General features: G+C 37.1%; 1 protein-coding gene across 1 annotated transcript; it reads left to right on the top strand.

The window, feature by feature from the left end:
• Positions 1 to 1,262: 1,262 nt before the first annotated feature.
• LOC146003057 (transient receptor potential cation channel subfamily A member 1-like) lies at positions 1,263 to 29,995 on the top strand (the record flags this gene model as incomplete). The annotated part of the gene is made up of 4 exons (XM_083141223.1): positions 1,263 to 1,679; positions 2,818 to 2,993; positions 5,166 to 5,320; positions 27,962 to 29,995. Coding segments are annotated over 4 exons (2,628 nt in total), but the record flags the coding sequence as incomplete, so codon positions are not given.
• Between the last annotated feature and the right edge of the window lie 31,294 nt (positions 29,996 to 61,289).

The following is a 61,289-nucleotide window of genomic DNA, read 5'->3' as shown; positions in this document are numbered from 1 at the left end:
TCTAATTGGTGAAAATGAGAATGTTCAAAGAACTTATATAACCAATATTCCATATTACAATCATACTTTCAGCAGAAGAAGTATAATTATTTTGGGAAAAAATATTTTATACCATAATATTTTGTAACCATTTATCCCATTAGATCCATCATATTGCTGAAATTCATTTGTAAGTCTTTGATATGAGGTATTTTATTGTAAAAGCATAACAAAATACCACAGAACTGAAACTTCTTATTCATGGTTTGTTTGACATTAACTGACAGTAATGTAACATCAGTACACACTGACTAAACAAGGTTGCATTAATCATCACAATCAGCCAAAAGTTTTGAAAAAATTATGTAAATTAAACAAAATATACAAAGGTTAGGTTAGGTGCATATGTTCATTACTGTTTCTCTGAAGAGAAAATCTAATGAATTTTTGGATAATTTGTTTTGGATGTGACATTAGCGGAAAACATTTTGGACACTGTGTACGAGGACACGAACACAGGTTTAAGCTTACTGCTGTTACTGGAATTGAGGAACAATTATATTAATATCTTTATGAAGAGTAATATAAGAATTTTTGTGTATGAGGGGCATCTGTAGCTTACGTGCTTCACAGACAAATGAAGTCAAATTTTGCTACATTTTTAAAGAATCACACACACACAACACATTTTTGTTAGTACTTTTCATGCATTCAGACTATGTCATCATACTCAAGTTTGTTTTCTTCCCATTTGTTAGCAGACACCACAAAGTATTTATTCATTCTTGGTTTTGGACTTTTAACCATTATTTTAAAAAATACAAACATTTCAGAGGCTGAATCTGCCTCTGTCTTCAGGGTAGCGTGTAGTCTGTTAAATCATATGGTGTTTATAATTGGTTGGCTTGGTGACCAACAGACGAGGTGGAGCCTAGGTCACCGAGAATAATCCTCCAAGGCAACCAATTATAGACATCGTATGATTTAACAGACTACACACTACCCTGAAGACAGAGACAGATTCAGCCTCCGAAACCTTTGTAATTTTTTTTTAAAAAATAACACAGTGGCTAAAAGTCCAAAACCAAGAATGAACAAATCACCACTGATTAGCTGCAAAGAAGAAAGTATTTAATAATTGTATGAAGTCAGTTCATTGTGAATATTTTAATCCAATCCCATGTCTAGAACCTTACATTTTGTGTGTGAAATGTCACACATGTCATGCTGGAATGCCCCATGAATATTTTAAATAAATACCCAATTTTTATGTATTTTCACAGGTTGTGGTTGAGGAGGAAGATCGCGATGATGATTCTCTCTCTGCGGAGCCTCCAACAGACTCTCTCTCCCCTGAAAATAGCAAAAGAGCTTGGGAACATGCACTCCACAACAAAAGGAGTCTAAGCACCTTACAATTTCAATTTGATGTAAATTTCCAAGACGAAGCTGGGACATCACTGTTGCATCTCTCTGCATTTAATGGAAATACTGCAAATGTAACTTTTCTTCTCAGTAAAGGAGCACTTGTTGATATAACAGATAAATGTGGCTCGACCCCGCTACATGTTGCAGCCTCATTTAACAGTGATAAGGTGTTGGACATGCTTATAAGTAAGCATGCTGATGTAAACAAGAAAGTCAATCGTTTGTACTATTTTACAAACAGAAAGGATGCCTATTTTAGATATATGGATATGGTAAGATTTGCTATATTCTGAGTTTTCATATAAATAACATTCCTAACAGTCTTGCATTGAATGATATATGTGGTACTTCATAACTTTTATGTTTATGATTCTTTCCTTTACTTTACTATAGGTCAGGTTGGTGGTTGACCTTTGATCTTGCCATTGAAGTTCCAAAGGTTCAAATTCCATACTGGGTGTGGGCATTCTTCACCAATTTCATCTAATCATCATTCATCCTCATCATTGTCATTAGACAGACAAAAGTGGTAGAAATGACAATTTCTTGATATAAGAACAGTTGTTTGATTCAGCAGATCTTACTGATAGTTGAACATTCTAGCAACTTTAGGTAGTTCAGAATATTTACAGAGTTTTAAATTTTAAATGGCTCATAACTTTACATGTAATATAGTGTTAAAATAGCTTAAATTTAATTGCAGAATACAGGTTTTCATACAATATGCAAAACTAATGTAATTTACACATTTTGCATAGTTTCCAGGATATTTAAACTCCACATGTGTCACTTCGAAAGATATTTTGCAGACTGCAAAATATCCAAACTCTAGTACTAGCTCAGCCTTTTAATACCAAATTCATATTTTGAAGGGGTCTGTACCTTGCTCATAACTCTCCAACAAAAACAACAACAAAAATCCAGAAGACTCCCAATTTCTCCTTTTGTTCTAGCCTGCATATTTTATCTGAAAATTTTATTTTTTGACAATTCAACTTATCTGCAGGTATTGTACAAATAACGTAAAAGAATGCATTTCATATATAATTTCAGTAAAGAATGTCGACTCTTCTTAAAGAATTGGATGTGCTTGACAGCTTCCTTCATATATATGCTGAATAAAAATTAATATTACCTGTATTAAAAATTAGATTTTGGACAGATTAATTGGAATCAGTATCGGTCAATACAGACATCATTTACATTCTGCATGTGGTAATATATTCAAACAGTTTGCAAAAATAAAAAATAACCTGGTTTGTTCCTCCTTGGAATATATTCTCCTGGAATTATTGGTAAAATTAAATATTGGCCCATCTTTGTTATATACATATTAAATTCATCTTTAAAATAAAAAAAAACAGCTGGTTTGTGAAATTCTGTAGAAAGAACCACCTCTCTCTCCTGCAGATGTGCGACATGACGGAAGGATTCACACCTCTTCACTGTGCTGCAGCCGTATGGAGCCCTAACTGTATTCAAAGCCTTCTAAAATCTCGAGCAAATATAGAAATTGGAGATGTAGAGGGAAGAACTCCACTGTTTAAGCTAGGATCAATAAATTTTGATGAAACCAGTGAAGAAAGGTATAGTTCAAGGACCACAATTCTCTCTGAAATTGTCCAATGTATTTTTTATCTTCGTATGTGTGTGTGTGTAGAAAACATGGACAACTTCTATTTCTCGTAAATATTCTATGCAAAATTGTATGATTATTATAATTATATATACATATAACTGGACACTGTGTAGTGAACATCAAGCCACACAACTTTATTTGATAAAATTTGTGCTAGTCAAGGCCTTGTTTCGGTGCTGAAAGTTTTCAGAACAGATGAGGGTGAATCAAATATAAACGGTAATTTCTTTTGCACGGCCAGGGAAAGTGTGGTACAGCCCTGTGGCCTTGAGGTGATGATGGTGGGGTTGTGTAGAGTCTGTTCTCTCCATGGAGTCCTTGCCAACTCTCCACAACAGTCAGTAGCACGATGAGTGAGCAAGAGGTACACCAGTCTATTGCGCAATGCATCATTATAAAATTTCTTACAAAAGAAGGGGTAAAACCAGCTGAAATTTTGACGAGACTTCGAGCTCAGTTTGAGGAGTCCACCCTTTCAAAGAGCCATGTTTATGAATGGCACCACAGTTTTTAGGGAGGACGTTGCTTGACAGTAAGTGAAATTTCTTCTGCAGTGGGCATAAGCTATGGTAGTGCTAATGGGATCATTCATGACAACTTGGGCTACCAAAAATTTTGTTTGAGATGGGTTCCACGCCTCCTCACTGATGAGCAGAAAAAACAGGTGACAAACTAGAGGAAATTCAATGGGCACCACTTGAAAATCCTCCGTACAGTCCAGACTTATCCCCCTGTGACACCCTTTTTTTTTGGGCCACTGAAAGCAGCACTAGCAGGTAAGCATTTTGAGGATGATGGAAGGGTGGAGGAGTTCATGTGCAACTGACTGTGCACACATCCATCAACCTTCTGGGAAAATGGAATTGCCGAACTCCCTATCCGCTGGCAAAAGTGCATTTCAGTTGCAGGGAGCTTTGTAGAAAAGTAATGTATTTCTTTTGTATTTGTATTTTGTTTCAATAAATTATGAAAAATAAAGGGATGAGGAGACAGGCGAGTGGAGAAGGTTACATAATTTAGAACTACATAACTTGTATTCATGTCCAGATATTATTAGAATGATTAAATCAAGAAGACTTAGGTGGGCAGGCCATGTGGCACGAATGGGAGAGGAAAGAAGAGTTTACAGGATTCTTGTTGGGGAACCTGATGGTAAGAGACCTGTAGGAAGGCCAAGACGAAGATGGAGGGATAATGTTGAGATGGGCCTAAAGGAAATTGGTAGGGATGGAAAAGAGTATATAGATCTTGCTCAGGATAGGGACAGATGGAAGGCCTGTGTTGCTGCAGCCATGAACCTTCAGGTTTAAGAAGGCTAGAGAGTTAGTTAGTTAAATTCCAGATTATATTTGATTCACCCTCATATTTTGTTATGTTTGTATGAAACTACAGATTCATTGTTGCCACTGAGTTCTATTTTTCTGTCAAATAACAAGACATTAGTATTCTACGGAAACGATGTTATGGCATTCAGAAATGATGCATGCATGGTGTTTGGTGTTTCAAGCTAGTAAATATTTTTCGAAAAATCTTCCTGGCTTCTTAAAAATGCAGCATCACTTTTGTCCCCTTTTTTAACCTTTCAGAATCCAAGTTCAAAATTTGCATTCCCTACAAGCGCAAGGCCCTGTGTGACACACCCATTACAGTGGTCCTGTGTGCATGTGTGTTTCTAGTTAAAAAGTTTTGGCACCCTTCATAAATTAGTTTACTGTGACAAAGTTAATCCTTAATATCACAAAAGAAAAACACTTTGTATGTATTTCTTATGCAACAGAAGAATCAAAGGCTTGGAGATAGGGGGATTCAAAACTTAGTTCACATTTACACATTTTTAGTTTATAATTGAAGGGTTAGGGGAAAGAACTAGCCGAGTCTTATTTTCTGTCGTAAATGAGGTAGTGGTGTCATTTCCTGTCATATGGTGGATGCTGTGCTGAACACAATACTTTCTTTCGTCTCATACATTTGACACTTCCATTTAAGTAATGAGTAACATTTTGCAATTAAAAGTTTGTTTTTCTGGAGTTTGGCAAGTTGACTTGCCTGGTTTTTCCCCCCAACCCTTCAATTTATAGCAAAAACAGTTAAGTTTCTAATGTACACAAAACTCCTTCAGATATCTTCAAGTACTACGTGACTTTCAAAGCAGGCGTGCCAAATTTTCAAGAGATGGCTACAACTGCCTCAAGTTGGCAACTTGTAAAAATTGGTCCGCCGCTGTGCATTGGCTATTATTACAGCATGCAAAATTAACTGATGTTTTATATGGAGGTAAGTTGAAAATTATGCTATTTAAATTTGTTGTCTTATTTAACGAATCTGGTATTGTGTTGTGACTATATGTTGAAGCTGCAGCAACTACACTACAAGACAGCACATGCCTTCAAAAAACACAGTTCTGTACAGACGTTGTTGATCTTCACATGAGAGGCTTTTTTTTTTTGGTATTATTTACAACAAAAGTACTGGTTAACTAGGTTATTATTATTTCTCTCGTACTCTACGGATGTTACAAGCAATGCGTACATGCAAGAAAAATTATACATCTATTAGGTTATTATTTCCCTCCATTCACTTCTTAAACAAAATATATGGTTATACAGGGTTGTTCGCTTTATATCCGACCATTTTTGACGGGTACTCACCTTAAGAGATACCACGCGGCCACCACCGATCATGTTCTATTGGACCCCCAGCATTGTGGACTATCGCCCGGCATTGCAGTTTCCAATGCAGCAAGCTCCGGCACAGGACAGGCATGGGAATTCTGTCCACTCCTCCCTGCAAGCTTTCCATAGACCATCCAGGGTGCACGGGCAGCGATGTTGAAGACGTCGTTTCAACAGTCCAAATGCGCAAAAATCCATTGGACTGGCATCTGGGCTTTTCACAGAAATGTCTTCAAACAGAATGACACGAATTCCTAATTCCTCTTCCATTTCCTGATAAAAACGTAGTGATGTTCTGGCGGTATGACTCGAAGCCTTGTCCATATGGATCATCACCTGGTTCGCATCCATTCCATACAATTGTGGGATGTCTCTCCGATAGATAGGTGTCAGAATGGAGTCTTGGAAGTATCTGGCATTCACCTTCAAGTTTTTGTCCACCTTGCCTATCATCAACTTACCCTCATATCCAAATCCCGTCACAACCATAAAGCCACGAGGAAAACTTTCCCTGCACTGACGAACAAAGTTGTGCCGCTCCTTGCCATCAATGTCACAGTATGTGATCGCCTGAATGTGACCACCAGCAGTGACACTTTGCTTGCAGCCCTTCTCCTGGTGGTTTTCGTGGGTGAATGTTTCGCAAGGAGAGCCTGTTGTGTGTAACGGGCCAATATAGCTTTCGCAGTAGTCACCCCGAGTGTTAACCTATCCTCCTGACACTGTTTCACAATGCGTAATGTAAACTTAGCATGGAAAAGGGCCATTATGTAACCCTCCCAATACCGGTTGATTTTCGGCACCATTTGATAACATTCACTACCAACACTCACGCACCTACAAGGTCAGACACAACACTGCTCCCGCCAGCAGACCCATAGTTCCAGCATGATATGCCAGGTGGCAGCACCGAATCAAAAATGGTCGGATATAAAGCGAACAACCTTCTGTATGTGAAGTATAGTGCTAATTTCACCGAAGTGAGTTCTCTTGATACAACCACATGGTGACGGACCTGTATTTAGAAGGTCATGGACTCAAATCCTGTAGTTAGCATCCTGACTGAAGAATGCAGGTTGTCTTAAAATCAATGAAAAGTATATCAATTATTTGGAGATATAATGAATAATAACGAACCAGCAATGTCAATCAGGAACTTGCATTCTTTTATTACGTTTGGTTGAAACCTTTAACTATCGAAAGGTTAACATAAATTTACATTCTTAAGTAAAAGAAGTTATCAATTTCTTAAATGAAATGCTAAATTTTTTTTTCCAAACTATTTGTGAGCTTGCATTCTGTGACAGAACATGTAAACCTGTTAAACATTTGTTTTTGTGTGAAATGGGCATTGAAGCCAGAAGCAACGTTCAACTTTCAATTAAAGCCTGTTTGGCAAAAGAATAAACTTCATGACCTGTTGAACCAATCGGCTTTGTCCAGTTGCTGTGGTGGAAATTCTTGTGGTATTCTGGGTTGCCAAATTTTTCGTTTAGAGTAATTTCCAAAACAGGTAACACGGCACAGCATAATGGTCGCTGCTGCGTAGCAAATGAATGGGTATCCAATTCCCTGCCTCTTCCTGAAATGCTAGTGAAGGGTGCATGTGGACAGCAAAAGGTGTTGTGTACGACTGGACAAAATTCAGGCATGTAGCAACACTGTTTATTTCCCCTTCACGATCCAACAACTGGAAGCCAAAAGTCTGGGTTTCCAGAAGTTTATTCTTTGGCAGGAGGGCCTTTAGATACAATTTTGGTTAATATTGCTTGCAGATTGTCCATGTAGTCACAATCATAGTGGCTTTAATTAAAACCATATCACTTATAAGAGTTGAAAATGTAACATAGTAGAATTGTGTCAAACCATAGAGTAATAGAAAGTTTAGTCAATAAAAATAAAGAGTACAGTTTTAAATAGCACTACAGTTCTACAAAATGTACAAAGAACAATTCTAACTACATTGCGTTTTGGTCTTTCATGACATCCACAAAATGCTATGCAACACTTTCGCAATTCTAAGTATCTCGGAAATTATGCAAATTAAATGTATTATTACTTTACACTAGTTTTGTGTGGAAAACTGTATTCTGATGTAACTTCTGAATAATTGGGAGAGCAACTGTTATAATTTTCAAGCATTGATATTGGTAACTGTGGGAACCTGTAAGAGTATTGGTTCAAAGTGTTATCAGGTCATCCCTAGTAAAAATCAAATAACAAAGGTGAAAGTAATGTGATTATGTAAATCATAATGATTAATTACATTTTTTGTATTACTTTCTATATCGGTAACACAAAAATACACTATAACGAAGAACTATAGAAAATAAGGAAGTATTAAAAACTCACTAATAAAAATGAGTTTATCAGTTGGAATTCTTTAGTTTCCATTGTTATTTGTGCTATCTTTCTTGCACACATACTTTGCATAATATTAAATGAAATGAGCAGCGGTAGTTCAGTCATTAGGGCAGGGGAGAACCAGGTTTTTTTCCACCTGTTCAAGCAGTTCCAGTGCCCACTCAGCATCATATAAAGTGGGTATCTGGAGGAAGCTGGGAGTTAAAGGCAGCCAGTGGTGTGGTGCTGACCTTTGACCGTGATCAAGAAAGAGCGGGGCCCTAACTGTACACCACCAATACACCTACATGGCATGGTACAAAGCACAGGGGAGAACTTTACTTTTAAATGAAATAAGTGGATTCACACATTCCTACATTTCAACCTCTTATATTATGTCCTGGCTATCTCTGGAGCAAGGCTGCACATAGCAGAAGGGAAGAGGTGGGGGTCCAGTGGGCAGAGCAAAGGAGTATATACTGCTGCAGTTGATTCCCCCTCCATGCTATCCCATTTCCTCTCACGTGTTCTTTGGTTAAGCCATCTTGCGTCACTACTTGTGCAGACTTGTTTTCATTTGTTTGCTCCACAGATAGCTGGCACAGAGTATAATGTGCAATACAATCAACAACAATAATAATAATAATATAAGATTGAAATTATGGCCGATTCAGTGGCAATTAAAACCAACCCTAAGTGAGACAATTAATTTGCCTTCTGGATATTTCCTTCAAGTGGTTCGGTTTCAACACCTTAAACAGGTGAACTAATGTAGCATTACTCAGAAATCTGATAACATTATTATGCTTTAGGTTATTATTAAGAATTAGGTTATCTTGATTACAACTAGTTGATTACACTTTCCAGAGGTCAGAAGTAGGGCACTACTTGTAGCGTCGCTACTGTAGCTAACTACAAAATCTGTAGCTGTAGTGGCACTACATTTTGAAAGTTGTAGCTGTAGCTGTAGCGAAGCTACAAAATAATTGTAGTTGTAGCGAAAATTTCACCACAGCTACATTTCTTCTCAGCATTTCGAGGTAAATATTGAATGTGGCAACGGTGTTAAAAACATTAGACAATAACGCTTACTTTTGCTGGAGGTTCATAAAGACAAAGTCTATTACATGGAAATACGGATAATCTAGATTATAAATATCTTGTTATCGCAGATTATAGATATCCATGTTTTTTATTTCATTAGTATCTGAATGCGGAATTGTGGCCGCGGTGGCTCAGTCGGTAACGCATCTGACTACCATGCTGAAGGTCCCGGGTTCGACCCCCGGCCAGTTCAAATCTGGGAACTTTACTAACGATGGAAGCGGCCCCGGTGCCCACCCAGCGTTGAATAACATGGGTACCTGGGGGAAAACCTGGGGGGTAAAGGCGGTCAGGGGCATGATGCTGATCACATCACCCCCACGACCGGATCAAGAAAGTGTGGGGTGTTACCCCCACACCCCCTATACGCCTTCATGGCATGGTGCTATGCACAGGGGAGCACTTTACTTTTTTTTTACTTTAGTATCTGAATAATTCTATATACAGATAACTAGCTGACAAATATAAATATATTCCGACTAACAACTACATTTTTTGAGCTGCATCGTTATTTTGGGGAGAAACATGCCTCATTTGCGGCACCCTGGGAAAAAAATGCCTTGTTTGCACCGGCTCCAGAACATATCCTGTGGATATCCATGATGTAAGAGATGGTAAAATGTCATTAATTACTGTGTAAAACAACTTGCAGTGCAAAAACAAGCGATCCATTTTCCACTACAATGAGAAATCAATAGTGCCAACCTTTTCCGTCATGTTCATGACAATTATCATTCCTGAAAGATTCAGTGAGATACATTTTTTGTTCAAAATACTGACTTAATGTTAGTCTATTAAAAAGAAAAATATGTTATGTAAACATAAATAATCCTACAAAATTATATTTGTGTACGGCTGTAAACATTAATTTGGGTAACACCCTAATTGCAATACTCGTATATCAAATTTGAGTTGATATGCCGCTTACATAGGTAAGTTATGCTCAAATGCTATATTAAAAATAAATAACTGAAGTAACACTGCTATCAAAATTATCGAATGACCGGAATCATGATAAATAACCATCTGCTTTCCACTAAGTACAACTATGATACTAGGGAGTTCTTTTGAGCATCGACATGGTTGTTTTTTTATGCAGAAGTAGCACAAAAGTAGCTAACAGGAGTAGCTGTAGCTGTAGCGAAGCTACATTTTGGAAGAGTAGGTTGTAGCTGTAGCGAAGCTACTTTAAAATGTAGTGTTCTCATCATTGACAATTTCTATATACTGTACAATATGAATGTATTCAAAATGAGATTTACTGTTCATAATACATGAAATCAAATGCTGCTTTTCCACTCTGCATTGTCATCCTCTCTAAGACACAGCTCCAGAGTTTTCATCCCCCTATTAATTACAAGCATAAAAATAGTATAAAATATTTCTGGGGACATCATTTGCAAAATATGTGCATTTAATAGGAAAAACAAATTTGAAAAATAAATATTGTTTTGTTTCCTTGAGTACATATGAATGGCTTATTGCAGAAAGGGACCTGAGTCACATTTTTGAGGTATTGGAGTTAATTTTTTCATCTCGACTGTGTCTAGCAGCATACTGCAGGGGGGTGCATTGAGGGTTGCAAAATTAACTATTCATTATGTTGAATATTTGAGCCAACAACGGCACATTTCTTTCTTACACTATTAATATTATACGATGTTTCTTGTTTTTCTCAGAATTGTGCAGAAGTGACTCAGGTCCCTTTCTGCAATAAGCCATTCATATGTATTTTGTTTTAAAGTATGCATTTTTTACATTATTGTGTAAAAGTGTTTTTATTAGGTAACCTGTATAAGATCACCAGGCACACAATGAATCAGTTACCTGGTTAGAGTGTTCATAATGCTACACTTCCCCATTGTATTCAATGAATTAAAACTTTACCACAAAACAAAAGTAATACAAATAGGAATAAATAAATATGTTAAAGTAAGTATACTAGGTCAATCAAATATGACCGGGACTGATTTTTTTTTACCAAATCCTTTATTGTCAAATACTTATTTGTACATGTCACCCTTCAAAGTACTCCCCTCCAGAGTCCATACATTTTTTACAACGTTCTGGAAGCATCTTAATGCCCTTTTCAGTTTTTGGTTGGCTTTGTATCCACTCCCGAACACTGCCGATGACGGCGTCATTATCTGCAAACCGCATGTTTCCAAACAGGTAGAAATCACTTGGGGCTAAATCGGGACACTATGGCGGGTGTGGCAGAAGGTCCCATTTCAATTTGTTAAGGGTTGCCATAGTTGTTTTGGCTGTATGAGGCCATGCATTGTCTTGAAGGAAGGCTACCCGCTTTCCACCTCTCTTCCGCTTGGATCGGATCTTTCCCTTCACTTATGTTGTCAGGAGTTCTGAGTAATAAGCTGCAGTGACTGTTCTGCATCTGTAAGAAAGTATACATGGATAACCTCCTCCCAGTCCCAAAAAAATGTTGAATACCGAATGGGTCCTTGGTGCTTTCTTGGGTCTGGGAGACTGGTCGGTTCGCAGCCGACAATCATGCAGTTCATTCTCCATGTGCTCTCTTCTCCACCACTCAAACACACGGGTTCATGAGAGACACTCTTCCACATATTGTTGTTTGAGTCTGCAAAATTTCAGATGGACGGACGTTTTCTCTGAGAAACTTGATCACAATGAGTTTTTACCCGCTCTGCGGCACCTTCTGTTCGTTCATCACTCTAGCCACATTCAGACATGACTGAGCAGGGAGGGTGGGGGTTGTGGCTCTTTCTTCCAAGGAGACAACTGCTGCGCATGGCAGGTTGTTTGAAAAAAAAATCAGTCCCGGTGATATTTGAATAACCTAGTATTATCCATGATTTCAGAGCTTGATTCAAATTACATAACAGAAGTATTAACACATGTGAACAGTCAAATTCTTCTGTATCTTAAAGATCTTTTCAAACTATTGTATAGTTTCAATGGCATTAAGGATGAGGTCCAGAACTTTTCCGTTTCTTCTGTCTTTCCATTTACTTCTAGCATGTTAATATTTACATGTGCTAAGAACATGATAAATGACTATCCTCCACCCCATTAGCATTTATATTGCTACTCTTGAATATCTTTGCGATGATCACTACGAGTATTTTTGCCACAAACTGTTCTCATTGCATGATGGCTACAGAAATGACAGAACAAATTCTCCATTTTCTAATTTTTCTGGCTCTCACCCTGGCCTTCTCCTTTTAAGTCAATTATGTATTTTGACACCTTCTTCTACAAATAACTTTTTCTAAACTGAACATTGGGTGAAGAGTGGGGGTATTGTACAATAACTTTCATAAATCCCCCTAAAAGTACCCCTGGTAAATCAATTTCAGTTATCATCATTTCACTGTTTATTTTTAATATAAATTCTTGAAATGTACAAGGACTATTATTTAGATCAATGTTTATTTATTTGAGTTTTGTTTTTAGGTCCATCTTCTGTATAGAAAAGCTAACTGAGACTGGACCTACAGTTTAAAGTGAGATCCGAACCACTATGTGCATCCAATGGGTATTGAACCCAGGACACCTTTGTTTAGATCACCCTCAATTTCCTCAACACAAAGGCCCAATTTATTGTCATTTTGACACCAAATTTACCCTTACACCCTGTACCCGATGGAAACTTTTGGATAAACCATTGGTCTAAATACGTGCATTTTGAATATCTCCAAATTTTCAAACCTAACTCTGCTCTTCATCGAGAAAGGATGATAACATGGCTGTCAACAAGTATTATTTGTCTTTATCCTATACAGAAGCTTGTTTGCGATCTATGGTAACAAGTTATGAAGGTCACAGTAGAGCCACATGTAAACATGCGGAAGTGACGCGAAATGCTAAAGTATGAGTTATACGTATAGAGTGTACAACAGTGTGTTCAAGTGCAGTGCATGTAGAATGGCACCGAAAATCAAACTATTCTGGGATGCAAAATACTCGGTATTGCGAGATTATCAAGCAATGTAAGAGGCATGGTTTCACCACATCCAAGAAGGGCATTTCATTTGTGCTGCATACACAAAGTAAGGCCAGGAGAGAACTGATTCCAGAGGGAAAGAAACATGCACACCCACAACCAGCCAGCAGCTGGACCCCGGAGATCATTCGCTAGGTGGAGGCCCTAGTCTCCCGCCCAAATCCAGCAATGCAGAGAGCGTAAAATTGGGGATCTCCGTGACAACTGTCAACGCCATTATGAACTGGGATTTGAACCTGCAAAGTGGCATAAATGCTGAGTTCATGAGCTGCCGCTCAGATACATTGCAGAGTGCACCACGAACCAGGGTTGGCATTTTGCCTGGGTGGGTTTTTTCAGGTTTTTTTCACATAAAACCCGATTAAACCCAGGCAAAACTGGGTTTTCTTGGGTTTTTCAGGTTATGTTTAAAAATATATATTTTAAAAATATATATTTTAAAAATTAAATACATTTTTCCCCATAGTAATAATGCATCATAACTAGAGCCCGGAAGTTCAGGCATTTATTTTTGTTAAAATAGGCAGGCAAAAAGGCATTTATAATGTGGAAAATAGGCACTAAAATGAAAAAAAGACAAAATAAACCGAAAAAAGGCAAAATAAACCGAAAAAAGGCAAATTTGGAAGTCACTTACTTTTATCTATAATTTCTGGCAAAATATTAAAATCTCCATTGGGAAGAGCATTTCAATTTTCTCCGTCTTGATTGCACATAACTACAAGGTGTTTATTAAAGTTCTCAACATTCATCGATAGTTGTCTGTCAGAGATAAGGTTTTTCATAATAGAAAATGATCTTTCTACTTCGACAGAAGTTATTGGAGCATACATAAAACAAGCTAATGTAGCTGGACTCATTTCGGTAACAGCATTTTCACCTTTTAGAATATCACAAATTGTTTTCAATTGTTTCAGGTCCTCATTTGCACTCACTACCTGTTTGCACTTTTCCGCCACAGCTGACTCCTTTTCTCCTGGCACTTCCATCATCTGCTGCATAGATTCCTCAAAGATTTTCATGGATGCTATAAGAGTCTCACCTCTTTTCTCTAACTTTGAAATTGTCTCTGGAAATTCACCATAATGTGCAAAAATAAACGACAGTTCATTCTTCAGTTCTGAATAGCACAGGAGTTTTTTCACTTCACGAATTGAAGCCGCTTCATTTTCTGGAAAAGCATCAATCACCTCACTGATTTTTTCAAGGTTGTTAGCATAATATATAGCTGCTGATATCCAGGTTCCCCATCTCGTCAAGACTGGTTGCGGAGGTAAACTAAGCTCAGGCGCAACTTCCTGAAATTTTCGGGTTCGAGAGAAATATCTTATTTGTGTTCGAAATCGACCTGTCCACTTCTGGGTGCAACACCCTAACTTCTTCGGCAATTCTGTGCACTGTGTGGGCTACACATGTGACATGAAGCATGTTCAGGAAGAGAATTTTCAATGCTATGGCAACCTTCTTCATATACGGAGCTGCATCACTGATTAAAAGTAACACGTCATCATGATGTACACCATCTGGCCAGAGCAGAAGTAGGGGATTTGAGAATAACTGAACTATTGACGAACCATTTCTCTACTTGTTCTGATGTGAGAAGAAATGACGAGGATTCTCCGCATGTTGGTTCCATAGTTCCTATGATGATGTTGGCTAAGTAGTACCATCAGTACTTTCATCTATTGAAATTCAGATCTTCTTTCCATCAACTTCAGCACGAATTCTTTGCAGAGCTTCTTCGTAGCAGACGCTTAAATATGTTTTCCGCAGCATCGATTTTGACGGCACAGTTTCTTTAGTGTATTTCTCCAGGAATTTCCTCAGTGACTTGTTTTCCACTTTCCACAAAGGTATTCCTGCTTCCATGAAAGCTTTGCACAGTTCAAGAGAAAACTGAGATTGCCTGTTGGATGAAGTGCCCACTGTTGAAATTATGGATATCTTCTTCTGTCCGATCATTTTAGCAGCTGCAGATTTATGTTTTGCTGTTGACACATGCTGAGATATAAAGTATTTTTTCTCATGGTTGATTGTGTTTTCACATATCTTGCAGAGGAGAATAGTACCGTCTGTCGAAAATGTGCTTTCACCAAATTCCCGCACGTAACCATGTAACTTACCACTTAATGCCACACTAAATTTTGGCATGATGACAACTACACAATCCTTTCCCTCCAAAGTGCAGAACTAAACTAAAGATAGAGAACTTGATTTTGGAATCCATGCAAAGGCCCTTGGGCATTAGTGCTGTTTCTTATCAATAACCTCCTGACACGGATGCTGGATGTGATGACGTAATTGTGCAGGTGTTCTGCAACAGCTTTTCAGCAGTCAATCATGCACAAGGAAATGTTAACCGAAAGGCAATATCCTAACTCAGCATGATATACTTTTTCCTCACACATTTCTCCTTCAGCAATGTTGAAACATGCGTGAGTTACTTAAATAAGGTGAAAATTATTCACATAATAAACGGAAGAAAAATAAATGCCAAAAACTTTTTTTGGGAGAAAAATAATTTATATAAATATTTCTTTTAAAAAATGGTCAAATTTCATTGAAAAAGGCAAAAAAAAAAAAAAAAAGGCATTATAATTAAAAATAGGCAGTGGGGTCCCAAATAGGCAAAATAGGCAAAATGAAAAGGCTTCTAAAACATTCGAAACAACATAAAAAAATGTATATCCGGAAAAATTTTATCGATATATGCAGTAGATAAAAAGAGGCACTTTGCCAAACTTTCGGGCTCTAATCATAACATTCAATTTGTATTGCTGTATACCCTGTCTCACTTATCCCTGCAGCAGGCTAACGAAAACAAGTCTCTGCAAGTAGTGATGTGAGATGGCTCCTCCAATGAAGTTGCAAGAGGGAACTGGATTGTGTGGCAGGGGTTAAGCGACTGCAGTTACCAGCGTTCACATCAGCGTGTACTACTTCACTCTACCTACTCAATTTCCTCCCCTTCTCTGATGCTATGCACGGCCTTGCTCCAGAGATAGATGGGACAGGGTATAATTGACTGAATCAAAAACTATTTAACATTTCTGGTAACATATTCCGTTCTAAAATATTTTGTCCCACAGTTTTGATTCTACTCACCCTGGATGGTGAAATAGTTAATACTGTTGATTTGTTATAAATTTTCAGGATTGCATTCCCTGATGAGAGACTATGGTGGGGGGGGGGGTAAAAATATGTTATAACCAGTGCTTTTTTCCCCTGGCAGTCAACAACGGTACTTCACACTGGCACCTTATTGATTTGAAGGTTGATTTGGTGTTCTAACTCCACTTTATGCACAGTAAGGCTAATCGGGATTGGACCTACAGTTTAAGGTAGGATCCGAACCACTATGTGCCTCAACCAGGTATCAAACCTGAGACCCCTTGATTAGAAGGCAACGATGCTACCACTGCAAAATCGGGGAGGCCCCATTTGGCACCTTATTGTAGGTGAACACTAATAACATTTTATTTTTAACACGATAAATGCCTACAATGCCAGAGGTTCTGGGTTCGAGTCACAGACTGGGCATGAGTATTCTTTGTATGTCCCTTCATGAATTTCATCATATCATCACTCATTCTCATATTTGCGATTAGCCAAATTTGGCAAAAAAGAGTATTAAAATAAACCAAATCAATCAAACAAGATAAATGCATGTTTGTGTGTGTGTGTGTACTTGGATGCATCATCGTTTATGAAGATAACACAATTTTGAATTTTGTTATGATGAACACATTAACAAACAACATAGTAACATAACAAATCAACTTGGATAGTGCTGGAAAAATTATTTCCAGAAAAAAAAAAAACTAGCATATTTACCGTGAGACTGAATTTAATCAATCAGGTTTGTTACTTTCTTCCTTCTGCAACGATACTCAAATTTAAGCATGTTAAAGTATATGTTTTTCAAGATGAAGCACATTTTTAGTAAATACTATTTGTGAATATTCCATTCTGAACTTCAGTTTATGAAACAAATTATTTTGTGAATGCAGTGTTGTGCCAATGTTGCAATGAATTATGCTACAGCTATAAACACATTTGTTGCCTCATTTATTTCATTTCCTTACAAGCTTCCATAGACCATTAAATAATCCAAAAATACTATGCAACACAATGTTTTAAATCTGCTTCAATACAGTTTGTTCACAGTTCATCACAGATGTGTTCTCCCATATTTTTTTCTGGATGTTTCAAGCAAGCATAAATATCTCGTCCGTGCATTAACCATGCCAAATTACAAGTTTGCCAGATTTAATTGTCTGGCTGATTTCATCTTTATATATCCTTCAATATATCTGGCTGATAAGAAAATCGCAATTCCTATGGTCAAAACATTTATTGTCAAACTATAGCTTAAGTGACGCCCTAAAATTCTTATAAGAGTTTCTTTCGTTAATCTCCAAAAATGTAGTTTAGGTGTTTGAAAGTGTCTTCAGAATTTGGAATCTACTTCAGCATATGAAAAATCCAGTTTTCATCTACAATCTTGAAATACTTTGAACAAATGTAAATGCAAAACAAAATCACTCCTAAGGTGTAATTAGTTGCGGTTAATTTCAGCTAAAACCCACTAAATTTGCTGCAGTTATCCTGGTCTCAAAATTAGTAACTTACTCCCACCCTTTCTAAAAACTAAAAACTCAAGTGATGCCATAACATTGCTGAGACCTGTGTTTCTTAATCTACAAAAATGTAACCTAGTCAAATATGAGCATAATTTAAAACTCTCCCAAGACGTGTTAAACAGGTCTGTCATCTACTACCTTTAAACATAGTGACCAATTATATAATTTGCAACTTAAAAGCTTTGCATTTATGGTGGTTATCATAAATACAATGTTTGTGATTTTACCACCACTCACCTCTCTCCTAATCCATGAAATATTATTTTAAAAGTTTTACTGCAAAATTACGGACCAATGAAATATTGTATTCGAGACAGTTTTTAAAGGAAGAAAAAAACAATGTAGAGCATATTATAGAGCCTGCAACATTGGAAAAATCAGATTTTCATCCACCATCTTGAAACACATTTTTTCTAGATGCAGAAATACAAGGTGTACGACTTTGCTTCCGCCGTTTTCCAACAGGTGGCAACAACAGGAAGTAGCGGTCGAAAGAAGCAGATCGCAGACGTCACGCAGTTAGCTTGGACCTCTGTCAAGATAACCCCATTCAAACATTAGTCGAGTGGTGTGTGCATCGTGAAGTTGTTCGCGATTGAAAATGTCAGTGTACGAGCCAAATTCTCGCCATTTGCGGGAGGTTCTACTTTTTTGTTTCAATATGAAGAAAACTGCAGCTGAGGCTCATCGAATGCTCTCCACTACGTATGGTGAGGACGCTATAAGTGAGAGAACCTGTCGTGAGTGGTTTCAATGCTGCAAGAACGGTGACTTTAACGACGAAGACCAGCATAGTGGTGGAAGACAGAAAGTTTTCGAAGATGCAGAATTGGAGACATTGCTGAGTGAAGACTCGCGTCAAACTCAAGAAGAATTGGCACGATCATTGGGAGTGACACAGCAAGCCATTTCAAAACGTCTGAAAGTGATTTTGCAGCATGACAACGCACGACCCCACGTTGCCAAAGTGGTGAAAACGTACTTGGAAACATTAAGATGGGACGTCCTACCCCACCCGCCTTATTCTCCAGACATCGCTCCCTCTGATTATCACCTGTTTAGATCAATGGCTCATGAACTGGCTGACCAACACTTCCGATCTTATGAAGAAGTCAAAAAGTGGATCGATTTGTGGATCGCCTCCAAAGATGAACAATTTTTTAGACGCGGCATTCGTACGCTGCCCGAAAGATGGGAGGAAGTAGTGGCCAGCGATGGACAATACTTTGAATAATGCCTGGGTAAGCAATGTTTTTCATTACAGCGTCATATTTTTGGGGAAAAACGGCGGAAGCAAAGTTGTACACCTTGTAATTTTACCTAAATGATTCTAAATTTGCAGATGTTATCATGGCCACTAAATAGATGATTTATCCCTCTCTGCCCATCCACCCTAACTCATACATCATATTTTGATAATTCTATTGTCAAATTATAGTGCAAGTACATAATGCTCTTGTAAGTTTCATACACAAAGCTCAAAACAATAGACTATTCAAAGGTTTGAAAGTGTCAAAAATGAACAAAGTGTATGAAACATGCATATGAAAGTATACATCTACACTGAATTTACTTGAGTAACCTACAACCTTAAAAAAAAGAACTGAAATTTTGGAAGATCATGAAGGTGCACGACTTACATGGATATAGAACTCCTAACCAGACATAAATAGATTTATATCGAATAGGCAAGCAACCCATTATGATGAGAAATGAGAAAATAATTTGAAGTGTGTTCCAATTTAATTAATTATACCATAATTAACAACATTTTAATAAAGTGTACTCAATTCTCCCATGCAATGCTTAAACATGCAAAAAATTTATTGTATCAATTGATCACCACACTTGAAACTATTATGTGCCACTATGGTTTCCCCCACATAAGGATATTCCTGTGATATTCCGTACTCCAAATTATCAATCATCGAAGATATTGTATCGAATATATATCACAAAGTCCATTATTTAGTGATCTTAGGTGACATAAACGTAGATTTTTTAAAGCCAAATGAGCCCGACACACGTTACGTCTGGTCATTTGCTCTCCCAAATCTTAACAGAGCCCACTCGTATAACGCATAACACTCAAACCTTAATTGATGCGATCTTCGTAACTTACTTATCTGATGATGTAAATTCTGGTGTCTCTGTTCCAGTCAGCAACTCCGGTCATTGTTTGGCATATGTCTCTCGGCATTTCAACAAAACAAAGCCCAAGGCCACGACAATTACTTACAAGAACCACAGAGCATTCCCTGACATTCGCTACGAGACTCAGCGACAAGCGGCCCGGCGTCAGCGCTTATATTTCCTGGTGAACGGGGTCCACGACAGTCGCTAGAGTCGGCTATTTAAATTACAGTTTTCATATTGTGTACTAACCTTGACTACAGAAGGTGTTGAAAATGATGTCCCTCTGCTGCAACACATTCCTGGCATCTCCGAAGGAAATTGGCATTTACACGTGCAAATTCGTCTACTGTAATTCTCCCGATTTTTCGTACAATACTCTCTTTTAACTCACGAATGGTGTGCGGATTGTCTTTGTATACTTTATTTTTTAGATTTATTTTTTTATTTTTCATTTTTAGATTTAAGAATTTCAGCGGCTCTAAATACACCCGAAACACCCATTTCTTGTGAGAGGCAGCGGATAGATTTCCGAGGAGAATGTTCTAACCTTTGTCCTATCTCATCGAGTTTTTCCTCAGTAAGTACACGTGGGTTTTTCTTTCCAGTTTTATTCAGAACTGACCCTGTTACTCCAAACTTTTTTACGAGGTTTAATATAGTGGTCCTATATGGAACGGGAACATCAGGAAATTTCGTTGCAAAACATCGTCGCACTTCTCCACAAATCCTCTTTCCGAAGTAACACTCGACAAGATAAATCCTTTGATGTAATGTAAACTTTTGTGGTGCCATATTAAGCCACAATCTTCAACACACGGACACGACACAATACAACTTCCGAGGGAGGATTATACTGGCATCAGCCTGCAACGTCAACAGAAAGGGAGAGAGAGCAAAGGCAGGGAGAGCGAAAAAAAACAGACTGTAGCGTGCGACTGTCACGGACCCGTTCACTGGGAAAGACAAGTGCCGGGCCGGGCTGCTTGCCGCCGAGTCTCGTAGCAAATGTCAGGGAATGCTCTGTATCATGCGATACTGAAAGACAGCCTCAAAAACGACCGAAGCAAAATAAATTGGAATACATTAATGGAATTTGCAAACATTGAAGATAAAGTGAGTTTCTTCACCGAAAAATTGAATGTGGTGTTTGATAAACATGCTTCATTGAAAACCGTACGCGCAACTAAGAGAAAAGCACCCTGGATAACAGAAAATGTTAAGTTAATCATGAAATTAATAGATAACGAGCTACTGAAATTTAAGTGGACAAATAATTCTCAACATGGGACCAAATACAAGAGATTACGTAACTTTGCAACATCGGTCGTAAGGCAAGAGGAAAAAGCATATTTTGAACATATCATAAATTCGTCAAATGATTCGAAGCACATATGGCAACATATGCGGAATTGTGGCCGCGGTGGCTCAGTCGGTAACACGTCTGACTACCATGCTAAAGGTCCCGGGTTCGATCCCCGGCCGGTTCAAGTCCGGGAACTTTTCTAACGATGGAAGCGGCCCCGGCGCCCACCCAGTGTCGAATAACATGGGTACCTGGGGAAAACCCTGGGGGGTAAAGGCGGTCAGGGGCGTGATGCTGATCACATCACCCTCACTCATGACCAGATCAAGAAAGTGTGGGGCGTTACCCCCACACCCCCTATACGCCTTCATGGTGTGGTGCTAAGCACAGGGGAACACTTTTTATGCGGAATTGGGGTTATAGTGGTAAAAACAAAATCTGAAAACTTCCTCCCACATTAAATTATGCTAATGTGCTAAATAATCACTTTGTGAACGTATGCCGCGACTTGACAATAAACCACGAGAAAGTTTCTCAGCAGTGTGAGCTTTATTACGCTGACTGTTTTAGTGAGAGTGCGGCTGATTTTAGTTTTCATGAAGTGGATGAATCCGTTGTCAGAAAATCCATGTACGAAATCCGATCAGACGCAGCCAGAGTTGACGGCATATCTGTAAAAATGATAATACTCTCACCTCCCCAAATCTGATAAAACTCTCACTTCCCCAAATCCTACCACCATTAACGCATATCATTAATTATTCCCTCATCACAGGCTGTTTCCTACATTCTTGGAAGGAGGTAAAGGTCATTCCCATACCTAAGAAACAGAACCCGAGCTCTGTAAATGACATTCGCCCCATTAGTATTTTGCCGGTTCTCTCAAAAATCATTGAAAAAAATAGTAAACGATCAAGTTTGTAAGTACATTGGCGACTATAACATTCTTATCCCGCAACAATCTAGTTTTCGTCCCCACTGTAGCATGCTAACCGCTATCCTAAAAGTGACAGACGATATTTTCTATGCAATGGACAAATCCCATGTAACAATGTTAGTTTTACTTGACGCCAGCAAAGCTTTTGACACGCTACCACATAAACTACTTCTTGCAAAGCTACAGTATTACAAATGTTCCCCAATAGCACTCAAATGGTTCGAGACGTATCTCCGTGGAAGGCAACAGCATGTATTAACAGATAACTGTCATCACCTCTGCTAGTGAATGCTGGCATCCCTCAGGGTTCAATCCTGGGTCCTTTATTATTCACGTTTGCAGCTGCTGATTTGATTACATCAGTGAAATATTGTAATGTGCACTGTTATGCCGATGACACGCAATTGTATATATTGACAGATATATTTAATTTACAAAATGCAATTACACTATTAAATCAGGACTTGAAAAATAGAAGCAACTGGTGTGAGTCAAATGGCTTAGTTCTAAATTCAAATAAATCTACATTTACTATTATCGGAAACAATAATCTCCTAAAAAAATTAATCTTAGCGAATGCAAAATATTAATTGAAACGCAGAATACAAGACAATACGAAATTTGGGTTTGACCATGGATTGAAAATTAGACTGGTCTGAACATGTACTGAAACAGTGTGGTAAAGGATATTCAGTACTAAAGTGCCTTTACATGCTTGTTGACTTTATTTCACCCAAAATTAAATTAAATTTGGTCCAATCTTTAATATATCCTTTTTTCGACTATTGCGATGTTGTTTACGGGCCAAGAATCACAAAAAGGCTCTCAGGCAAAATTCAGAAAGTCCAAAATGCATGCATGAGGTATGTCTACAGATTTAAAAATCACGAACACACCCTGTGCTTAATCAGCACAAAATTCTCAACATGGCAAGACGGAGGGAACTGCACATGACCTGCATTACTACAATGTTATAAATAAAAACATCCCGGACTATCTGAGTGTAAAGCTTAAAGCCAGGAGTGGAACGCACTCATACTCCACAAGAAACGCCGCTAATCTCCATATACCTCGTTGCAGAACCTCTGTTTCGCAATCTTCGTTTAGTTACATGGTACCTAAAATCTGGAATGCACTCCCGAACGAAATAGAAACACTGAACTACAAACACTTTCATAGGGCAGTATATGATTCACTGATTGATGATCAGAAGCAAAGTAAGACCACATATGATTAAAAACTGTTTCCTGTGAATTATTGAAAAAAAAAACTGGACCGAAACTAAGTAATTATACATGTACATTATTATTTCTTTCATTTATTTGATTTTCTTTGTGTAGAAGTAGTTTTTTTTTTATATATATAGTTTCTTTTCTTTCTGTAGTATCTTATAATCTTCATGTACAATAATGTACCTAGGTACTCTGCTACATCATTCTTTGTCGGGTTAGGTGGTAGATCAGCATTTGCTGAACCTCACCCAAGAATAAAGACCATTGAATTGAATTGAATTGAAAGTGACTGATAACCAAAGTGGTACCACATTTCAAAATTATAAGCTTTGTTCAGCTATGCTGTATCAATCAATGCAAACGTTTTATCTAAAAATGTCTGATACTTTTTCCTTTTTGTTTCTTGGATATATATTCTTTTTATTTCTGTTAAAAGTCCATTTTTAGCATGATTTGAGGAAAATAGCCTGAAAAACTCACTATGACTTGTACTACATTCATTATTTTTAGTATTATAAGCTCTGCTAAGCCTTTTCTTTGCAAGTTTTTCAAAAAATTTTGACAATCATAGAATCTCACAAGTATTTAAAGTAATAATTTACAACATTTTCTGAAAAAAAAAAAACACTTCTTGACTGGGTTTTTTGGTGGGTTTTTCAAGGTGGGTTTTCTCTATAAAAAAAAAAAGTGGGGAAAACTGGGCTTGGCCCACCCAAGCCAACCCTGCCAAGAACAGCCAAACGCTGCATGAACGGCCACCTGGCCAGTGAAACGTTGATGTGTCTCGTCACATTAGATGACGAATATGTGCATCTACTAAGTGACTGCAGCAAAGCCCAGGCATGGGGTGGAAAAGGGTTTCATGGTCATCGTAGGATACAGCTACAGTGGCACGTTAACCATTCACCTGGTAGCTACAAATGTGAAAATCAACTCTGCTTATTATCAGACTCACATCCTGACCCGAAACTTTCTCTCAGAAATCCCAGTTTTCTATGGTACAGATTCCACTCTAGTCTGGCTGCATCAGGATAAGGCTTCAAGCTACATGTGTGCTTCAACCCTCCAATTCTTGGAGGATATTGAGAAAGAAAAGGGAATACATTCTATCCCTTACAGCGACAGCCTTGTTAAATCACCTGATCGATTTCTGTGCATTTTGGTTATTGAAAAAGGCCCTTGGATGCAAACGCCAGCGACCCGTGGAAGGTTTCTGGAGGAGTGGTATAAACTGGACATCACTGTACTTCGCACCAGCTTGCTGCAGTGGAAACTGCAATGCAGAGCGATACTCACGCTTGTGGCTACCACATCAAACATCACCGTTGGTGTAGGCGTCATTTTTTTTTCAGTTACAGATGTTTGAATTTGTTACCATAGCTCACGAACAACCTTCTAACCAATGAATTTAGTAAACTAATCATAGACATGCCTACATAACAGGGTGGCCACTCTAGGACCACGATAAAATTCAAGTATAATTCCCGGTTTTCAAGGTGAACTTCCCCAAAATTCAAGGGTAGAAGCAGATGTTTTCTAAATTTCTACCTTATGTATTAGCTCCTTTCACCACCCACACACATACATACACATGCAAATATACGAGGAGGTACCAAAAAGTTTTGCCTGTTGAGGTATAATTTGTTTAATAATAGTTTGCCTGTAGTGCCTTCTACTCAGAGTTACCCTTCCACACAGTTGCCATCACGTTTGATGCATTTGTGCCAGCATTTTATCCAGCCCTCAAAACTAGTTTGGAAAAATTCCACAGAACACTCCCTGCTCCACTGTTCAGAGCTGTTTTAACCTCCTGTAGGTCATCAAATCTCATGCCACGAAGCACACTTAGCTCAGACTTTATGGTATCCCAAACTCTCAATCATTGCATGTGCTGACCCATAGGACATGTGCACTGCATCAGAAATTTCCTGGATGGTGATGCATCTATCCTCTCAAATGAGCTCATCCCTAGGTAAAGGTAAAGTGCTCCCCTGTGCATAGCACCACGCCATGAAGGCGTATAGGGGGTGTGGGGGTAACGCCCCACACTTTCTTGATCCGGTCGTGAGTGGGGGTGATGTGATCAGCATCACGCCCCTGACTGCCTTTACCCCCCAGGGTTTCCCCCAGGTACCCATGTTATTCGATGCTGGGTGGGTGCCGGGGCCGCTTCCATCGTTAGAAAAGTTCCCGGATTTGAACCGGCCGGGGATCGAACCCGGAACCTTTAGCTTGGTAGTCAGACGCGTTACCGACTGAGCCACCGCGGCCAACGTTTTATCCAGCCGTCAATACCAGTTTGGTATTGACGCTCATCATCCCTGTGACGGTTGTTATTGGTCAATGACGTTGATGGCCTGCCACTCCTTGTCATGTCCACACTTTCGGTTTCTCCCACTTTGAACTTAACTACTTAAGTCTGAGCTAATTCTGTGCTTCGTGGCATGAGATTTGATGACCTACAGGAGGTTAAACCAGCTCTGAACAGTGGGCAGGGAGTGTTCCATGGAATTTCTCCAAACTGGTATTGACGGCTGGATAAAACGCTGGCACAAATGCATCAAACATGATGGCAACTGTGTGGAAGGGTAACTCTGAGTAGAGAACACTACAGGCAAACTATATGTATGTTCATTGTTTCAATCTATCCATTATTAAACAAATTATACCTCAACAGGCAAAACATTTTGATGCCCCCTCTTATTAACAATTTAAAGGGTCTGTGTGATTCCTATGTATCCAAAAATTCTAATTCAATTTAATTAAACAGTATATTTAAAACATTTAATTTGAGATGTGGAGTTTACATTTGCCATTTCATGTATTCAGACTCAAAATACATCTTTAAACACAAGTCACAAATGTACGGTTTATATTCTAATCTACGAAAAATTGTTCATTGTAGGAGAATTTCAGACTCAAATATAAGTAATCAACTTCAATATATCCTATCTTGCAATAATCTTTCGTCTGCCAGATAGATTGTTCTGCAAAGGACACTAACAAAGTAAATGTAAATGGATTTAGAGAACTCTCTTTAATTTTCCACACAGCTTTCTTCCCCTTCCTAGACAAAAATGAAAGCTAAACTGTCAAAAACTTGCCTCATATATGTATGAATTCAATGGGATCTGGATTAATAAAAGTTGCAATTTTTCACGTCTACGGACAAAAATTCAAGCAGAATTCCTGGTGAGTAGCCACCCTGCATAATAACTTCACAAAAAAAGCTCAACATGCACAGGGTTGCTATGATTTTTTGATTATGAAATTCCATGACATTTCGTGGTTTTTCAGTCCAAAATGAAATTTTTCCACACATGTTTATCATCATGATTTTTGCTTTTGAACTTTGTGTTTTTCAATTAAATATATAATCCGTTAATTATTATGAATATTCACTTTCACAACTTTTTTTCTTTTAGCAAATTTCATTTTACACACACAAGAACACGTGAGAATTCTAAGAGCAAAATCTAAAATTGCAATCAGCATCAAATGTATTAGGTGCTACAATCACGTGCACCTAGCCTTCAGGCTAAGGTAACAGAGGTACATTATTTCATTAAAACAGATCTCCAAAATATAAAAACAACAGAAAAAGTTCATGTTTTATTTTCTGGCAGATTTATTGTGTCGTAGAAAATGCTGCTTTTTTGCTTACATATATAAGTACACAGCATCTGGAGAAATTTTTGTTGCATATAGAAATTTATAGACTAAGATCTATAAAATAACCTTTCCGATAATTATGATCATATTGTCAACGTACTTTAGTTATCAATCAGATATCTGGACTAGAAGTTTTTACTTTGATATTCTATCTAATATCTAGTATTATAAAAGTGAAAGGAACAATAATTTTGCACAAGATTGGGAATCATAAGAACGAAAGAAACAAATTTCTAAACTGAATCTTTTTTGGGAGTGGAACCACCAAGAACCGAATCCATTTTGTAACTTTTTCTCTTGCAGACTCCAAAATGCACCTATATTCCAGACGATCTGCAAAATTCCCTGATTTTTCCCTGACAAGCCAAATTCCTTGTTTTCCTGGTTTTCCAGACAATCTTCCTGCAATCCTGATGCATCCCCAATTTTTACTGTTTACGATTTTTTAAAATGCTGACCTGCACAAACTATACGTAAAATATTGTATTGTGAAACAAAATTTTATGTACCATGTATTTGTTTTCACCTTGACCCTGAAAACAATTAAAACAAAACTGCATGAGTTTTTACTGGCCCTCAAATTCCCAGACTCCAAACCCCCACTCTGTTTTCCGGATCTGTCGCCTGATCCTCTCCATTTTTCAGACAAATGTAAAACATGACAAACCTCTGCTGGAGGCAGAAGTCTTTAAAACACACGGCATTGTTAAGTGGGAAAACTGCAGTAAAGAAAGGATGAATGAATAAAATACTTCAACTGTTGCTACACAAACACTTCTGATTCCCAAACTACCGCGTACATAATAGTTAGCAATGAGGAACATTTGGAATGAATTTTGGCTCCTACATTCATTCCTCATGAATCTTACAAGTTCTTTTCCGTTGTAGGCCCACGAGAAGAAACAATTTTGCATGTAGCTGCAGGAAAGAAAAGAGCTGATATTTTAACAATCCTTTTGAAGAAAGCATGTCGTGAAATCATAAATGATGCCAGAGGCAATTCCATGGAAACTCCTCTGTGGCAAGCAATTGACGGAGAATTTACCGATGGTGCCCAAATTCTACTGGACAAAGGCGCAGACTACAAATCACCATATCTGCTTCATAAAGTTGTGTCGAGAGGTATGTCAGCTATTTTGCAATCACTGATCACAATGGATAAGAACTGGTGTCACGAGCAGTCCATTATTAAGTCTCCCGAGTACGGAGGAATGAACTGCTTTCACCTTGCAGCTGGTCACGAAAGTAGCAACTGCCTTAAATATTTGTACAAATGTTACCCAGATACTGAAGAAACAAGCGACGAGCACGTGGCTTGTACATTGTTGCAAAAGCACCTTCCGGTATTGGAGGAAAGGGACGATATAGGACAGACGCCACTACACTGTGCAGCAAACTCACGCTCCAAGGAATGTATTCAGTTTCTTCTCGAGAAAAGATGCAGCATAGCTGCAAAAAGCAGATGGAATCGTTCTGCTATGCAAATGATCCTGAAGAACGTTGCCAACGGATTGGCATTTGTGGAAGAAATATTCACAACTAGTTGCATGGCAGTCATGGACTATGAAGACCTTGTCAGCCTTCATTTCTTGGAAGAGAACGAGAAAGAAGCGAGTGACCTGGAGAGCCAGCACTGGGTCGTCCTTAACTTTGGGTTGTTGTGTCTGGAAGAAGATAAAAACCAGATGTCTATTTTGGAGACTTTAATGAAGGGTATTCAGCATGAACGAGAACGTAGATTATTTTGCCATCCTTTAGTTCAAAGTTTCGTTTACTTAAAGTGGCAAAAAATTAAACTATTCTTTTGGATCTATTTTATTGTATATTGTTTATATGTCTTAACTATAACAACGGTTATTTTTGTTGACACTTCGGGCCAAGAAGAGATGTTGCAGACATGTAAGACAGTTTTGACAATGTCTTGCATTTTTGTACTTGCAGTTCAACTTCCTGGCGTGGTTCTGCATTATATTGAATTCATCTGGCAAATAAAGCCATTTCTTGTGATATCACCCCCCATAATGGGATTCATAACTGCACTTGGGGACACTAGGAGCAGTATGGTAATACGATCCATCAGCGCATTTGCAATTCTTTTTGCCTGGATTTCAATACTTGAGCAAACAACTAGATTTTCTGGCTACGGCAGATATGCATTTGTCTACTTGATTGTTATGGAAAGATTGTTGAAAGTTTTTCTTCTATACTTATGTGTCAATGTAGGCTTCTCCTTAGCTTTTTACATTATCATGATAGACGACCCACAATATGATGATTACAGTATAGTATTTGTGAAATACTTAGCTCTGTGGGCGTGCGTTATAGATTTTGACAGAAGCATCGAAACTCCAGATTACAGTGTCGAGACAAAGGGATGCCAAGGCTATGTGGAACCGAGCCTATCACGAGTAGCCGGAATGAGCGAGATTCTGTTAATACTGTTTATAATAGTGGGAATTATTGGCCTCATGAACTTCATTGTTGGGGAGAATGTGACCAGGATAGACGAGCTTGAAGCTGATGGAGATTATTGGCAAATTAGGGAATACATATTGTTTTTATGGAACATCCATACAATAGTAAATCTAATAAAGACCAGACAGATGGCAAAATTGAATGAAAAGCTGCAGGTGAAGGGGATTGTGCTACTCAACGTAACTTTGGTCGAAAAAAGTTTTCCGCATGATCTTGCTCATTTGCTGCTTGATCTCACAACAACAACTTCGAAACGTGATTCAGTAGGATCAGCAAATCAACCACCTCAATAATATTAAATTACTAGGTTTTTTTCTTTTGTTTTTTTGTAAAAAAGAGAAATGTCAGTATGGAATGTTGCTGCTGGATTTCAAGATTTTTAGAATAACTTTAATGTACAGATAAAAAAACTTTTGTATGTAAGGATGGAGCACTGATATTTATATAATTAAATGTGATATATTAAAATCATATGCTATTTGGATTTCATTACTTCTGAATATTTTTAATCGATAGTATTTGAGTTATAATTATATGTATTAACAACTTCTATAAATAAAACTTTCTAAAAAGTTAAATTCAAATGATGGCTTCACAAGAGACTTTACTTGACAGTGCCATCTCTGGTCGGGCACAATTTTCACTAAATGTTTCGGTGAGTTTGTCTATAATGTTTATAATGCTACTCAATCTTCAGTTGTAACCTGCTCGTGAATAGTTTCATTTTTATGTTCAAAACATGGCCTATTGGGGGAGGGGGAGGTGAAATGATTTGTTCACACCACTGAATATCAGGACATTTTAAAATATCATAACCTTACCCTATGAGTAACAGCTATTTGCAATTCATATTTGCAGCATATACACATCACAGCTGTTGTTACTGGAGATAATATTGTTAGATCTTTAGAACATGGGTGGGATGTTTACATCCAGCTGCAGGAATACCCATTGAGGATGCATGCAGCCACATGGCAGCAATTAACACGACCTTTCTTGAAAACTACACATGATATTTTTTATTCATTAGTATGACACACTTGAATTACAAAACAATATATCCATTATTTTCTTGTAGTTTACGGTTATTACAAGCATAAGAAAACAGTTAAACTACAAGAAAATAATTCTACAATGCAAGCAATGCGTACATACAAGAAAAACTAATATATCCATTGTTATTATTAACAGGCAGAGTTTGAAGAAGTTATTGTTTCCCCACTGAGTATTATGGGATAGGTTTTATAAAAAGGGCTTTAAATTTTCAACAAAGAACACTTCAACAATGTAGTACAATTAAGGGTTCAGTGAGGAGCACTGAAATTTGGCCTAATTACGGCATTCAAAAATGTTGCATAATTTCCCGCTAAAAGCCCTGTCATTAAAAAAAAAGCATATCTACAACAATTAAGTAATTCTTGAGCTATGATTTTTTGAGCTGCAAGTTTGAAAAGGTTCTGTCCAGAGAAGCTAGACAAGTGCATGATCCTCCATCTGCTAAAGGCTAACTGATAGCTGCATAACGTCTGTATATGTTGATGTGGAAGAAGAGGAAGACGTTGCGTTTATCGCATGTTGTTTGTACATTGTCATGAAAACCATGTGTAAGGTCATGCAAGTGCTTTTGAACGTACATGTTTTGCAAGTGTTGTCTAAGTCAATATAGTAATGGCATCATGTGTATATACAAATTATGGAAGTTCTACAGGATATTCCAACGAGAAGAGCAGATTACGATGCCATGAAGAATATGCAATATTCATCATTGCAGAATAGGTTTATGCAAATAGAAATTGTGTCGTCGTCTTCAATTTCAATGTTGAGTTGCCAAAATTACAGTTTGTGTACAGTTTACAATTCTTGCACAAGGAGAAAGTTTAATATAGTGCAACACAGATTACAATCACTGCCATCAAATGAGCCATCCTATTGGCACTAGTAAGCAACGTTAGTTCATTTGATAAAACCAAGCATGCAGAGTCACCTCAAACAAAAAAAAATGCTTCACAGTAGCTTGCCTCTTGTCAGCATTGCATAAATAATCGAGATACTTTGCTATACGTGCTGATATCATCCATATGCTAGCACTTGAGCTGCAGTGTAATGACAACTATTGCAGGGAATGAAAGCTAATTGTGTACCATTTATGGTACAGATAACTGAACATACCAGAAGAGCATGCACAGAAGAGCGAGCAACAATTGCCACAAGTATGTGGTATGGAAAACGGTAGTTCAAGTCCAGCATTGATGGAGAGCTGAGAAAGGTTTTAAAATGCAACACTGGTGGCCGCGGTGGCTCAGTCGGTAACGCGTCTGACTACCATGCTAAAGGTCCCGGGTTCGATCCCCGGCCGGTTCAAATCCGGGAACTTTTCTAACGGTGGAAGCGGCCCCGGCGCCCACCCAGCGTCGAATAACATGGGTACCTGGGGGAAACCCTGGGGGGTAAAGGCGGTCAGGGGTGTGATGCTGATCACATCACCCCCACTCACGACCAGATCAAGAAAGTGTGGGGCGTTACCCCCGCACCTCCTATACGCCTTCATGGCATGGTGCTATGCACAGGGGAACACTTTACTTTACTTTTTTTACACTGAATCCCAAAATCATCAAAAAATGTGACAGTAAATGGATGAGAACAGGTTCTGTGTTGGATGCACGATGTACTGGACGACCGTCAACATTATGATTAGAAGAGAATGTTGCACACATAAAATGTTTGAAAGATTCCCGAACAAGTCAATCCGTCAGGCCAGCATAGAGAACAGGCTAACACACTATATCATTGAAACTGTTTAAAAAAAAAAAAAATCTAGTCCTGGAAGCCTCATTACGTCCAGCAAATCTTCCCCGAGGCCTGTGACCACCTTATGGAATTTGCAGAAATCATGGTTGGATAGAAAGATGAAAATCCTCTACCAATTTCCATACCTCGTACCTTGCATCAATTCTTCCTCGTTCTTCTCAACGTTCAGTTACCTGCAACATAAATGGTACAGATTTAGTTATCATTCCCTGCGATAGTTACCATTATACAATGGTTTCTGTATTATATATTACCAACTTAAAAATAGATATTGATTTATCACACACACCCTGTTTGTCCTAGATGTCATTTAGAGAAACATAGAGAAAAAGATATGTGGCAAAGGTTCCAAGTTCAAGTCCTCCAAGCAAGTGGCCAACAATTTTATCTCATCAACATTCGTCCTGTTTGTTGCAATCAGCCTACACAGGTAGACAAAAGTCCATTTCATTTGCATGAGAACTTCATTTATATAACTGTACTGTCTTTCACAATTTATCGTAATGTCAAAATGTGGAAAATTTCTATAACCAGACATGAATAGAAGTCAATTTTAAGGTCTACAAATTACCAGGACACATATATCAACATTAGAAGTCAGAAAAAGAAATACTTGTTGAGAAAGGGCAGTGAAAGAATTGTCAGCATTTCTATACTTAACAGTATTACAGCCTATCAATACTGAAAGAGGCATTTCAAGGAAGATCATCAAGACAGAAAAAACTTTCATGTTTTTCAGGTTAATTCAGTGTATTTTTATCAATATCTAAAGATAATATGATAAAACCTTTTCTCTAATATAACCTCTCAATAATGACCACTGCCCAGAAGAAATATATGGTGGTACACATATTACTTCTCAACAACAAGACACTGAAAACCAAACCCAAGTGGCAAAATAAAACTTTCCAATAATGGTCAGCTTGAAAGAAACACAATGGCAATTCCTGAAATTCAGAAGTAACATTGTTGCAATAATGAAAAGAATGTATATTTTGTAGCCAAATCATTTGATGTAATTATTGCACTTTAAGATTATCTAATGTTGCATCCCTTCATTTTAAAATTGCATACTGACTTCAGTGCCAACACAAGTGACAGCACTGAAATACAAATTACTAACTTTAAATTAAACACACTACATCACCAATGTTTATGAGAAACAGAAACATGTTCAAGTTGTGAAAATTCAATCGCTGACATTTAAAGAATGCAAATGTTATCCTTATGAAAAGTTTCCCAAACACACCTGGCTTAAAAATTGACAATTTGTGTACTGAATTTTCTTTTTTGTGCTTGTAGGAAAAAATCTGATTTATCCAAATATGTATATGTTCATTAGTCATTTCATGTGTTATATATAGATTTAATTAACAAAACATTTAAAAACTTGAAAAAAGTTTGAAGCACAAATAGGGTAAAGCCGGTTTTAAACGGAAGCATTTCCTTTAGCATTTTTGCTAGCATAAATGCTAGGTAAATGCTTCCAAAAATCTTATAGCAGATGGTACTTTACACAGAAGCATTTCATGTAACTTTTCGGTTAGGTTTTGCGATTACAATAACATACGTATACAGCATGAAAGACATGTCGACTTACACCATCTATACGGATGTTCGTAAACTCCAGCCAACTCAGTGCAGATCTTACGAGTGGATTACACAGACGTCACACGAAACGTCAAGTCGATGTCACTAGCCAAGCTGTTCCACGCTGCAGTTTACGAACAGCATGGATTATGGTGTGGTGGATCGTCTCGTCTGCTTGACTCTTGAGCATGTTTAAAAGCAGTTGACTTTCTTTGGAAGTTGTATTAGGTGTAAATGGCACTAAACCTCACTTCTATATAAAGCTCGGCTACATTAATATAAATTAATAGAATATTTTGACAAGATTTAGAAATTGACACAAAAAATAACCGAAAAAAAGTGATCATACGTATGCCTGAACATCAAAAATAATTATCTTGTAGTATTTTATTGGTTGGTGAATTTAGTTTAGTATACCGTGTGTTAATACCAACTAATAACGTTGAATTATGGTAAATGAAATGATTTCAAAAATATTTATTTCATTACAGTTCAGATCAAAAACTACGTTTCATTGTTTTATACTTTTTTTCTCTTCGGATACCAGTTTTTGCATATTTTCCCCATATACATCTACGGAAAGAATGATAAGATAATATTAACTACATCTTTTCCTTTAGCTGCCTTTCTGACTTACGAAGGCATCAAATAAATTATTGCCGGCCATTGAAAGCTGTCGCGTCGTGCTTTCTGCTAGTTTTCGTCTGCAGTCAGCCAACTCAGTCGCATCAAGAATGGCTTACAAATCTTACGAGCCAAGTAAGCCGGATACGTCACCGTGACGTCACGGAACCGGAAGTGGGTGGAGCTAGGCATACTTGGATTGAGTTTACGTACAGGTGTAGCCGGCTTCGTCTGACTTGGCTGGAGTTTACGAACAGCCGTTATGTTCTTCTCGAAGGTTCGCATAACCACTTTTTGTACATGCAAAATAATTTAACACAGTTATTTTTAGTGTTTTTTATTGATTTTATATGAGACGTTTTGTTCTGGTTTCCCAGAACTTTCTCAAGCTACACTAAGATATACATACAAAAAAACAACCTTATATGGCAAGTCACTCTACACTTCTAAGGAAAGAATGTGTCCTTATTTCCTCCTAGGTAAACTGGTTTTTCCTTGCAGGTGTTCCTTACAGCTGGCTGTTTCTCCCCCTCCCCTCCACCTTCTGGTTGCACTGACCTTTTCTTTCTCCTTTAACTCATCTGGCAAGATAAAATCTTCCATTTTTGTGCAGAAAATTGAAGGTGGCTCAGGAAACTTAAACACTTATTTTCCACATGCTATTTTATCAGTTCCACCCATTTCATACCAATTTCCTACTTCGTTTTTGTTTATTTTCTCTACCCTGTTCATCCCTAGTTTTTATAGCGAAATTTGTTGCAAGTGAAAACCCTTTAATTGCTTGTATACCATATCACTTATTAGTAGAATTGGAAGTAGTCTGAAAAAAACTGGCTCTTTTGGCTGGGCTTTTTTCAGCTTTTTCCCCAAAGTGTATCAAATCAATGAAAATACATTACTTGACTGCATTCATCTTATTTCGTAGCTTTTATTTATCTCTCTACTGTAAAAAGATGCCCATATCTAAATTTAAAGTACAACTTTCAACTTAGGATTCATAGTTTGCAAAAATGATGCTTTTTTGAATGGATAGTTTTCCCCAAAAGTTATCATCAAATTTCAGTAAGTTTTTAAATACATCTACATAGTATATACACACACTCACATAAATTGTATATATTGTAAATAAAATCTAATTTTATAATTTTCAATGAGACTTCTTTGTTAAGTTCACTTTATGCATAGATAGGATCATAGGGACTGGACCTACAGTTTAAAGTGAGATCCAAACCACTGTGCAATGTGTGTCCACCGTCTATAAATGAAAAGCAAGTATCAAACTCCTTTATATGGAGTATTTGGCGTAAAATATTTGTATTCTGGCTTTCAAATGTATTTGGCTTCATGCCCACTAAACTTGGTCATGGAACAAGATGTGGTGTATTTTGGCCCCCAAGTGTAGTGGTTCTCAACCGTTGTGAGACCACAGCATAAATTCATTTTATAAAAGTCAATGCCCTGCTCAAAACATTCTAATTTTTATTATTTTAATTTTATACATTAATATGCACCCTTGAAATTAAGTATTAATAAATAATGGAATATGATATATATGTCCAGGACCCGGTACTGGACCACAGCCTGCCCCAAAACTGAGGCAGAAACTAAAATAGGTTCGCCATAAATGGCATTTTTTAAAAAAAATCTGGCTTTCTGTTAGTAAAATTTTTTGTTTAAGCCCACTTTATGCTTATACACGTTAATTAGTGTTGAACCTACAGCTTAAAATGAACCTGAACCACTGTGCTTTCATTAGGGATTGAACCCCTTGATTACAGGGTGACAACATTACTTTGTGCCATTGGCAGACTTGTATCCAGTGAAAGGGCCATGCCCTCCCTCCGTCCTTGAGCTACAAAACATTTAAGGTGATCTTTTAAAAAGCCACAAAAATAACATAAGATGATTTTTTTCAAGTTTTTTAAAGAAATTGATTTTGTAGTTGCATAAGTTAATAAGTTTGTTGTGTAGAGAGGCAGGTTCAAAAAGTCTGCAATATTGGTAGTTTTAGTTTGTACAACCATTGATGCAAGGCTACCAGCCCCCCCCCCCCCCAACAAAAATAATAATTTAGTTTTGACAGTCAATCCATTTTTCGAAGCAGTCATGAAAAAATATATATTTTCTTTTTCTTTTTTCGTTAACTCACATTTAGATATGTTCTATATTATAATAATAATTGCTAAAACATATCATTAAATTTTTATATATATTATTTTCTAAACACAGAGTTATCAAGGCTGTTGAATGGTGGTGGAAAAAAAATAAAAAATTAAAGGAGATTTGAAACCATTGTTAATTTGCGGAGCACAGTACTGTTTGAAAACTTCTGAGAATTGAATTTAAACAATAAGCCCCAAAGCTGTATGCCATGTCACAGCCTTTGTCAGTAAGTGACTACGCAAGAATGAGTCAATTCTTTCCCCTTACTTTGGACCATAATATTGGAACTCTACAATTGCATGTTCAGCTCTAGTACCTACTCCAACAGCAATTTGCCGACCACTGTGGCAGAGTTTACGATGCCAGGGGTCCCAGGTTTAAATCCCAGCCTGGGTATGGGATGGGTGGTGTTTGTGAGTATGTTCCTTCATCAATTTCATCATATCGTCACAATTAGACTTGACAGAAAAGTGATGAAAAATAACCTAATTCAATAACCCCTACAGAATTTTGGATCTTCTCTTTGTTCCACATTTTTGGATCTCACCCCTTCCCCAATGATGTATTTAGGGCTCCTGGACTCCACCACCTGCCCCCCCCCCAAAGATTTACAAAGTTTTCAAATGAAATAATGAAAATATACTTGTTTAGCATTTGTTGTATAACTGAGGGTTATTTACTTCTGTCGAACTTATTGGAAGGCAAGGATTATTTTGAAATCATATGGCTTTGAAGAACAGTGTCAAAAGAAGATTCATGCACGCTAATAAAATATTAATCAGAAACTTTGCTTTTCATCAACTGGATCCATTTTTGTTATTCAGTAAATATTCACTTCTGTCTCTTTGACATTAAATTTCTTTACTGTACTGTTGTTTTATACAAATCTTGGTTGTCTTCACTACACATAAGCTAGATAATGAATATGTACTGTTATATCTATATTCTTATACCTTCTTTTTACCTATTCATGTAATAATAGCAATAAAATATTAATTAATATATGCATTATGAATAGACTGAATTACATTAGTATAAAACATTCAATCAAAAATGTGGCTATTTTCCAACAACAGTACTTGGGCTCTAAAGTATGTAGTAAAGTTTTTAATCGTCATGAAACATCTAATAGTTTAATATTAGCATTTGCTTCATTTAGTGGCCACGGTGGCTCAGTCGGTAACGCGTCTGACTACCATGCTCAAGGCCCCGGGTTCGATCCCCGGCTGGTTCAAATCCGGGAATTTTTCTAACGTTGGAAGTGGCCCCGGCACCCACCCAGCATCGAATAACATGGGTACCTGGGAGAAACCCTGGGGGATAAAGGCAGTCAGGGGGCGTGATGCTGATCACATCACCCCCACTCACGACCGGATCAAGAAGTGTGGGGCGTTACCCCCACACCCCCTATATGCCTTCATGGCATGGTGCTATGCACAGGGGAGCACTTTACCTTTTACCTTTTTTTATTTCCTTCATTTTCTGTAACATCACAGGAATGCAAATTGAGTATAACCAGATCATTTTGTTTCTAAAAGGTCAATGATGTGATGACATAAACACATGAAAGTTTGTATTAAGTTTACTTTATGCTCAGATAGGCTAATCAGGATTGGCCTACAGTTTTAACATGGAACCCAAATCGCTATGCAATATGTCTCCACTGAGGATCAAACCTGATACCCCCTGATTATAAGACAGTGTTACCACTATGCCATTGAGTATGTAATATGCAAACTCGCATAATGGCAAAAACAAATTAGTAACAGAAATGGCCAATGTGTGTCTCTTGGATGTAAAATATGTACAGTAGGTAGTTCCAAAATATGACTTCATGAACCCTTAAAACTCTTAGCTGACACTGCAAGTGAAATAGGTTAGCCGTCATTAGTAAAAAGCCAAAAAAGCAACAATTTCAGTTTCACCCTCAAAAAGCCAGCAATTTTATTGAAAAAAAAACTACTTTCTTGCGCTTTTTTGCAACTCTACTTATTAGCTTTTGAAAATTTTACCACTTTTTTACATCATCCTTTCTTTCTGGTGTACCCTCACTGATAAACATTAATCTCATCTCAAAACTACTACTAATAGTAATAATAATAATTAATAATAAAATGTCACTTTCCATGGCAGATGGATCTTGATAACATTGGTATACACTCATGGACTATTATTCTTGTCTAAAATTCCATCACATACGTGTCCAGTTTTTTTTGGGGTCCACTTTATAAGCTAATCGGAACTGGAACTACAGTTTAAAGTGGGATCCAAGCCAGTACATGCCTCCAGCAGATATCACACCCGGGACCCCTTGATTACAAGACAATGATGCATTCGGAAGGCATGTGCCCAGTTTTAATTATTATTCCACTTTATTTGAAGATCAATTTGAAGTTGACAAAATGTGGTCTTGTTTATTTTTATTTATTATTATTTTTCCTTTTGTCTGTAGAGAAAATCTAACAGCCATGCAGAATACCTGGGTTTGATTCCCAGGATTGATAACCTCAGATGGGATGTTTTTCCATCAACGACCCTGCAAAAAGCAGCCTCTAACGATGTTAAAGCCATCCAATAATGATCACATCATCATTATGGCCGAGATCAAGAATGTATGTGCGGGTGCATATTCCTTGCTGATGCATTTGGAGTGAGGCTAGCAGCAAGGGCTGTTGCACCATGCGTTCTTATAGATATATTTAGCAAGTAGAATCATGGCACTTGTATTACGAAAATTCTTACACCAATTTTTAATGTGTAGATAATAAAATATTTGTTCTGTATTTTAGGAACTAATGATGAAACCATTTTACATGTTGCTGTCTCTGAAGCAAAGCCAGAAATCGTTGGCCTTCTACTTAGTGATCGGCAATGCAGTCAGATCGTGAACAATTTCCGTAACACCCCCAAAGAGACTGCACTGTGGCAAGCTGTAAATGCTGGATCTGAGGCTTGTGCTCAAAAATTACTTGATAATGGTGCAAACTACAAAACACCATTTTTATTGCACCAGATTATCTTAAAAAACATGTTCGATCTACTTTCAGAGGTAATGAGTTTAGATATGCAGTGGTGTCACGTCCAGTCAGTTGTCAAATCTTCCGATCACGAAGGGATGACATGTTTTCACCTTGCAGCTCAATTACCCGATGACAATTGTCTCACGAGCCTCTTTGAATGTCACATAAAATCTCAATTTTGTGAAATTCTAACACAGGACATATTAAATATTATCCTTCTTAAAACGCTGGAGGTTGAAGATAACTTTGGGCGCACGCCTCTCCACTGTGCTGCAAACTCACGCTCAAGACCCTGCATCGAATATCTCATTAAAAAAGGAGCCAACATTGGAGCTAAAACATACTTCAACCAGTCTGCAATGCAGCTAATGGTGAGAAATATTGCCAACGGAATTGAATTTATCGACGATCTATTTGATCGCTGCATCACCATTGTGGAAATTGATGATCTCATTGCAGCTAACTTACTAGGAAATATCACAGAAGGAGCTTTAGGTACTCCCGGGATAGAAAGTAAATACTGGCTTGTTGTGAATTTCCGAATATTCTTTGCAAACAAACAAACGCAACTGTCTATACTCCAGACATTATTCGAAGGTGTTCAGCACCCTAAAGAACGCATCCTACTTACGCATCCCTTGGTCGAATGCTTTCTCTATCTTAAATGGAAGAAAATTCAAATGTTTTGGGCCATGTACCTCAGCATTTACGCCATGTATGTTGCAACCATATCTGGTCTTTTTCTAGTCTCCGATCGTGGAGACACGGTGCTTGTAACTTGTCTCCGGCAATTCCTCCTCATATGCTGTGTTATACTATTGATATTGAGATTACCTCAAGTAATTCTGGCCTACGGCGAGACACTGTTTCAACTGAAACCCATTCTTATGATGCTTCCACTTGTTCTTGGGATGCAAGTGTCATTTATAGATCTCAGTGATAAAGCTTCAGAAAGTGACAAAACGACAGCTTCTTTGGGTGTCCTGCTAGCATGGTTTGCATTTATATCACAAACGGCTAAAATTCCTGAATATGGGAAACATCATTATATGTTTTTAGAAATCGTAAAAGTACTATTGAGGTTTGCAATATTTTGTGTATGTGTTTTTATAGGTTATGGGATAGGAATTGTTTCAATAATGAGAGACCAATATCACAGCGTTGTGGAAGGGATGGTAGAAATCCTATGTTTGTGGTTGGGAGCTGTTGATTATGATCCCGTAACGCACACTCCAAATTACAATTATTTTAAACCTGGTGATAAGTATTATGCTCCTCCTCAACTTCATAGAATACCAGGATTAAGTGAATTCATGATACTGACCTATATTTTAATAGGAGTAGTTTCTCTAATGAACTTTATTATAGGGCTGACCATTACAAATGTGGAAATTATTGAGAAAGATGGATCATTTTGGCAGTACAAGGGGCACGTTGAATTTCTGTGGCACATTGAAAAGTGCCTGTCATGTATAAAGTTAAAATGGTTTAAGCAAATGCTGAAAAAAAATAGTATCAGAGCAACGGAAATATTTAAAATGACATCAATCGAAAAGGAATTGCCATATGCACTGAGTCATTCTCTTCTAGATGTGGCAGCTGCAGCTAAAGGAAATGGACGATTTTCAGTAGGGCTGCCTAAAATGGTTGGGAGGCAATCAACTAATAAATAACATGCTTCAAATATGGTAAGCTGAGTAAATTTCTGTAATTGTGTTTTCTTTGGAATCACATTGAATTTTCGAATAAAATTCATTTTAAATAAAGAAAAAATTACTTTCATTAACTTGGAAATGTTCACGATAATTGCATACGAGTAATTCGCTCTATTACTTCTCTAACTGCTTTCAGTTTTCTTGAATATAAATGAATTTATGTGAATGAAATACATTTTTAGAGTTCTAAGAAAATCTTGGCTAATTGCAAATACATCTTTGCCAATATATACCGTGCATCCATTTCGATCTTCAGCCGAGAGATCGGGAGAAGCATGGCGGGCGGCGCTGACGGAGATGCCGACATTTGCGGCCTGTAATGCCCGCTTATTTTTATGGACATATGCAGACATTTATATAAATATTGCAAAACAAGCACTAACCTGTGTTATAAGAGTACGGTTTTAATTTTTGTACCTTAGTGGCTGTATGTGCTGATGATTTTGACACGCCCATCTCCTGTGAAACACGGCGTAGAGGTTTGTTTGGAGAACGTTCTAACGCTGCACCAATTTCATCAAGTTTTGCTTCGGTTAGAATCCATCGTTTTTGCTTAACTGTTTTAAATTTAACGCTCCAGTTTATCATAATTTAAGGACAAGATGTCTAACCGTATCTCTATGTGGAATTTCTGTACAAATTGCCTACACACGTCTCGACACGAGTCTGTTTTCACGTAAGTGTCATACATACAAATTCTTTGTTCTAACGTGAACCTTGCAGCTGGCATTCCAATCGTCTCACTGACACAACACACATACACATCTGCTCGCCACTATATTCACAGCTCTGTCTTAATCTAGTCACGAAGGAACAAAAACTCGAGCTCGGAGATTTCGGATTGCAAGGAAGCTCACGAAAACCATTGACTTTTAACGGTTTCGTCTGCAGCGTAATCTTGATACAGTGTTGCACATTCGAAACCTCCAAACGATCCCCATCGATACAAAACTCTTTCAAGGATATAAACTTAAGCAGGACGTTACTGGTTAAAACTATGATTAAAATGTTTTATTATCTGTGGCTCTTAACATCGTTTCTAAAGCGTATTTATTTGTGTGATGAATTACAGAAGAGCTTTTGCATGTTATAACACAGGTTTGTGCTCGTTTTGCATATATAAATGTCTGCATATGTCCATAAAAATAAGCAGGCATTACAGGCCGCAAATGTCGGCATCTCCGTCAGCGCCGCCCACCACGCTTCTCCCAATCTCTCGGCTGAAGATCGAAATGTACATATATACACACACACTCTTTCTGTTGAGTTCTTTCCACACTATGGTGTAGAATATTATGAATAGGGGTCGGAAGTTAATGACAAATCATCTGTCTTTTTCCTTAGCCTTGAAAACAATGCTAAAGTTGATATCTGTGATATCAGTTAGAACCAGAAAACATTACATTTTGCATTTTTTGTCATTTTTATTGCATTTTTGAGGCTTGTTTCGTGAATTTTAAATGCATTTCCCAGCATAACTCACATATTTAAATTTCCTGACATAGTCATTTTAGTAAGTTCACTATTAATTGAAAATACAATCAATGCAAAAGTGCAATATTATTTTAACTGAAATGTTCGGCAATGTATTGAATAATTTATTTTCCCTCCAGAAAACTTGAAATACTTTGTGCGAAATCTACTTTGGAGTTCCCTTGGTGGCCTCTGTTTTCACTTTAGCCTGTGGTTTTAAAGTAAAATTAGTCACAATATTTACAAGAATATAATCTGAAACACAACCTTATTTATACCAAAAACCTTGTGGTGCATTTTGAAGTAAAAATAGATAAGAGCGTCACCTGCTCCTACTTCCACATCTTTCTTGAAGGCTAAGCAAGAAATGTATCTTTATTTCTGCCACATTATATTGTGGTAAAGTTGGTAAACTTCAGCACTTTTGACTCAAACCATTTTTTTTTTATATACAAGGTTGTTTGTTTTTTGTTTGTTTTTTTAGAATATGGAAATTTGGGCTCTTTTTGCTTCTTTTACTATTCCAGTTGTAGCCCAGTTCTGCACTCAAAACTTACTTAGGCCATATTTTGCGACTAGCTAAAAAAATTACAGTGGAAGCAGCCACTGCTTTTAAGTTCCTAATTTATTTTGCCTCATATGTGTGCAAGTATATTTGTGCACAAGGTGTTGCATTAATTAAATTAGGCACACACAGGAGATGTAGTACATAGAACTGTTAGCGAAAAATATATGCTCGACCAGGACTCGAACCTGTGTGTGCCTAATTTAATGAAGTAACATCTGTACTCTGGGAGGAAAGACGCAACATTAACGTCTACTGTGTTTCAAAGGCAACAGATCCCGTAGCTGTAGCACTGGCAAGAGACTATTCCACACAGATAAAACAGCGGAAGCTAGAAATCAGGCAAAGCCAGACTGGCTTGGTAGCTCAGTGGTAGATCAATGGCACAGATTACCAGAGACCCAGGTTTGAGTGCTGGTCGAGCCTGCATTTTTCACTAACAGTTCTACGTTGTTCCATAAAGTATCAAATTTCTTCTCTTGATAAGTTTTTGACTATTTATTTTATGGCACTTATTTGTTAAAATCTGCAGTTTCCAGCTGGACTACCAGCTATTTTCGCCACTACAGCACAAAGAGTATAACTCCATTAAAAGGGGGACAAAATTGCACCAACATTTTTGAAAAAAAGCTTAACGTAAAACCACCACCACTTGCACAATGTTCCAAAAACGTATTTACGAGAATGCCTGGTGGGGGCATCCTGCACAGTGGGCGTGCGGTCTATGCGTTATGCTCGGGCTAAGGGACGTGCAGAGGTGCTAGTCTCCTGGGGAAAACGTAACAATTTTCTCCTGAGATTTCAGCCTGTGTATGGGACTGGTGGCCATCCACCACCACCATGAGGAAATTGGGGAGCTACGAATGAGTAGCTTAACCATGTCATGGAAACCCACAACCACAACTGGGGGTTCGTCATGCTGACCACACGTCACTGGTTGCATGGTCGCCCTCCTTGGCAGGTGAGAGTGAGGCCAGCAGTCGGTACGTATGCCTTGGCCTTCACATTTTATTACTTATTTACCCAGTGGGGGCACATACTGGTTTGGATCCCACTTGAAACAGTAGGTCCAATCCCAATCAGCCTATCTGAAGATAACATGGACTTAAAGTAGGACTCAACAACACACAAAATCCATCTTGTTTACATTTGTTGAGAAAGAAGATAAGAATGAAGTCAAGCCAAGTAGCAAATGTGGCATTTCTCACTCCTTTCTTTTCTGCCACATTTGGCTAATTGCATTGATGAGAATGAATTTGATGAAGAAAAAATCAAAGAAACACCCTTGTGCAAACCTGGACTCAAACTAGGCCCCGTGCCGTCAGAACACAAGGTTGCTAAAGTGTTGTGCAATATGTGAGACAGTCATGTGACATGGTACTGCCTGGATTTTCTTTGGAAGGTAGGTGTAAGTTTTTAGTGTGGCAAGTGCTATAAATGAAAATGTGTGATTCGTCTGCCAATTGACACATTTCGCCCCTGCAACCACGTAGCAGAAAATTCATTGTTTTAAGGTTAGTACTTTTTTAAATTATATATATTTGTTCGCATTGGAAATAATTGTTAGGTTAGGAGGGCCAGGTTTGGTCACAATAGTAATATCACGTTGTTTTCTTAGTACTTTCAAAAATTATGTATTCTTGTTCGTATTGGAAATGGTTCTTAGGTTAGGAGGACCATATTTGGTACCGATAGTGATTTCACGTTTTTGTTATGCCAGGAGTGTTAGTTTTGCTGCTGTTTGGGAATTTTTTATGGGAAAAATGAGTGATAGTAGTCTGGAATAGAAGTTTCTTGTGCTTACGCGGGTCATACTTTGCGATCAAATATCTGTGACTGTTTTCAAATTGTAAAATGTATAATCACTTCTTGTGTAAAAGAAAAAGAAAGACATGTTATAGCATACTGTTTTGTTGCGTAGCAACCAGTTGTAAGAAACAAGTAAAAAGAGATAACAAGATAGTTTATGAGTAGTTCGAATCACTTCAAATCGAGCATAAATGTATTCATTTAGTGCAAATAACAAGTATATTCACCAGAGAACGGTGTTGTGATTTTGAACTAAGCCCCGCGACAGGTTAAGTTTGCAGCAACATTTCACACATGTAGACTAAAGCGTGCACGCAGAATATAGTTCCACTGCAATACTGCCGATTTGCTCGCTGCCTGTGACATGGACAGCTAGACGGTTGAGGTAAGATTGGCACGGGAGATGCTGAGCGTCGTTCTAGAGTGGATTAATACATAAAACTTGCTGCAAACTTAACTTGTCGCAAGGCTTATTTACATTACTCTTATTTCATAATTTGCTGTGAAGTAGAATAGTGATTTCCTGAGAATAAAGTAAAATGCTCAAGCCTCTACGACACTAGCAAAAAGTGGCGACTGTGTGACAGGACTCTGAAGTTAAGTAGTTCTTCGGATAAATGATGTGAAATATAATCTCAATAGGTCTGGGATTTAAGCGGATTCTAACTGCATTTGATTGATATTCAAGTATTTAAGTGTAAGTTTTCTTTTCGTTAATGAAAAATGTCTTCGAGAGATTCATCTAAATCTCATAGCAGAAAGAAGACTGCTATGCAATACGTGGGTACATATCTAGTAACGTTTACAAACGTTCAAGGTCAAGAAGTTAATTCTGATGATAAAACTGATACCAGTACTCGCAACGTGGAATGTTGTGGTGATACGAAAGCTGACATCAGACTTGCTCAGTGCTATAAATGTCTTTCATGGTTTCACTTTTCTGGTCTTAAGTTGTCAGTTGTTCTACTATGGTAGAGAATTACTTTTGTAACTCTTGTGAACCTAGTTATAATCCATATGAATTGTCAGCTTACAAAGAGAGTATTAGTCCTAATTTTAACGATCTGCTAGAAACAATCAAGAGCATTCAGTTCGTGGTAGTTAATTCTAGAAAAGAATTAAAATCTCAGCTTGAAGATTCCAACAAAGAATTAAAATCTCAGCTTGAAGCTTCCAATGAAGAGTTGAAATCCAAATTTGAAGCTTCCAATGTCGAATTAGTCTAAAATTGAATCTATGAATTTTGATTTTAAGCAGGTTAATAACCGTATAGACATGTTGGCTTCTGATGTAGCAATAAGAATCGAATCTTTAGCAGAAACGTGTGTAAGTTCAAATGAAGAATTAAACCAGAAGTTGCAAGAAAGCATGCGAAATTATGACTGTAAAATATCAGACATTCTTAGTACACAAGATCTTCGTGAGAAACAAATAAATGAAATTGAAGGTTCTTTGCAAGGTGCAAAAGACGATATAGGTAAACAACTCAAATGTGGATTTGATGATTGTTGTTCGCAAGTTGAAACATTCGATTCTAAGGTTTCACAGTGTTTCGAAATTGTTAATCAGTAATTATTATTATAATTTGAAACAGCTTGCATTGCGTGTTGATGTCATTGAGAATAATATACAGAAACCATTTAATGTAAATTATGTTGGTGCTGATTGTAATGTTACAGGTACTTCTCATAACAAATATTCTAATACGAACACTGAAGTTCATGGTATTGATAATGTTGCAAATCGCCAATCGAGAAGGTTAAATGTAAGGCATGATTCTGGAACTGGTTATAAACATGATTCTGGTTTGAGTGATTCAGATGGAAGTTCTATTAACTCTACGGATACTACTAAAGTAAAGACGTTTTATGTAAGGGAACCGCATCTTAAACATGTATCATTTGTATAATAGATTGTGGTAGCCAAGCAAATGTTATGAATTATGAGGTTTGGTGTAAGATATCATCATGTATTGGTAATCTTACGTTAGACAAGGTGATTGACATTAGATTATCTGGATTTGTTGGAAATAAAAAGTGCAAAATTGTCGGTTGTAAGACAATAAATATTCAGATTGACAGCGAATACTTTCCAATGGAATTTTTCATTTTAAAAGAACTTAATGCAGACATTATTTTAGGTGTTCCTTTCTTACGAAGGTACAAAGCAATTGTGGATTTTAGGAATCAGAATATAAGATGAAACCCAAAAACTTGATTTCGATGATTATAAATATAGACAACAATAATAATAAATAAATGGAGGTTAAAAGGATTTTCTTCTTGTACTTGAGACCATTTATGAGCTAGACAAGTTAGATGAATATGAGGAAAATGAAGATAAGATACAGGTGATTTACTAAAACGTGATTAATTTTCACTCTTATGTAATGAGTGATATATATTCAAAGATATAGAGAAATAAGATATTGGTTTAAAAGAGAAACATGGAGTGCTGAGTGTAAATGAATACACAAATTTATGAACATACGGCTTGGTCAATATTTAGTTAAAGAAATCAATGGTAACTGTTGTGAACTGTTATTGTTGAATGGAAAAGGAACTGTACAAACACATAATTTATCCAATTTAAAGAAATCCAATTATAGTCAGGAAAGAAAGGACGAGTTATGTAAACTTAAGTAATTTCAAAAGATTTCAACGGCCTTTTATTAAGAAATGTTAATATGTTTTAAATAATTATGATATGTTTTCAATATTTTCTGTGTTAATTAGTGACAATATGTATGTCATGAGAAATTTTGTTTTCTTTGTAATTTTTCTTATCTAAAAATTTTAAAACCAATGCTCTAAAATTTTTCTCCGAAGGAGGGAGAATGTTGTGACTGTTTTCAAATTGTAAAATGTATAATCACTTCTTGTGTAAAAGAAAAACAAAGAAATGTTATAGCATACTGTTTTGTTGCGTAGCAATCAGTTGTAAGAAACAAGTAAAAAGAGATAACAAGAAAGTTTGTGAGTAGTTCGAATCACTTCAAATCGAGCATAACCTAATGTATTCATTTAGTGCAAATAACAAGTATATTCACCAGAGAACGGTGTTGTGATTTTGAACTATTTACATTGCTCTTATTTCATAATTTGCTGTGAAGTAGAATAGTGATTTCCTGAGCATAAAGTAAAATACTCAAGCCTCTACGACACTAGCATATCTCCCTTATTTGTGTGGTTTCCTAACGCTGGAACCACTTTTATATTACGTAAAATGTTGAAATCTGTCAATTGGAAAAAAAAATCGATGTAATTCTCGAGGGAGTACAGTGGGTCGTTGACGGCCCCAAAACAATGACAAACGTTCACATGAAACACAAACTTCTTAACACACTCCAAATGTTCAACTTTTATTTGTGTGCGAGTACACGAATGTCAGTTCTTAACCTAATGTTATCACATTGCATTTTTTAGCCCCACCAGAGGAATTAACAGATGTGAAGATAGTAACAGTAATGTAACAGTTATTTTATAGCATATCCTGAATAATTTTGATTCAAATATAATTTTAGAAACAATTGTGTAAGAAAAGTTGCAATGTGATAATGGGTAGAAATGCATATGGCCTAACACAAAATAATCAGTTTATCTATTTTAATTTTTGTTTACCCTTATAAAATTACTAGATTATGAAATAATGGAAATCAGGTCACTTTAAGCCTATTTATTATTATGATTTCACGATGTCATTTTTAGAGATATTTGACAGCCTGTAACATGAACATCGGTGTGAACCCCAAAATGAAATTCACAGGTTTTACTAAGTACTAGTAGGAGTATCCATGGCCAAAATTTCTTATTGTTGGCAGCTCCCCCTTTAGAGATATTTGACTTTGAAATTCACAAATTTTTGGAAATTTTCAGATTTCGGAACTAAAAATCGGACAGAAGGGCTTACAACCCCGGATTTGTTTAACTATGGCTGAAAAGCCTTCCACTCATAGTTCTTGCAAAAAGAATTCCATCCTGTGGTTTCAAGCCCTTTTGATTTTACAGACCTTTAAAACTGGCAAAATTTCCTGTTACGATGGCTATATTGGAACCCATTAAAGTCCCAGTTACTTAATTCTTACCTTACATATATATACATTTTCTGAAAGGCCAGAATCTCTACTTTCAGGCAGTGAAAACTAGAACATTCCATCTGTAATAGAAATCACACAGTCCAACTTTTTTTCAAAACCCTTGTAAACACTCATTTTTGCTTCCTGCAGTGATGAAAAATGAGCAGAAATCCAAGATGGCGGAAGATTTTTCAAAAAACAATTCTTTTTGAGCAGGTCACTAGCAAGACCACCTATGGTGAAAATATAAAAAAATAACAAAATGGTCAAGCAACCAATTGATTTAAAATTGGGTGATTTCACATGGAATGACTCTGAAATAACCTAAAAGAACAGTAGAAAGTGCATTAAAACTCAGTTTACAGCAACAAAACACGTTTATTATGGCGTATTTAAAGGGCATAGGCCTAAGTACAGTACAAAGTCTGCAGGAAACAGAATTTCATCAGTGGTTGACTGCCTTTTCTTTGGGAAGTCCTCTTGCTGTCTTCTAGCCACATTTAAAACCTTTTTTTTTTTTTCCTACCCTTCCTGTTCGGATTAAGCGAAGTCCGGCTTTTCGGGGTCCAGATTAACGAGGTTTTACTATATATTCTTATGCTTAATCGGCTTGCGCAATTTAATCTTCTTCGTCACACACCGCAAGGAAATCGTCAAACTCAGAACAGAGACAATTCCCAGACATGAATGTAAACAAAAACTGAGTATCGGCATATAAGACCCATTTTTAAAGGTAAAAAAGTGTGTCCTATATGCTGCAGCGTCGTGCATTCGGGGTACGCAAGATACGTAATGCGTACCCACAACACAGTAAGAAAAAATTAAACATTTTTTTTGTCTTCCCCGAACATGAAAATTTAACAATTATTCCTCCGAAAGCATTTCCACTGCAAGAAATTCTGATTTCCGCATCAACATGCTGCTGCCTGTCTTGTGTAGCCTGCCTGAAGGCAGTTCCAAATCATCCCAATTGTGACTTCGGACCTGTTTGTACCCACCAGATCCGCGTTTCTGCCAATTTCCGCCACAAACGCTGTTGATTCTGTTTCGTAGCCTAGAAATTCGGAATACAAGCCCCATTGGCTCACATCAACCCCAACCACATGTTTGCATCTGCCCGTGCTCACCCCCTCCCCTACCTCTTTCCCTGTTCTAAGAATCGAAGATACCAAAGATTTCGGCAGCGTTTGCAGTGTTGGCAGTAGTCAAGATATATTTTTTTCCTGGAATGTTTAGCTTACTATCATTTAGCAGTCACGCGTAGATAGTTGTGTTGAGTTGCAATAAATATACATTATAAAAAATGATTGCTGATACAGGAATGAGAGAGGAGGGCACGAATATATCGTGGTGGAAGATTATATTTTTATAATATAAGCGTAAACTATCAGATATAAAATATTTATATGAGGTTAAAGTTACACTAGCAAGTTGTTTTTCTTTTCCATATAGGAAGGTGAAAAGCAGAATGAACTGACTGACTGAGGATTGTGGCTTGCGTGAACCCCCTTTTAGCATCGTCACTGTATCTGGGGGAAAATATGTGAACAATTTGCAAGTTTCACTCAATTCTGTGACAAGCACAATAGTTACAATGTTGTGATGAGTTTGTAACTGTGAATTTAAGAACGTACGTGTTGTGTTATGTTGAGCTATGATGAGTTTGCAATGCGAATTTATGAACGTACGTGTTAAAAATGAAACATATGACTATCGAATATAAAAAACAGTTTGTAAAAAAGTTATGTACCATATCTAAGTTAAAAATACAAGAAATATTAATATTGGAATCTAGTTTTATGTTGATACAAATGTGTAGGTTTCAATAATTTGGCGACCCAGTTTCCAGGATTCGAATTAGTAAGTGTTTAGCTATGCGTTTTTCTTAATAATATAGTTAAATAATGACAGATAAAGGTAAAAGATCAACACGAAAAGGACAAACTATTGATGAAAGCTTGATTTCTGACAATGCGGAAATCAATGTTGAAAATTTGGGTTGTTGTAAGGATCCAGATAAGAATGCTAAGTGTATAACTTGTCGCAAATGTGGAAAGTTATATCACCATAAATGTCTACAGTTAGCAGCGTTACATTCCAGTAATTCTGATACATTTGATCAGTACTTGTGCAAAGTATGCGATCCGATGTTTAGCCAGCATGGGACTGAACACAATAAAGATACTAATTTCAATGCATTATTGGAGACAATAATTCATAAAATGGATGACGTTCAGTTGCAGTTTACACAAAGTCAGGAACAGATGAAACACCTTACAGACAGCCAAGCGCAGATGAAACAACAGCTTACAGACAGCCAAGCGCAGATGAAACAGCAGCTTACAGACAGCCAAGCGCAGATGAAACAACAGCTTACAGACAGCCAAGCGCAGATGAAACAGCAGCTTACAGACACCCAAGAGCAGATGAAACAACAGCTTACAGACAGCCAAGAGCATATGAAACAGCAACTCACTGATCAAATGAAAAAGTTTTCTGAAAGTCAGGAGTTAATAACAGCGACTCTTTCAGAAAGTTTCAATCAGTCTCTTGTTACGTTTCGCGCTGAACTCCGAGAAGAAATAAAACAGGTGGCTGATGCTTGCAAAATAAATACTAACGCCCTTAAAAATGAGGTTAAAGAGGAATTAAGTGGTGTGCAGTCTAATATAGAATCACTTATTGCAAAGACTTCTTCTCATCAGGAACATCTCGTCGAACTAACGTCACAAGCGGAAGAACAAGCCTGCAATATAAGTGCTGTTAAAATTACAGTAAATGAGCAACAAGTATCTATTTCTCGCTTAGAAGATGAGATTGGTGATATTAAAACTAAAATAGGGCACATTAGTAGTACAAAAGTGTTAGCTCCTAAGAATGATAAAGCACCAACCGTTGATAAAATATCTGACGTGTCTGAAGCCAATCAAGTCGATGTAAATTCTCAAGTTGCACAAACTAGTCCAATAACAGCTTTAAATAGAAACCATGTTAAGAGAAAGAAGAAATTTGTTTCTTTTAAAGGCAAAAATACAAACGCAACTTCATCTGATACAGATGTAACAGATTTTGGGAGTGAAGATTCGAATACTACGCATGTAAAACAAACGTACAAGGGCAAGAGAACGAAGAGAAGCAGATTAGTTAGGGAGCTTCATCAGGCCATCAATAATGTTAATTCTAAACAGTGTACAAGTGCTTCTTTCACTAATTCATATGTCACACGAGATTTGTGCGGTTGTGATAATTCGTTACAAGGGCAATTTAACACCGGTTCTGTTCACAACTCGCCTGACAATTGCACTAGCAATGTCCATGCTTGTTTCCCGGGCTGTTCAACAAATGGTATGACTACGGATTCTATTAACTGTAGCATTCATACCAATTCCTGCCCATTAACAGTTTGCAGAAATAGTTGTGTGTTAGACAATAATTCTGAACGAATTAATGCTACATATAATCGCGGCAGAGGTTTTGGTACTGCCAGAAGTAATGTACACTTCATAAGTCCGAATAATCAGGATAGCACAGTAGTAACTACAGTACCGTTTGACCCAATGACACCTCGTATTCAGAATTCGATGACTTCGTTGAATAACCGTCCTTCACAAGCAATAGTAACTGGCTGTAATGAGACTATGCAACGCATATTAAAAGTGAGTGACTTGAACCTACTCCCAAAGTTCGGGGGAAATTTAGAGAAACAAAGTCCTAGAGACTATATTGATCAGTTAGTTTCAACATTCAATCTAATGGGAGTTCCGGAGGAATACAGGTTGAATAGTATATACAAGTGTTTTTACGGCAAGGCATTGTTATGGTATAATTCTCATAAGAAGAGATTTTCATGTTTTCAGGATTTCGTAGGAAAGTTTTTGCATCATTATGCTTCTGAACAAGTAGTACAAGCACAATTGGCAGCTCTACGAACAAGAAAATATGATCCTAATGTTGATGAAAACTTAGCTACTTTTGCATTAAAACTCTATTCTGCCTATTCAAATTTGGAAGAAGACCCATCTGAATCTGATATGATTCAGTTAGTGTTGCGACAAATACCGAGAAATGTGTCAGAATATGTGTCATGTCATGACATACCAAGTATGGACAGACTGATATCTATTTTAGACAGAATTGATTTGGTTCATTCGGGAAAAAACAAATCTTTTAGAGTTCCAGAGGACCAGGAAGAATTTATGAGAAGAAATAAGACAGCCAAATTTCTGAACAACAAATCCAAACAATCATTCAATGTTGGACAAGTTTCTGTCAAAACGCAAGATTTTCGTAAGACCAGGAATTTTACATCTTCCCAAAATGCCGAACCTACAACAATTGGTGGTGCAAGTAGATTTTCGAGCAACGTTCAGCAATCAAATCCATGCTCAAATCAACAGATCCAAAATACTTTACGAACGGATGAAGGCTTTTCATCTCCGAATAGTGTTCAACCAAATACACAAAGTGGTTATAACAGACGTCCAGTAAGGAATCAACGGGGTAGATGTAATTGGAAAACAGTACGAAGCAACACTGAACAATCTAAACAACAATCTCAACCTTCTTTAGCTGAACCGTGGTTAAGGCCTTCGCAGAGTATGCAGGTGAATCCATCTGTACCTTTACCTCAGTGGAATGCAAATCATTTAAATTCCATGGTGCAATATCCTACTCAACCGTGGATATTCTCTCCCTGGACTACACCATTTACTTCTTGCAGTACTACAGTAAATCAGCCAAGTATATATCCAGCGAATAACTCTTTATGGTATGGTAATAATTCCAATTTGTTACCACAACCTGGGACTAGCAGTACCGTGACCCAAAGTCAAGTACCTTCGAGTAGTGGAGTGTGCAATTTAACAGGAACGACTGCTAATACAAGTGAACACTCATCCTTAAACATGTAAGGCAGAGTAATGAGCTCCGGTTCCTCTGTCCAGTTAATTACAAGGAGCATATTCATCACTATACTCCAACATCAATTGAAGATAATCTCAATTATCAGAGCAACACATCTATTGTTCCCAACCATTCGGAAAAGGAAGTTCTTACTATAAACTTTGTACTCGATTGGTATGAAGCTGAACCAGAATGGGTAATGGACGATGACGGTGTTCTTGTTTCAAACAGAAGAGTTATTGTGTTGCCAGGTCAAATTTGTGACTTAACCATTAACTGTATTATTGATTGTGGGAGTCAAGCAAATTTAATGGATTATGCAACTTGGTTAAAATTGAAAACTATTATTCCCACTGCTAGATTAGATTCAGTGGATAATGTTAAATTATTTTCTTTTGCTGGTGACAAAAGATTTAGAGTTATTGGTTCTAAGAATATTAGTTTAATAATAGCTTCAGAGCACTTTCATATAGAGTTATATGTTATTAAGCAGTTACATGCCGAAGTAATATTAGGATTGCCATTTCTTTGGCGCTTCGGAGCAATAATTGATTTCAAGAAGCAAAACATCACATTATCAAGTGATAAGGGAGTTCAATCTAATTATGTTTTAGAAACGACTGACACATTCCCTTCATGTTCTCTTCAAAGTAACTTTGTAACATTTTATAAGAATTCTGAGGAAGAAGAGGATGAAAACTACTTAGCATCAGAAACCGATCTTAAAGCTTCTTTAGCTGATAATAGTTTGTTGATTGCTACTGATGAAATGTATGATTTATTTTTTAAGTTATTGTTAAGTTTCAGAACATTGTTTTCTGATAAACCAAGGCAAGCTAAAGTAGAGCCTTACGAGATTAAATTAAATACAAAAGAAACAATTGTGGCTCCCATATATCCTATACCTATAGCTCGAAGAGATGATTTGGAGAAGGAACTCACTAAATGGAAGTCTTGGGGAGTCATTCAAGAATCGGCTTCACCTTATTTAAATCCGCTACATATAGTACCAAAAGCTGGTGGACAGTGGCGGCCAGTGGTTGATTTTCGTCGTTTAAATAAACATGTGATATCTCCTCTAGTTCGTGTGGAACCGATTAATGAACTACTTCAGAGATTCCAAGGAGCTACAGTGTTTTCAACCTTGGATTTATCGTCGGGTTATTTCCAAATTCCACTTACAGAGTGCTCTTACAAGTATACAGCATTTTCATACAGAGGCCGACAGTACGTGTTTAAATTCTTGCCGTTTGGCATAACGTCAGCTGTATCTGTTTTTGTGGAAAGAATGAATCAGATTTTTAATCCATCTACAAGTTCGTTCCTAATCTGTTACATAGACGATCTTCTTATATTTTCATCTGATTTGTCTTCTCATTATGAGCAATTGAAATATGTGCTAGAGACACTTCATAACGTAAATATGTCTGTAAAATTGTCTAAGTGCAGGTTCATTAGGACTGAAATTAAATTTCTAGGACATATAATATCTGGCACCGAAATAAAAGTAGATCCAGAGAGCAATAAGGCAATCTCCGAATTTCCAGTTCCAAAATGTAAGAAAGATGTTCGTCGTTTTCTGGGTTTGGCTAACTGGAGGAGAAAATTTGTGCGAAATTTTGCAACTGCTGCAGCTCCTTTGTATCAATTACTGAAAGGAAACTCAAACTGGTGCTGGACGGAAGATCATCAGCAGTCCTTTAATAACCTAAAGAAATTAATCTTATCATCTTCATCATTAGGACAACCTGATTATAATAAGGAATTCTGTATTAATGTTGATGGTTCTAAGATCGGCGTAGGAGCAGTACTTTGGCAACCGGATGAAGATGGAAATGTAAATGTCATTCAGTATGTCAGTCGCACTTTGAAAGGAGTTGAAACCACGTACAGTACACATGAAATAGAATGCCTTGCTATTCTTTATGCCGTGGAAAAGTTTACCGTGTATATTACTGGAAGACATTTTACAATCTACAGTGACCACAAATCGTTGTGCTGGCTTGAATCAGTAAGGACACTGAACCCTAGGTTGAACCGATGGGCACTTAAGCTACAATCATACAACTTTACAATCGAACATGTAGCTGGTTCTCAAAATCCAGTTGCTGATACATTAAGTCGTTATCCAATTAGTAAATCACCAGTGACTACGATCAAAGAACTGTATGTAAATCACGTAATCTCTGATATAGAACCCAATTTCTGGCGAAGTGCACAAGAGAAAGATCTGCTTTGTTCGTCGTTAAGAAGAAAATTGGAGTCTCAAGAAGTAAATCTAATAATTAAAAGGAAGTATTCCGTTCATGATGGCATACTATTTTTCAAACCTTATGTAGATGATGATTGGAAGATAATAGTTCCTAGTGCTTTAATTGGAGATGTTTTGTATAAACAGCATGATTTAAAGGGACATTTCGGCTATTTTAAAATTTACGATTTTTGTAAAAGGTTTTATTATTGGCCTAAAATGCGTAAAAGTATTAAGGACTATTTAAGAAACTGTCTTTCATGTGCAAGGGATAAGCAATGCACCTTTAAAATTTCAAAGGAAGAATTACATGTGTATTCAACCAAACCTCACTACTTACTTTCAGCCGACTTAATTGGTCCATTACCTTTGTCTAAAGGTTTCCAACATATATTAGTCATTGTAGATGTAATGAGTAAATTTGTGATGGTTTATTGTCTTCGACGTGCAACCTCAAAGGAAATAATTAACAAGTTTGGAATTTATTTTAATCATTACCCAAAGTGTAAGGTAATTCTCACCGACAATGGTTCGCAATTTAAGTCAACTGAATTTAAAAGTTATTTGGATTCTGTGAGTGTTAAACATGTGTTAACTTCACCATATGCACCTTTTGCCAATCCTGTCGAACGTTACAATAAAGAGCTGGTGAGACTATTGAGAATGTTTTGTAAGTATAACCATAAACTTTGGTTTAATTATGTGAATATTGTCGTTCATCTATTGAATAATTCAAAATCGGAAACAACCGGTTTCACACCATCTGAACTTTTTATGCATGTTGATTATCACGATGAAATAATAGACAAAATAAGTTGGCCAGATGACTTGAAACATTTACCCTGGAAGACAAAGTGTATAATGGCTGAAGCAAATATAAAACAGAAAAACCAAAAGATTAAAAGGGATTTTAATGAACCTAAGCATCCGATAAAATCTGGTGACCTGGTTCTTGTTAGAAACCATCTTAAAAGCAAAGCTATTAGTGATAGCATTCACAAATTTTTCAGCTTGTATGTTGGTCCTTATCAAGTCAAGGAAGTTAAGAATAACCAAGCACATTTAATATCATTGTCGACGCCAGCAAAGGAACAAAAGCAGAACTTAACAAATCTTAAACTTTTTAATTGTACAGAAGAAAAGAGAAGAGAGCTATTGAAAGAAAAAAATGAGTAACCCAAATGATTTTTGTGGATAATGTTGTATTTATTTTCTGTGTTCTCAATTAAATATTTGTGTATATTTATGAAAGTCATAAATTTTGCTTCTTTGTATAAAGAGAATATGACACATAAGATTTGCCTGAATTATGTATGAATGGCATGCTTGAACGCAAATATTTGTATTGCGTTAGTGTTTGTAGAAAGCACTGTGTAATCATGCCCCTTTTATTGTAAATTTTCTTCTTGTTCGACAATTTAATGTATATTGAATAATTGTCTCATGCAGAAAATGTTTCCTAAGAGAAGGGATTATATTGTGACAAGCACAATAGTTACAATGTTGTGATGAGTTTGTAACTGTGAATTTAAGAACGTACGTGTTGTGTTATGTTGAGCTATGATGAGTTTGCAATGCGAATTTATGAACGTACGTGTTAAAAATGAAACATATGACTATCGAATATAAAAAACAGTTTGTAAAAAAGTTATGTACCATATCTAAGTTAAAAATACAAGAAATATTAATATTGGAATCTAGTTTTATGTTGATACAAATGTGTAGGTTTCAATTCTCAAAGTGGAGAATATCTGTTTATCTCCTTTCGAGATCAACATTTTATTTGATTGAATTGATGTTTTAAGTCCACTTGATGCATAGATAACCTGATCGGGACTGGACCTACAGTTTCAAGTGGGATCCAAACCACTGTGCGCCTCCACCATGTATCGAACCCAGACCCCTTGATTACAAGGCGACGACGATAACACTGCACCATCAGGGAGGCCATATTTTATTTGTGTTCCATTGTATTTCAGCCTTTAGGTTGATAAGGATGTGTGTTGACTGTTGACCCGATGATATGAATGAACGATTAAAAAGAAAAAGTAAACACAATGCTTACAATGGGATTCGAATGAGCCTCTCCCCAGACATTGCAAAGTGATGTAATCGGATGTTATATTGTGCTGAACATAACTTATTTTAGCTTTTCAAGTGTTCTGGGATGTATGCTGACGTATTTTCCACGTGTGCTTAATTATCTTCCTTGTACAAAATGTTTTGTGGACTAGCAACTCCAGTTTATTAGTCCACAAGAATGTGCGGTTTTCGGGGATAGCTGTGGGAGTTTCACTTTTGCTTTCTTCTGTCGTGTGAAATTTGCAGTGAGCGTTTCGTTCATATTATTTGCATTGCAGATTCTCTATTGTTTGTCGGTGCAGTGAAGTGATAGAATAGGGGGGGGGGGGTTATTGATGACATTCTGGCAAAGAGATTTTCGGCATTTACGAAAAAGTGCAAACAATCCGAAATGGAAGGTCTGTTCCTGATTTGGAGGACTTGTTTCAGGCAGGAATTATGAAGGATGGTAAGCAGTATCTTAGGCATTTTCAGGAAAAAAAACCCTCTCTGCAGAGCAGCTAACAGTAGAAAAACAGTGAAACTTTATTGTTGGCCTTGTTCCTTGGTTTTCTCATATTGATTGATTTGGTGTTTTAAGTCCACTTTATGCACAGTAAGGCTAATCGGGACTGGACCTACAGTTTAAAGTGGGATCCGAACCACTTGTGCCTCCACCGAGTATCGAACCTGGGGTTTTCTCTGAGATTTATCAAATTTATCACATGCTATTTAAAAGCACGAAAAATGATTGTGCTCTGCATGAAGGAATTAATTGAAGTTGAATTGTTGGATTCTGCATAGCTACTATCAGAATATATTTGCAAATATGAAATATCATACATATATTTTACCTTGATACGTTTGAATAATGATACAAGGATGAGAATTTTCCCATTATAAAAGTATGGGTAAAAATTTACTATTCCACAAACACATGTAAATTCTTCGTTTCTTCACTTTTAACATTCGTACTTGCCTATCTGCTTCGCAGAATATACTTGAAGGTGTATTCACGTTTTTCTGATGAAAGTAATGTCAATTTTTCACATTACGAGTAGTTCTTTATTTGCGTCGTTTTGTTAGCACAAGAAACCTAACCTAACCTTGCTGGAAATGGTTCACAGTCACCCCTATAGTAAAGTGTTGCCATTTGGTTCACATAGTCGAACATAATGGAGGCAAGAGCATTTGTGCATCGGAGACACATTAATGTTGAAAAATACATAATTAACCGGGCGAATAAGTTCAACGAAGGGAAAAAACACTTCCACGAGCTTTCAAAAATCTACAGAAACTCTGTTCCATACGTAGTATCGGTAAAATTTAAGTATCCCTAAAATGCATTTCTTCAAATTTAGGAGAAATTACTTACCGAATGCAGTTTCTTTAGAATTGTGGAAGTTCGGGGAAGTGTTTTCTCGCATCATTCATTCAATTTTGCCGGTAAATCATCTATTTTTCGATATAAATGTGTGACCGATGCGCGAAAGCTCTTGCATCCATTTACTGTAGCCTGTGTGTGATGACGTAATCCCAGTCAATCCCGGTCAGTGTTTCCAAAGATGTGTTTTTGTAACTGAACAAGGTAAGTTTCCGCAAATGGTTTCTGGGGCTATGTGTCAATGGTTCGTGGGGTTCTGCGAGAATGGTGTGTGGGGCTACGCATATTTTTTTCGAAACCAATTTTTAACTATTGTAACCTATGTGACCCTACCTAACCTAACCTTACTGGAAATGGTTCATGGGGCTAAGTAGATAGTTTTTGGTGGAGTGGGGTGGAAACACTGCATGCCGACTACGGTAGTGAAAGTGTGACCGCCATTTAGCGTGTTACTGAAGGGAAAAAGAAACGAAGAAAACTTACTTTATACGTCGAAAATATAGATTATTTCCGTGAAAAAAACGAAATGGCACCTTCAAGAATCCTTAGGAAAGCAGAATACATAAGTACCAATGTGAAAAAGAAGAAAATAAAGGAATTTCAGGATACTTAACATTTAATGTCGTTTCTCCTGCAAATTTGAAGAAAGGTTTTCCCTAAACCATACTGTTACCCTTGGTTTAATAATTAGGTGGCAGAGCAGCCTACGGCTGAACCTCGCCCGCTAAATAAGGAAATATTATTATTATGTCAAAAATTGAACTTCTTTTCGTGAAAAAAATCAAAATAACACCTTGAAGAATCTTTCGCAATGCAGAATAGGTAAGTACGAATGTTAAAAATAACGAAATAAACGAGTGAGAGGTGTTGGGACGCTATCGAAGTTTTAGCACACTTACAAAGTTACAAAACCAGTCAAACACGGCACAGAATCATAGATTATATGCACGCACAGAATATAGCCTTGCTACAGCGCCATGAATAACGTAATGTGGAAAACGACCCAAGAAACTGGTTCCCCAGACGGATGAGAAACATAGATGGCAGTGCGATCAATGTCGGTGCTAATTTTCTTATGAAAGTAATGCGGCTTTGTTAGTTATTGGAATATATTATGTAGATTTGTTTGTCTTGAAAGGCGGTACGTGAATTGATGGAAACAGTTATTTTTGTGGAGTTATTTGCAGTCACGAAATGGCATTAATTTGGAAAGAAAAGTAAAATAAAATTAATAAATAAATAGCATGCGTAACACAAGAAGAAACATCGCAATGTGATTCCGGACGTCAGGTCTTGGACTG

This window comes from Lepisma saccharinum, chromosome 19 (assembly GCF_977018435.1).
Source record: "Lepisma saccharinum chromosome 19, izLepSacc3.1, whole genome shotgun sequence".
Taxonomy (NCBI): Eukaryota; Metazoa; Arthropoda; class Insecta; order Zygentoma; family Lepismatidae; genus Lepisma; species Lepisma saccharinum.
The sequence above is the reverse complement of the archived record's forward strand: the minus strand, read 5'-3'. Positions and strand labels throughout refer to the sequence as shown.